Source organism: Hyperolius riggenbachi, chromosome 6, assembly GCF_040937935.1.
Source record: "Hyperolius riggenbachi isolate aHypRig1 chromosome 6, aHypRig1.pri, whole genome shotgun sequence".
In the NCBI taxonomy this organism is placed as follows: Eukaryota; Metazoa; Chordata; class Amphibia; order Anura; family Hyperoliidae; genus Hyperolius; species Hyperolius riggenbachi.
The window spans coordinates 262,691,309-262,763,397 of record NC_090651.1 but is presented as its reverse complement, the minus strand read 5'-3'; the positions used below and the strand labels follow the sequence as shown (position 1 = coordinate 262,763,397).

Genomic DNA, 72,089 nt, shown 5'->3' with positions numbered 1-72,089 from the left:
ATCGGTGATACTGCAGATCACATATAATCTGGTATACGTCTGTATTTCCCGTGACGCTGCAGGTCACCGGTAATCAGATCTCTCTGTGCTTCACCGATCGTTACACCCATTTGTCATAGTTATTGCAACATTTAAAATTTTTCCCTAGTACAATGTATGGCACCAATATTTTATTTGGAAGGTTATGGGTTAGGGGGCATTGGTTATGGGTTAGTCATGCTCATGTAGCAGAACGCAATGGACGTTAAGGTAAGTGCCTGTTTTTACATTTTGGGAGGCAGGTGCAGCTCTTCCCGACACTGGGCAGGCTTGGGGGGGTTGCCTGCACCTCCCAGCCTCCCCCTCCGGGATGCCGCTGTGGTTACCAGGCAGTGAGAGCGCTTGGGGCCCCGCAGCACCCCGGTTGTATGGGGGCATTGAGAAGCCTCCCCATGACGCTCCTGGATAGTGCTAATGCAGCATGAACTAATTCCCACAGGGCAACCGCTTTGCAGTATTGGTTTTAACCCTGCAAACTTAGGCAAGCGAAAGCAAATGCATATTTGCATGACCTATGTCTTTTGATTAGCCAATTAGGCCAAATTTGCAAAGCCAGATTTGTCAGGTGTTACTTGGTTTGATGCACACATTTATTCTGTATAAAGTGTAGTGTTTCATTTCTATCCCCCTTTGGAGGCGGGTGGTGGATGGATTGTTCTAGGAGGTGAGAGCCCTGGAGTAGGCTGTCTGCGCCTGCCTTAACCCCCTTGGAGTGTAGTGTAAAAGCAAGCTCTGAGCTCCAAAGCTTGGAGTGGCCCATGCTACTTTCCTTTCTCATGTGTTCGCTCCCAAAGTCGTGCTCATGTAGCAGAACGCAATGGACATTAAGGTAAGTACCTGTTTTTAAATTTTGAGAGGCAGGTGCGGTCGGCTCTTCCCGACACTGGCCATGTTTAGGGGGGTTGCCTGCACCTCCCAGCCTCCCCCTCCAAGATGCCGCTGTGGTTTCCAGGCAGTGAGAGCGCTTGGGGCCCTGCGGCACCCCGATTGTATGGGGGCATTGGGAAGCCTCCCCGTGGTGCTCCTGGATAGTGCTAATGCAGCATGAACTAATTCCCGCAGGGCAACCGCTTTGCGGTATTGGTTTTAACCCTGCAAACTTAGGCAAGCGAAAGCAAATGCATATTTGCATGAGCTATGTCTCGTGAATAGCCAATTAGGCCAAATTTGCAAAGCTAGATTTGTCAGGTGTTACTTGGTTTGATGCACACATAAATTCTCTATAAGGTATAGCATAGGTTATGCTAGGGTTGCCTAGGTATTGTGGGTAGCGTTAATTGTGCAGGTGTGTGTTACCTTGTCACTGTAAGTAACAGTAAAATTGTTGTATGCTCCTTGCAGCAACTTTACCACACTTTGCAAATATAGCCCAATGTGTGGCGATTTGCTGAGGGATTCACAATATCTTTTTATGCTATAGAATAATCACATCTGGTTTTAATACATCCATCTCTTCTATCTATGGTTTGTGAAAAAAGCTTTCCATAGTTTATTTTCATACAGCTGAAGTCTTTTAGCACAGCCTCCCCCCACACCCCTTCCAGGCTCTTGTGTTGATGTACTATATGGAACATATGAAGCGTAACATTGTGGATTTGGTATGGTCGGTAAAGGAAGTTACATTTTTCCTGCACATATGGCTAGACATTAGAAGTCATGCTTGAATGGATTAACAGGCATAAAAACTGAAAATGCTTTTTCATTTCACTTAAAACTTGTGTTATAGTTAATCAATGATTTTGTATACCTTTGCATTTAATTTATATCTAAGCAATAATTAAAAAAAAATAATAATAAAAAAGGAAAACATTGTGAATGTTCATTAAACTAAATTTCAGCCACTAGCAATGATGCAGCACTAAAGACCAGTTCACACTGGCATGGATGGAACACTGATCTGTGTAAAAACTGGTCCAAGGACAGATCACTCTTAAAAGGCATCAGTTTTTCATCCGTGACCTTCTGTTCTGTTCTTCCTTCGATCCAGAAAAATCTCTGCAGACCCGAACTTGGAGCCCGTGAGGAGCAACAAACTGAACAGATCCATTTGAATGGACCAATGTGATTGGATCCATTGGTTAACTGGATCCATTGGATCTGTCATCCACTCATGCCCATTCTGTTGAGGTCCGCTAAACCGTCCGTTTTTAGGCCAATGTGAATCGGGCCTTATCTGCTCAAAAGCAAGCAGTGCTGCTGCTCTGATGAATTCACAAAGTGCGTAGACAGAGTATTTTCAAAAATGTTCCTACAATTTTTGTATTTTGTATTAGGCCTGGTTCACACTGGATGGATCAAAAACTGATCCGGGTAAAAACTGATCTGTGAAACAGATTAGTTTTTAATAGGCAGCAGTTTTTGATTCATGACTCTCTGTTAATACGATGGATGCATCGATCTGAAAAAATGACATCAGACCCAAACTAGCAGTCGGTTTGGCTGAACGTGCCAAACAGATCCATTATAATGAAGCAATTTGAACAGATCCTATTGAATAACATAGGATCCGTGCACCTACATTAGGATTTGGTCTGTTTACTGTTTTTAAGGCCAATGTGAACCCGGGCCTAAGATAATCTGGAATAAAATAACCAGGCTCTACTTCAATTACCCACTTTTCCCTCATGGATAGTGTATCTCAGTGAATGAGGAGCTCATACAGTATATGTATTGCTCGACCCCTTGAGAAATACCATTCAACATAGACCGTAACTTTTGGGTGCACTTTGAAAAAGGGATGTGACAAAAATTCCCCCCACCTTATTGAATGATATGGACAAGGAATTGGCACACAGTTTTGAGAAGCTAAGAAGGTTGGCAAATAATCTAAATCCCAGAGTAGAGATGGCCCGAATGGTTCGCCGGCGAACGGTTCCCAGCGAACTTCCGTGGTTCGCGATCGCGGAGAACCGCAAACCTTTTTGGAAGTTCGGTTCGCCCCCATAGTGCATCATGAGGGTCAACTTTGACCCTCTACATCACAGTCAGCAAGCACATTGTAGCCAATTAGGCTACACTCCCTCCTGGAGGCCCTCCCCCCTTATAAAAGGCAGGCAGCGTCAGGCATTGGACTCGTGTGCTTGCAGTAATTAGAGAAGGGATAGCTGCTGTCTGTGCAGAGACTTATAGGGGAAGCTAAGTTAGGCTCTTACAGGCTACTTAACGTGCTCCTTGCTGATTCTTATTGCTAAAAAAGCACCCTACAACAGCTCTTTTGAGAGCTAATCTTGTTCTTGTGATCTATTTTTTTTTTGTGTGTGTGTGGCCCACTTGCATTATATACAGCCCTGCCAGTCAGTCGCAGCTGGCCTTTGGCCCCTTGGTGGTATAATTACTACTGTGCCAGTGCCAGGTGCACATTATACTACCCATCACTGCATATACCTACCTGTTGTTCACAGTGCACCCACCTATCTACGTGAGCGCACAAAGTGTCACTGTGCCTGTCCGGTACCGGTCTGTGTGTGACAGGGACACATTGTAAAACCCATCACTGCATATACCTACCTGTTGTTCATAGTGCACCCACCTATCTACGTAAGCGCACACAGTGTCACTGTGCCTGTCTGGTACCTGTCTGTGTGTGACAGGTGCACATTGTAATACCCATCACTGCATATACCTCCTACCTGTTGTTCACTTCAGTGCACCCACCTACCTACGTGAGCGCATGCAGTGTCACTGTGCCTGTCCGCTACCTGTCTGTGTGTGACAGGTGCACATTGTAATACCCATCACTGCATATACCTACCTGTTGTTCACAGTGCACCCACTTACCTATGTGAGCGCATGCAGTGTGATATACCAATCCGTGAATACCTGTTAACTGCACCTGTGTGACTGACTGCACATTGTATTAGTCAAGTCAGTGCATACCTTTCACTTCATCCCCCCAATATGGATAAAACAAAAGGCAGAGGCAGGCCACCTGGTAGGTCTGTTCGAGGTCGCGCTGTCATGATTTTGTGCGGCCCTCGACCAAACTACAGTGTTCAGAAGAAGGCAACCACCAATATCGTCAGGACGTAGTTGACTATTTAACACAGAACATCTCATCTTTCTCAGCTTCCGCACGGAAGTGAGACAAATCTTCCTTCTCCTGCTCTGATTCTGGCACCCCACTTAACACTTAGTCGGCCACCACCATCAAAGTGCCATCACCCCAGGGCTCAGCGGTGTGGAATTTTTTGTGTGTGTTTGCCTCAGATGAGAGCAATGCCATCTGTACTCTCTGCCACTAAAAATTGAGCCTTGGAAAGACCAAGACCTGCGTAGGGACAACTACCTTATGAAGGCACATGATTACAAAGCACAATCTGCAATGGGATGAACACCTGAGGAAAAGCAGCACACAAAAGCAAAGCCACACACCGCAGTGTAAGACACCATCACACAATTATTTCTAAAAAAAAAACTGTACCGTGATGTTGAAAGGCAAGTGGTGACATCTCTGGCACACAGCGTTGGGTCAAGGGTCCATCTGACCCTGGATGCCGGGTCTGCAAAGCACGTTCCGGTCTGCCCGAAGACTAAGTCAGTCCCCACACAGCTCCCCACACACAGCATCTCTGCCTGCAAGCCTTGTGACTGCCTGCCTCATGACTAAGTCGCTCCACACACAGCACCTCTGCCCGCAGGCCGCTTGACTGCCTTCTCAGCCACCACCAACAGGGTCCAGGACTCAAGGTGGATTCCTGAATTTTTAATGCCACTGCTAGCAGTGGCCACTATACTAATTTTTCTGGTGCATGTACATGCCTGCCTAATTTTTCAGACTGCACTTCTGCTGCAACAACAAAAGGCATGTACATGTGCCAATTCCCCTTCGTGATCATTACCTTGCCACGGTGAAGGGGCTTGCACATCACAATGAAGCAAAAACAGATGGTGATATGAGTGTCTTGGGGGGGGGGGGGGCACACCCAAGATAATCAGGTCGTTGCTTCATTGTGGACAGACCAAATTCGATCATTTGGACAGTCACTGTTGTTCTATCACTGAGCAACCACAGGCCATGACCATATGGGCTTGAAAACCGCCAAGGCCTGCTCTTTCGCCATGTGCGCACCAGTCCAGCATGGCCATCACTACACAAACAGCTGTTTGCGGTGCGTTACACAGTGAGTTTGGTGTGTCAGTGTGAAGCAGTACTCTAATTACACTCCCTGATTGATGTATACACATGCAAGATGTTTTAAAACACTTTAGGCCTCCAATTTAGCATGCAATCTGATTTCTGCCCTTAAAACGCTGCTTTGCATCAAATCCAGATTTTTCCCCCGGGACTTTTGGCGTCTATCCCACTCATCCATGCCCCCCTCCATCTAGGTTTTAGACCCCTTGAAACATCTTTTCCATCACTTTTGTGGCCAGCATAAATGTTTCTAGTTTTCAAAGTTCGCCTCCACATTGAAGTCTATTGCGGTTCGTGAAAGTTCGCGCGAACCGAACTTTTGTGGAAGTTCGCATTTGATGTTTGGGAACCGAAAATCGGAGGTTTGAGCCATCTCTAATAACTAGCAGATGCATTGCTATTTCTGAAGATATGGCATGCTTCTGTACACCTCCAGTGGACTACAGGAGCAGGTACAGAGCATCGGACGCACTTATCCATTCCGGCTAGTCCGTTATAGTGTAGAACAACCCTGAGCAATGAATTTCCACTTTTGTTGATCTGAGAACCAGGCTAATCAATGTTTCCCATATGGATCAGTGCAGTGCATTCTCTGTTTAACAAGGTTGCTTGCATTCTTTTGAGGGACTGGACTATTACGTACTGATAAGAGATTCACCTGACCTTTGCAATGACAAAACACCATACTTCTTTTCTTTAGGCAAGACATTGTTTTTAAATGAATCCATCAATGTGGAACTAAAACCAGCTGGAAGCCAAACCACAGAAACCAATAGCAAAAGAAAGAATGGATTGTTGAAATTAATTGAATATCTCACCTCTACAGTATGTCTACAGGAATAAATCAAACATGCCAATTACTTTTCTGGAAAAAAAATATTAAAACAAAATGTGAATTTCTGTACTGATAGCGCATTTTGGGCTTGATTCACGGGTGTGCTAAACAGTTAGCACGTGAAGTGCTGCAAATTGTGCGCGCAAAAGTCCGCGAACGGCACTTCACGTGCTAACTGTTTTGCACACCCGTGCTAAACAGTTAGCACGGCTTTGTGAATCAAGCCCCTTGTCAGTTGCTATTAGATCTCCTGGGAGAAATGTTGTGTATTTGGACTAATTTATCTTTCTTTGGTACCATTTAGAGCTTTTGAGCTGCAGGTTGCCACCCTGGTTGTGGGCCTCAACTGGCTCCTACCTATTTGGTCTTCAGAAGCTGGAACGTATGTGCTGCTTGTATATTATTCAAGGAGTATTGTCTGATAATCAAGTGCCAAACAACTCCTGAAGAAATGAAGCCCTGCTTTTACAAAACTCGTTGAGTTAAATGCTGGCCTTGAGATACATACTGCAATAATTACTTTATGCCAATCTGGTAATTGTGGGGATATTTATGATGATTATCCATATATATATCTGACAGGAAAGGCCAGTGTTGTATCATTGTACTATAATTATGTTTTTACAGTGTGTTAATTGTATGGGGAACCAATGGTTGGTCCCACTTTTTCATGTGTTTTTTGTTATGTCTAGTTTGAGGAACGTTTAATAAATACAAAGTTTTTAACAGTCAATAATGGCATGTGACTCTTTTTTTGGCATGCAGCTTATACTACCTCCCCATAAAACTCTCATAGACCCTACTATTTAACCTTGATATCTATTCAGGGAGGAGGGACATTTATTGATTTTGATGGATAACTGATACTGCGGTACAGGTACAAAACTGGTCTGATAATATTGAAAGTCACACAAAAAAGTAAAAATAAAACTAAATGTGCATTTCTGTACTGACTGAGAATATTGACGGTTGCTATAGAAATTCTGGGAGAAATTAAGTGTATTTGGACTAATTTTTCTTTATTTGGTACCAAATAGAGCTTTCGAGTTGCAGGTTGCCACCCTGTTTGTGGGCCCCAACTGGCTCATACCTATTTGGTCTTCAGAAGCTGGAACTTATGTGCTGTTTGTAAATTATTCTAGGACTATTGTCTGATAATCAAGTGCCGAACAACTCATTTTTTGGACTCATTTTTCTTTCTTTGGTACCAATTAGAGCTCTCGAGTTGTGTTTTTTTTTCCTTTGCTCTTACTTCCCAAAACTTGACTTTTCTAGCCCTCTGGAACTGAGAAGGACACTCCATTGTTTAAGATTGTCCTCCTTGCAGCTGTTCACATCTGTTTTCTTAAACTGAGCAAACATTGGTGGGCTTACACATATGCTCATTTTTCTCCTGTTCCCCTGCTCTGATCTGCACCACAGGATTATGCAAACAGTCAGCCTGCAGACAAGATGATAGACACTCTGTTTATTATATAATGCAGTAAATAATTTAATATAGCCTGTGACTATGCCGAGATTGCTGAGTGATGCTCGGTATAAATGACACTTGGATATGTAAATGCCTTATGACCAGGGGAAGGTCTATGATTACAGCATTCTGCATAAACATTCTCTTTCAGTTAAAGATACAGTACATGTCTGTTTGCATTGGGGAGCGCACAGAATAGGCAGAACATAAACAGCAACTAGTCATTTTTTCTTCAACTTTACTTCCATTTGAACATAAGAGATACTCGTACTTTCTGCTATTTTTAATGTCAATGTTTTAACATAATTTGCAGTGGCCAGGCTTATAGCATAGTATAAGAGATAGAAGGGTCAGCTCGTGTTGGGATAATGGGATGCTGAAGCTTAGGTTTACTTTTTAAGCTTTACACAATACTAATCCTCCAAATTATGCCTAACACTACTAATCTCTATCCATACCCAACAGAAATATTAACTACTCCAAAATGTATGCCCAACACTGCGTACATTTAAAAAGGGTCCCGTAGTATTTTGGTCACTGGAAATGGTCGCTAGTAAAATACTGGTACAATTATAAATATTCTACTGGTGGTAATTGTGATAGTAAAATATCAGTAAAGTTATTGATATTTGACTATGGCTATACCCAGGGCCATTTCTTGGGCAGTACAGGCAGGGTGAGCTGGGCCTGGGCGAAGGGGTTTGAAGGGGTTTGCCACAGGGGTTTGCGGAATTTGTGACTTTAAAGTCGGAAACCCACTATGCCTGCCAGGCCACATCCTCGCTCCCGCTGACATCATGGTCAGCATGGTTTTCCGACTTTAAAGTTGCAAATTCCACAAGTGAACCGGAGGCGAGGACCGGAGCATCAGTGAGTGGCTGCACGAGCACAAGACGTCTGCGGGGGAACATTAGAAGACCGAGGCAAGTTCAACTCTTTTTCCCTCTACAGTACTTCTTTAAAGGGGTTCTGTGGAGTTAAAAAAAAAACAGACAGACACTTACCTGGGGCTTCTATCGGCCCCCTGTAGCTGTCATGTCCTGCGCCGTCCTCCTACGGTCCTCCTTTCCCCGCCGGGGTCACTGGTCAATTATTTGTCTAACAAGACGAATAGTGCGTGCTCCCGGGAGCTTACTGTGCAGGCCCAGTACAAGGTTTTCTCGTACTGCGTCTGTGCAGTAAGCTCCCGGAGATGCGAGTGGGAGCGAACCGCAGTCTTGCTGAAGGGATAATTAGACCGGGACCGGTGGCGGGGAACGGAGGATCATAAGAGAACAGCGTGGGACATGACAGCTACAGGGGGCCGATAGAAGCCCCAGGTAAGTGTCTGTTTGTGTTTTTTTTTAAAACTCCAGAGCACTTCTTTAACAGTATACCTAAACCTATTCTTAAACTAACCCTCCATCTACTGATGCCTAATACTAACATGGTCCCCTGCCACAATCAACCGCAATCTTACATTTATCAGGTGCCCACAGGGCCCAAATTACCCCAAGACACCGCTACAGCCACAATTAACATTGTGTTCAATGCAGTGCCTATTTTACCATAGCGTAAAAGGTGCCTAAATTACCTGTGCCACCTAACATTAACATCCACTTCTCCCTATCCCTAAAATGTATTTCCCCTCAAATTTATGCCTAACATTACTATTGAACTTGCCTATGTATGACCACTCCCCCATATGCTTTACACCGACCTTACTGTTAGCTCAACTTTACCTGTCTAATAATCAAATCTTTACCTGTCTAATAGTTGAATATCGGTAAATGAGTCCTACCCATAATCTTAACCCGGAAGAGCCCCATATCCACTACAAAAAAAGATCACCATCACACTGTGATTCTGATTGCAATTTGTAGATGTCTAAAATGTGATTTACCATGCATTGCATCACAATTTATGAGTGGTGAAATTGTGATTTTTTTAGAAGCGCGGGGTGAGGCTTCACACTACATAAAGAAAACCCACTAAAACTGCATAATACTATAATACTGCGCTCACTTGCAGCGTAGCAATAGGGGTTGCAGAGGTAGTGACCACATTGGGCCCTTGGGCCCCAAGGGGCCCTCCCTCAAGCACAATATTAGCTCTTTATTGAGAGCTAGTAATAATCTGGTAATGGTAATAATCACTTCTATATAGATGCTTTAAATAGTAGTAATCATTAACAAACTGCTCCCCATCCCCTTCTTGCACCTCTGATACTGTGGAAATCCTTGGCAGGTTTTGGTGCACCATATCAATTGTTATGTATAGAGTGCTTGGGGGGCCCCATGTAAAACTTGCACCGGGGCCCATAGCTCCTTAGCTATGCCACTGACTCTCATAGACTAATTCCTAAAGGCAATTATGTGAAGACTGCAGCCTGCATTGTTTAATTTAGCCAACTATTGCCTCAAGTACTCCACACATCTGCTGGTATAAGGAAGAGTTCATAAAGAGGAACTGTAACCAAGGATTGAACTTAAGCCCAATCAGTAGCTGATACCCCCTTTTCTTATGAAAAATCTTTAGCTTTTCTCGATTAGATCATTGAGGAGTCTGTATGGCTGATTTCCTGGTGAAACCCCTCCCACAGTGTGATGTCAGGATCTGGGTCCTAACAGTTTCCTGTCTGTGAACCTTGTTTTGCATTGTTAGACTGTGAGGAAATAACGGTTGTTTCCAACTGCCAAGCAACCAGTATCTCCCTCAGTACATATGTACTGTATAGCTCTAAAAAAAACAAAACAAAAAAAAAAACACCTTTTAGCAAATCACATTGTCTGGGAGGTGTAGTTATACATATTGGCAGTTGTTGCTGTCTGTTTTTTTCTTGTCTGCCAATAGTAAAGCTACAGGCTGATTTTGGATCAAAGAAGATGAACAAATTACATAGTGAATATCAATCATTTCTTGATCTCTCTTCTATGTTATAACTTCTCACTTTGCAATGTATTGATTTCTTTCTTTTTTTCGCCTTTTTGCTACATTTCCTCTTAAGTTGTACCTGGTTCTCTTGAGCAGCTGTTTTTCCTCCCAGACATAAGAACAGTTCCATGGGTGTGTGAAGGCATCTGCCATACTTATTATACAAAATGATTTCCCTGCAGTCAGATAATTTAACATCATCTGAAGCCTCCGGTCAACTTTCCACCAAATTAATCGTTTTCTGTTATGCAAAAATACAAACTTGCCTCTGCACCCTTAACTGTGAAACTTGGAAAATACTCTTAATTCAATAGATCATTATTTCAGACCTGCCTAATAAATAGAGTGTAAGTAATTGGAAAGAGTGTTTCTCTCATGTAATCCCATTTCCCCTTCTTTATCTTCTCATTTGGTGTACTTATTTTCATGCTTTACTTCCTTCGCTCATTTAAACATGGTTAAGTAGTCGTCAAAATCTGAGCCGATAATATGTCATGAATATGGAAGATGTTCCATTGTGACAAAGCTCATTTTGTCTCATTACAGCTAGACATAAATGACTTTACTTTCCAAGGATGGTACAAATATAACACAAATCCCCTGATAGCACTACCTTCCTTCAACTCAGCTACAAAAATCAGATGACATCTAAGGATTATAATGAATTCAGGTCTATATTTGCGTGTGACTTTTGTTAAATACAGTAATAGATCAACTGAACATGGATTGAGCAGACATTCCCCTTTGCAACAGATCAGCTTTAATGCAAATGAAGACATCATACCACTAATCAATTACTTGAAAGTTTAACCTTGTGCATAAATGTGTTACAGCATATCCGAAGCAACAGAAAACCCTGCCAGTTTTTTCATTGTTTCCTAGAAAACACAGAGCTGATTTAGAGAGAAAGAACCATACCTGGTCTTGTTTTACACCGTTGGTTGTTATGGAAAGGATATGATGGACTTATGGTATAAGTAAGGAGCAAATACAGTATACACACTATGCAAAAGCACTGCAGAAGAGATTAGCGCTATATAAATAAATAATAATAATAATAAAAATACATTGTGAAAAGATACTTTGTTAATATCATGCCTCAGAAAGTGGTTGCCCATGGAAACCCACCAGCTCAGGACTCTGACTGCAGAACTGTTATCTCTTCTAGGACCTTTAGACATTCCCGTGCCATCTAGTGACTGGAATCTGCTGCATCCCTGTTTGCATGTGAGCAGGTGAGCTCACTTCCTGCATTATGTTTTCTAAGGACTTGTTTGTTTGATGGTCGCCACCTGAGCATAACATCAGGTTCTGTGTGTTCCTTGCATTCCTGTGTCCTAAAATACTTTCCCTTATAAACTTATGTCCTGGCTTTGATCCTTGGTAATCCTTTGACTATTCATTTGACATTGCTGTACCTCACCTGGTTTGGACTGATTTCCTGTTAACAGACTTCTAGCTTATCCCTGACTACTTATTCTGTCTGTTGTACCTGTACCTCACATCGCATTATCCAGTCACACTCAGCAGTCGCCTTCGGGTGCGCCCATCCAGCCACACAGAGAATTCATGCTATCCAGGCACGTGACAGTTAAAGGGGCACTATGGCGAAAATTGTAAAATTTTAAATATGTGAAAACATACAAATAAGAAGTAAATTTTTTCCAGAGTAACATGAGCAATAAATTACTTTTCTCCTATGTTGCTGTCACTTACAGTAGGTAGTAGAAATCTGAAAGAAACAACAGGTTTTGGACTAGTCCATCTCTTCATAGGGGATTCTCATGGATTTTTTTTATTTTTAAAAGCACTTAGTGAATTACAGTTGCTCTGTCCAACTTCCAAAAACTGTGTAGCGAGCAGGGAAGCTGGCCAGCATCATTGTTTAAATCCTTTTTAGGGAATATTTTTATAAAGAATAAAAGCCTTGCTGATAATACCCTATGAAGAGATGGACTAGTCCAAAACCTGTCACTTCTGTCAGATTTCTACTACCTACTGTAAGTGACAGCAACATAGGAGAAAAGTAATTTATGACTCATTTTACTCTGGAAAAAAATATACTTCTTATTTGTCTATGTTTGGGCATATTTTACATTTTACAATGTTTTGCCATAGTGCCCCTTTAAAGGGGAACTGAAGTAAGAGGTATACGGAGGCTGCCATATTTATTTCCTTTTAAGCAATACCAGTTGCCTGGCAGCCCTGCTGATCCTCTGTCTCTAATACTATTAGCCATACCCCTGAACAAGCATGCAGCAGATCAGACGTTTCCGTTTTTTAACCTCCCCGGCGTTCTATTGAGATCGCCAGGGAGGCTGCGGGAGGGTTTTTTTTTTATTAAAAAAAAACTATTTCATGCAGCCAACTGAAAGTTGGCTGCATGAAAACCCACTAGAGGGCGCTCCGGAGGCGTTCTTCCGATCGCCTCCGGCGCCCAGAATAAACAAGGAAGGCCGCAATGAGCTGCCTTCCTTGTTTGGCTTTCCTCGTCGCCATGGCGACGAGCGGAGTGACGTCATGGACGTCAGCCGACGTCCTGACGTCAGCCGCCTCCGATCCAGCCCTTAGCGCTGGCCGGAACTGATTGGTCCGGCTGCGCAGGGCTCGGGCGGCTGGGGGGACCCTCTTTCGGCGCTGCTCGCGGCGGATCGCCGCAGAGCGGCGGCGATCAGGCAGCACACGCGGCTGGCAAAGTGCCGGCTGCGTGTGCTGCTTTTTATTTGAAGAAAATCGGCCCAGCAGGGCCTGAGCGGCAGCCTCCGGCGGTGATGGACGAGCTGAGCTCAGTCAGATCTGACAAGACTAGCTGCATGCTTGTTTCTGGTGTTATTCAGATACTACTGCAGAGAAATAGACCAGCAGGGCTGCCAGGCAACTGGTATTGATTAAAAGGAAATAAATATGGCAGCCACCATATACCTCTTACTTCAGTTCCCCTTTAAATTGGTCCATGCTGCTGTTGTTCTTGCTGCTTTACTCCTGATAGCTCATCTGACACACTGTTGAAGTTTCAGAAATGATCCAGCAGCGGTATTTTCTCTGTATACAGTGTTTACAGCAGGGCCGGGCCGAGGCATAGGCTGGAGAGGCTCCAGCCTCAGGGCGCAGTGTAGAATTCATTCAGCTGTCATGACTAATTGTGTTTGAAGCAGAAAGAAATAAGAAAAGGGGATACATGGCAGTGACTGCAAGCCAGATAACTAGATATTAAGGTGTTGGGGAGCTTGTGGGCCCTGTGGCGCTTCTTAGTCTAATAGCAATCAGTGTGTGCCGGCTGGGGTGGGAGGGATGGGGGGGCGCACTTTGGTGTCTCAGCCTTGGGTGCTGGAGGACATTGTCCCGGCTCTGGTTTACAGATTATAGCAGCACTTGAACACTGAGATCATTTTGACTATACAGAGTCAGTTTAGCCCTGTGGAGGCCGTAGGGAAAGTTTGGGACATATTACTCAAGTAGAGACCAGTACAAACAACAACTTGTTTACTATTAATATAGGCATAGTTTGACAGCTTTAACTTTACATGCTGGCATTCAAATGCCTATTTCTAACAAATATGGTATAACATACACAGTGCTGTGCAATAAACAATGCAAGCATATTGCATTATGAATAAAGCTAATGTAAAGCTATTTTAAATGGATTTATTGTGAGTGAGTACATTACCACTTTATTTCTAGGGAGGTTACACTTTTTAGTGAGTATTCATGGGACAAACCTTCAGTGAACACCTAAACTCTAATTATGGACTTTGCTTTCAATGAGGGAAAAGTATATTCTGTTTTCCTCACTGCCCACAACTCAATTGATATTGCATGCCATGCAACTTAAAGGATAACCAAGCAAAAGGAAAGGATATCCCACTACACCATGGGTGGATGTAAAAACGTTTTCTTCCTTTATTAGCACATCAGTAGACACACAAAAAGCTAACGCGTATCGGAGCTCAGGAAGGCCCCTTAATCATAGCCAGAGGCGGGACAAGGTCCTCCAGCACCCAAGGCTGAGACACCAAAGTGTGCCCCTCCATCCCTCCCACCCCAGCCATCACAAACTGATTGCTATTAGACTAAGAGGCGCCACAGGGCCCACAACCTCCCCAACACCTTAATATCTAGTTATCTGGCTTGCAGTCACTGCCATGTATCTCCCTTTTCTTATTTATTTCTGCTTCAAACGCAATTAGGAATGACAGCTGAATGAATTATGCGCCCCCTCCTACACTGCGCCCTGAGGCAGGAGCCTCTCCAGCCTATGCCTCGGCCCGGCCCTGATCATAGCTAACATGTACAAACACTTCACAGGTTTAAATACTCAGGCACCCACCCTCCATAGGTGTGGCTAGCCTCTTAAAGCAACAAATACAAAAATGCATATAAAATGACCAGGTCAAAGTACAAACATTAAAAAACCAATGATGACATGGTTAAGCATCAAGATATACAGTTGAATGACAGACATATACTCAACTACAATTCCATATATGGTGTTATCTTTGTATAGTAAATAAGGTATATAATATACACTGGAGCATGAATAAGAGATGGGAAAAAGGGAATGGAAAGGGAGAAATGGAAGAAGAGGGGGGGGGGGGAAGGGGGAGGGAGGGGAGAAAAGACAGGGGGAGGGAAGAGGGAAGAATTACCATCTTACATCATATGTCAAATTAATATCCAATCTGGAGTTTAAGCCCAAAGGCATGCGTGTGCCCAATCTCCATATCCATAGGGCCTCACGTTTCAAAAGACATCTGTGTACGTCGCCCCCTCTAGGTGGGCGTACAACCCTGTCTACACCCTGAAATGAAAAATGAGTCATATCCCCCTGATGCTCCCTCAAAAAATGTTTAGAAACACTGGAAACTTGGGTAACATAAGCCTCATTCCTGATGCACCTGCCCGCCCCATTATAATGTTCGGAAATACGTTGTCTTAAAGGGCGGGTGGTACATCCCACATATTGTAGCCTACAACTAGTGCAGGTGATGAGATAAACTGTATTGCTAGAATTGCAGTTTATGTAGAGCTTCATATCGAATCTCTCTCCATTGGAGACCGAGACAACGTCCCGTGTCTGGTTATGAACCCGGCAACACCTACAGGTGCTATACCCGCACCTAAATGAGCCTTTACAGGTTAGCCACGTTGGGACCGGCCTAGGAGAGCTGGAGAAAAGGCTCGGAGAAAGACGAGTTCTCAAAGTAGGGGCAGGGCGTGCAGAAAAGGCACATCCCCCCTCCAGAATCTTACGGAGCCTGGGGTCCGCATGGAGGACTGGCAAATATTTCTTCACAATGCTGACCACCTTATTGTACTCCAAACTATAAGGAGTTGTAAAGGTCAAATTTCGTCTTTGTCCTGTCCTCCTCCCAGCACCCACGCCCAGCAGATCCCGGCGGTTCCTGCGCACAACCTGTTGTCTCGCCTTGTCTATCAATTTTTTGTTATATCCCCGTTCCCGAAGCCTCCTCTCCACCAGATCCAGCTCCTGCTCCAAAGCATCAGGATCAGAGCAGTTACGAGCCACTCTTACCATTTCCCCATAGGGAATTGCCCTCAGTGTATGGTTCGGATGGCAACTAGAGGCCAACAAAAGAGAGTTGCCAGCACAAGCCTTTCTGTAGGTCTTTGTGACCACCCTGCCCAAAGCCTGTGACCCACACAAAGTCAAATCCAGATAATCAATCTGGGTGGAGTCGCTGCACATCGTAAAAGACAAATTAAATTCATTGTCATTACAATATGCAAGGAAATCGGGCAGGGAGTCACGGGGACCCCCCCATATCATCAGCAGATCATCTATGTACCTCCCATACCAAAATATGCTTTCAAAAAAGGGGTTCATCTCTCCAAAGATGCGGAGCTCCTCCCACCATCCCATGAACAAATTCGCCAGGGATGGGGAGAATTTTTCTCCCATCGAAGCTCCGCACCTCTGGAGATAAAAAAAACCACATCAAACAAAAAATAATTGTGGGCCAATAGATGATCCACCGCCAACATGAGGAGGTCCTTAACACCCGCAGGATAAGAACCATATTTCTGGATGTGGAAGTCCAGTGCCTTGAGGGCAAGACCATGGGGAATGGAAGAGTAGAGGGCAGTAACGTCCATGGTAACCCATGTGTAGTGATTGGACCACTCCAGGGATTCAAGGCTGTTTAGTAAGTGGGTGGTATCACGCAGAAAACCTGGTAACCGTCGGACCAGCGGTTGAAGACAACTATCAACCCACTGGCCTAAACGCTCCCCCAAGGAGCCGATGCCCGCAACAATGGGACGGCCCCTAGGGGGAACGTCCGGTTTATGAACCTTGGGGAGGTGATGGAAAATGGGGACTATTGGTGTCTCCACCATGAGATAGTCCCTCTCTTTTTCCGAGAACACTCCCAAGGAAACCCCCAGATTCAAAAGTTTTTTAAGTTCAACCTGAAATCGAGCCGTGGGGTCTCCTGGTAGGATCTGATAAGTCTCCTTATCATCCAGCTGGCGCAAAGCCTCCGCCCTATACATTTCTGAGTCCAAGACGACCACAGCCCCTCCTTTGTCGGCATTTCGAATGACAATTGAGTCATTGTTCTGGAGGGACTGGAGTGCGTCATGTTCTCGTTTAGTAAGGTTTGGGCTTGCTCTGGAAGTTTTCTGCAATTGAACCAATTCACTTTCCACCAAATCCTGGAACGTATCCACTGCTGTGGTTCTGGCCTGGACAGGGTAGAAGAAAGGATTGGAAACGGCTACGGGGCCCACGGCCGCCCCGGCGACTGGGCCGGCCATCACCGGATAACCGAAGTGACGTGTCACATGATGAGATAGACATGGGTATGTACAGTGCCAAGCACACTAATACCTATGCTGTGTTCCTTTTTTTCTTTCTCTGCCTGAATGAGTTAAATATCAGGTATGTAAGTGGCTGACTCAGTCCTGACTCAGACAGGAAGTGACTGCAGTGTGACCCTCACCTATAATAAATTCCAACTATAAAACACTTTCCTAGCAGAAAATGGCTTCTGAGAGCAGGAAATAGATAAAAAGGGTCAATAGTTCATAGATTTTAGCTCTGGCATACTTCAATGGACGTGTCATTGAACAAAAACAATAAAGCAGTGAAAACTTAAAAAGTAGATTTAAACATAATATAAAACTGTGGAATATCTTAAAAAGTCATTTTTAGGAGAAGGAAGATAGATAAAATATTTTATTTCATTTGTTTATTTTCGCTTCAGGTGTCCTTTAAGGTGGAATCCTTCCCTTGATGGTTGAAAGGCATCCTAGTGGGACAGAAAGAGGATTAAAGGTGAACAAACTGTAACCGGTAGTTTGCATGCAATTTTTAGGTAATGTACTCTCCAACTTTATGAGCCAACAAACAGGGACACCTTTAGGACATTGGGATATTCAGATAGATTATCATTCAGCCAATTAAGATGGGTGACCTAACCTGGAGGGGTGGAGCTGGATAGACAGCAACCAATGAAAGGGAATTATAACCTTTTTATGATTGGAGAGCTGCAAATTCTTCATGCCCTTCATGAGTAGTTGGTATACAATGAAACATGTTGGACTGAGCTTACATGGCAACTAGGAAGTAAGGTCCACTGCTCCCAGGAACTCAGAGGGAGACAGACACCACTAGATGCCCTACCTGGGAGTAGTGTTGGGCGAACAGTGTTCGCCACTGTTCGGGGTTCTGCAGAACATCACCCTGTTCGGGTGATGTTCGAGTTCGGCCGAACACCTGGTGGTGTTCGGCCGAACTGTTCGCGTTCGTCCGAACGGCTCAATTCCTGGCCGAACCTGGCCGAACAGGGCCCCTGTTCGGCCGAACAGGGCCCTGTTCGGCCGAATACGGCCCCCCTATGGGGTCGCAGGCATAAGGGGGGAGCATGCCCCGATCGCGGGGGGGGTCGGAAATTCCCCCCACCCCCTCCGCTAGCGCTCCCCCCTCTGCCCGCTTCCCCATACAAAAGTTTAAGCAAAGTACCTGTATTAGTGGAGGGCCTGGCAGTGGCACTGTGGAGTGAGGAGGAGGAGTCCGGAGAGTGACGCGTTGAGGGAGGCCGGGCAGCGAGCGTGAGGTCAGAGAAAGGGCGGAAGTACCACAAGGGTACTACCGCTGAACCGCCCGCTGCCCGGCCTCCCTCAACGCGTCACTCTCCGGACTCCTCCTCCTCACTCCACAGTGCCACTGCCAGGCCATCCACTATTACAGGTACTTTGCTTAAACTTTTGTATGGGGAAGCGGGCAGAGGGGGGAGCGCTAGCGGAGGGGGTGGGGGGAATTTCCGACCCCCCCCCCGCGATCGGGGCATGCTCCCCCCTTATGCCTCCGACCCCATAGGGCCCCCAAAAGCAGGATGTTCGGGAAGTTCGGGGTTCGGCCCGAACATGCCGAACATCTCGGCCATGTTCGGCGAACTTTCCCGAACCCGAACATCCAGGTGTTCGCCCATCACTACCTGGGAGGTGCACAGGGGAGAGCCTGTCACTAAACTCTATACATAGTGTAAACCTTGTGACATGTGAGTGCATTTTAATAATAAAGAGTTTGGTGTTTACTGTGTTATCTTATGGTGGGTTCTTCGTTATGAGGCAAACTATTAAGAGGCAGTGTGAATTTGTGAAGACAGTGAAGCTGGCCACAGGGTTGTGGGACGCCTGATATGAACCCAGATGCTTGGTTGGACCTATTTAATAGAGGTCCTACCCTTAAGGGTTAGACAGACTTCATTTGGATATTTTGGTGAAGGACCACACAGGATATGTTTTTCATTTAAACTGGTGTTTAAAAAAGGTTTAAAGAAACAAGAAAAAATAATCAAATTTGCTCAGTGCACATAACATCTGTACTCATGTAAAGCCACTAAGACATATAACTGTGGAGGGTTACGTCTAGCGTTGCCTTACCTATAGAAAACAGCAACTATTTTCAGACAAGATCCAAAATAAACTTATTGTAATCACGCAGGTCTGCTGGTGGGAAAGTATATGAAATATAGATATTGCCAATAGCAAAGCCTACAAATAGCTTCAGAATGAACACAATAACTCACACTCTAAAATATGTGATAGGATACAATAGATAGAAAAAAATGATAATTAAATAAAAATAAAGTAGTCACCTGGAGTTGGGGTTATCATATCCTATTCAAATGGAAATTAGAAAATCTAATTAAATTCCTAATGCTGCTTCATATAACAAGTGGTGGGAGTGAACTACCGACATTTTGAGGGAGATTTAATCTGGCCAGGGGTGGGGGGATATAGTAGAGGGTAGCAGTGGAGCTGTGCATTTGGGACTAATCATATTTTTTAAAGTGAGGTATTGCTCAACAGTGCAACTAAGGAGTTTGTGGCTAGATCCACCTGTGAGCTGAGGTAGTCTACATCTGGTGAGAATCCAGACAGAGGGGATGTGGTTTTGCACAAGAGAGTGGCACTAACTATCACAGTCACCTGGACACTGGGGTGTAGTGAAAATCTATTGAACCTTATGTGGAGTTTGTATCTTTTGTTTCCAGATATGCATGGAGAGCGCAGCAGTAACGATTGCAATAAATCAAGTTTAAGATTGCCAAAGAGGGACAACTGGATAGTGATAATGAAGTGATATGCTGAATCAAACGCTGGATTTCCTTCTAAAAGCCATTAACTCCTCTGGTGGTATGATTACTTCTGGAGTTTAGGGTCTAAAAGTGGTAACAACTTTTTACATGCGTTTAGACCCTAAAAGCAGGAAGCTATCATGCCGCTAGAGAGATCTGCAGCAGCCCCTCACTTTCCCTGGATCCAGCTCTGCAATTCTCCCTGCATCCACCAGACCCCTATAGTGAGATCGCCTTTTCTCACTATGACAACAGATGGTGATCTCACCAGAGGGACCGAGAGCCTGCAAGAACTTAAATAAAAAAGGCTGCCAGTGTCTGGATACTAGGGGAGGTGAGTTGAAATGCCGCCACACTGCACTGTCTTTCCAAACCTCTCAGCAGCTACCACATGTCGGGCTCGGAGGTTACTGGTCTGAGCTGCAGATTTCTGTCTCTATGAAAGAATTCATAAGCAAAATATATAGTTTAGAATTCAACCCACATTGCTCCTTTAGTCTTTAGTTTTCTTTCATATTAAAATAAGAACTACATAATTTTAAAAGATTGGAAAAAAAGGTTTAGAGCTGGCAAAACACGTAATAAAAGAGAGAAAGAGATTTTGTTCCCAAGAACTTATGGGGGGCAGTTGGAGATCAGGAGGGTTTGTGGTTGTTTTGTGCACAGATCTACAAGCCAATTGTTGCAATGTAAACTTGTAATATAAGCCATGTGGGTTAGGGAAAGCTTAAGAAAGCAATGGGAATGCTTACTGAAACCCCAAATTAACTTGTAAATTAGGCCTTTAGTGTACCTGCTAGCATATCTTAGTTATTTTTCTGGGCAGATGTATGTAAATACGCTCTCACTTTCCCCTGCGCTGTCATGAATGCTAAAGTAGTATAATTACGCATTTATGCACAGCAGGCTATTGTTTTTCAAAGTAGATAAGGTCTGGTGAAATTTCACCCGGTAGCTCCAAGGACAGATCTGCATCAGATATTTCTGTTGTGCTTGGTTTTACCCCTAGCTCCGCTATGTTATTTTGGTTCTCTCATAGTTTTCGAGAAGCTGCTTAACTGATCTTCAGCACTGCTGTTAACTCTGCAGGAAATAGCTCTCCTGCTGGGCCTGAGGGGTTTTGATATGTTTTAAAATATCATTTTTGTTTTTAAATTGCTGGAATGAAATACTTGAGGATTGCAAGAAGCACTCTTTAATAAGTTCACTCTGGGAGGAAAGCTTAGCAAGTTTTTCTTTTTTTTTTTTTCCCCAAGCAAATAAAAAAACACATTTGCCAGAGTCATCAGTTCACTAAGATCCAGTCTACAGTCTGTCAGACATGTGTTTGTGTATGCAGCCCAAGAGTCGGAACCTGCCAAGGCCTCGTATAAAGTTTTTATTATACCTTAGATTTTTTTTAATATGCCAAACAGGAAAGACATCCAAAGTTAATGCTGATGTAGCTCTGTAGTTGGCATTGTCCGTTATCTAAAGCCTCCCTTTCAGCAAAATCATTTCCCTACTGATTAGAGTTGGGCCGAACCTCCGATTTTAGGTTCGCGAACCTGGTTCGCGAACTTCCGCGGAAGGTTCGGTTCGCGTTAAAGTTCGCAAACCGCAATAGACTTCAATGGGGATGCGAACTTTGAAAAAAAAAAATAATTATGCTGGCCACAAAAGTGATGGAAAAGATGTTTCAAGGGGTCTAACACCTGGAGGGGGGCATGGCGGAGTGGGATACATGCCAAAAGTCCCGGGGAAAAATCTGGATTTGACGCAAAGCAGCGTTTTAAGGGCAGAAATCACATTGAATGCTAAATGACAGGCCTAAAGTGCTTTCAAACATCTTGCATGTGTATACATCAATCAGGTAGTGTAATTAAGGTACTGCTTCACACTGACACACCAAACTCACCGTGTAACGCACCGCAAACAGCTGTTTGTGTAGTGACGGCCGTGCTGGACTGGTGCGCACCATGGCGAGAGTGCAGGTTTTGGTGGCTTTACAGCCCATATGGTCGCCTGGCTGATGTAGCTCCGGGTTCACAGAACAGGTATGCAGTGGCAGGTTCACTGAACACAACAGGTATGCAGTGGCAGGTTCACTGAACACAACAGGTATGCAGTGACGGGTTCACTGAACAGGTATGCAGTGGCAGGTTCACTGAACAGGTATGCAGTGGTGGGTTCACAGTACAGGTATGCAGTGGTGGGTTCACAGAACAGGTATGCAGTGGCAGGTTCACTGAACAGGTATACAGTGGCGGGTCCACTGAACAGAACAGGTATGCAGTGGCGGGTTCACTGAACAGGTATGCAGTGGTGGGTTCACAGAACAGGTATGCAGTGGTGGGTTCACAGCACAGGTATGCAGTGGTGGGTTCAATGAACAGGTATACAGTGGCGGGTCCACTGAACAGAACAGGTATGCAGTGGCAGGTTCACTGAACAGGTATGCAGTGGTGGGTTCACAGCACAGGTATGCAGTGGTGGGTTCACAGAACAGGTATGCAGTGGTGGGTTCACAGCACAGGTATGCAGTGGTGGGTTCAATGAACAGGTATACAGTGGCGGGTCCACTGAACAGAACAGGTATGCAGTGGCAGGTTCACTGAACAGGTATGCAGTGGTGGGTTCACAGCACAGGTATGCAGTGGTGGGTTCACTGAACAGGTATGCAGTGGTGGGTTCACAGCACAGGTATGCAGTGGTGGGTTCACAGCACAGGTATGCAGTGGTGGGTCCACAGCACAGGTATGCAGTGGTGGGTTCACAGAACAGGTATGCAGCCAGACAGGAACAAGTTAAGCCTAACTAATCTTTCCCTGAGAGACAGTCTGCAGCAGCTCGCCCTACTCTCACTAACGCAGGCAGCACACGAGTGACCGTAATGGCCGCCGCTGCCTGCCTTATATAAGGCGGGGTGGGGCTCCAGGGGCTAGTGTAGCCTAATTGGCTACACTGGGCCTGCTGACTGTGATGTAGAGGGTCAAAGTTGACCCTCCATGTGCATTATGGGGCGAACCGAACTTCCGCAAAGGTTCGTCTGCGGGACGCGAACGCGAACCACTGAAGTTCGCATGGAACCGTTCGCAGGCGAACCGTTCGGCCCAACTCTACTACTGATATAACCCACTCGTTCCTCTACATAGACAATAAACAAGTGTTATGTTCATCCTTAGTAGTGGATCAACTTCCCATAATGTGGTTTGCAGGGTCAAAAAGGAACCTACAGCCAGCTCTCTACACTGGCCTTCCAAAAAAGGACTTGTACCGCCTAGAGCTGATACAGAATACTGCTGCCAGACTGTTAACCAACCAACCCCGTCACTTCCACATAACAACAGTGCTGCACTCCCTTCACTGGCTACCTATAAAATGGAGGGTCCTATTCAAGATCAGCCTTCTGACATTTAAATCACAAAATAATCTGGGCCCTGGATAGTGGATACATGAAAGAAATGTTACAGCTGTGCAGCGATCCCTGCAGTCTCGGATCTAGGTTCTAATAATCTAGTCATACCCAGAGTTAGTGTTGGGCGAACAGTGTTCGCCACTGTTCAGGTTCTGCAGAACATCACCCTGTTCGGGTGATGTTCGAGTTCGGCCGAACACCTGACGGTGCTCGGCCAAACCGTTCGGCCATATGGCCGAACTAAGAGCGCATGGCCGAACGTTCCCCGAACGTTCGGCTAGCGCTGTGATTGGCCGAACGGGTCACGTGGTTCGGACCCGAACGCGCTCTGATTGGCCGAACGGTCACGTGGTTCGGGTAAATAAATACCCGAACCACGTCATATCTCCTCCATTTGTCTGTGGGTTTAGCTTTGGGTAGGCAGGCAGGGTAGTTCGCGCTCCAGCCACGCTAGCCAGGGTCCCCCCTGTCATTGTGTCACTGCTGGGAACAGTAGTACACCGCTTGCTCAGCCACACTATATAGCATTCTGTTTACTGCCACTCTGTGTACCTCGCTCAGCCACACTATATAGCATTCTGTTTACTGCCACTCTGTGTCTGCTGGGAATAGTAGTACACCGCTTGCTCAGCCACACTATATAGCATTCTGTTTACTGCCACTCTGTGTACCTCGCTCAGCCACACTATATAGCATTCTGTTTACTGCCACTCTGTGTCTGCTGGGAATAGTGGTACACCGCTCGCTCAGCCACACTATATAGCATTCTGTTCACTGTTCTGTGTCTGCTTGGAATAGTGGTACACCGCTCGCTCAGCCACACTATATAGCATTCTGTTTACTGTTCTGTGTCTGCTGGGAATAGTGGTACACCGCTCGCTCAGCCACACTATATAGCATTCTGTTTACTGTTCTGTGTCTGCTGGGAATAGTGGTACACCGCTCGCTCAGCCACACTATATAGCATTCTGTTCACTGTTCTGTGTCTGCTGGGAATAGTGGTACACCGCTCGCTCAGCCACACTATATAGCATTCTGTTCACTGTTCTGTGTCTGCTGGGAATAGTGGTACACCGCTCGCTCAGCCACACTATATAGCATTCTGTTTACTGTTCTGTGTCTGCTGGGAATAGTGGTACACCGCTCGCTCATCCACACTATATAGCATTCTGTTCACTGTTCTGTGTCTGCTGGGAATAGTGGTACACCGCTCGCTCAGCCAGAGTATATAGCATTGTGTTTACTGCCACTCTGTGTACACCGCTCAGCCAGACTATATACCATTGTTTACTGACACTCTGTGTACACCGCTCAGCCAGACTATATACCATTGTTTACTGACACTCTGTGTACACCGCTCAGCCAGACTATATACCATTGTTTACTGCCACTCTGATTCTGCTGGGAACAGTAGTACACCGCTCGCTCAGCCAGACTATATAGCATTGTGTTTACTGCCACTCTGTGTACACCGCTCAGCCAGACTATATACCATTGTTTACTGACACTCTGTGTACACCGCTCAGCCAGACTATATACCATTGTTTACTGAAACTCTGTGTACACCGCTCAGCCAGACTATATACCATTGTTTACTGCCACTCTGATTCTGCTGGGAACAGTAGTACACCGCTCGCTCAGCCAGACTATATACCATTGTTTACTGACACTATATAGCAGACTATATAGCATTGTGTGTACACCGCTCAGCCAGACTATATACCATTGTTTACTGACACTCTGTGTACACCGCTCAGCCAGACTATATACCATTGTTTACTGCCACTCTGATTCTGCTGGGAACAGTAGTACACCGCTCGTTCAGCCAGACTATATAGCATTGTGTTTACTGCCACTCTGTGTACACCGCTCAGCCACACTATATAGCATTGCGTACTCTGCCAGTCAGTGTGTATATTGCTGGGATCAGTAATACTCCACTCACCGTCAACCACTATATGAGCTCAACATGAGTTCCCCAGAGACCTCCGCTGTGAGCAGCACTCCCAACAACAGCAACAGCCAACGCCCCACGCAAGCTATAACATCCACCCCAGCAGCCAGTGGTCAGCAGCAGCCCTCCCCGGAGGAGAACGTTGTGTCCCTCAGTCCGTCGCCAGAGCGATTAATGAGGGCTGCCATTGAGGAGATGATGGGGCCTGATGTGGAGGAGGAGGTCTGGCTCAGGCCAGCATCCCAAGTTAATGTTGAGGACGATGGGGGGTCTGTGTCTGGGGATGTTGGGGTGGCAGAGGTGGTGGGTGGGTCAGACTCAGGAGAAGAGTTGTATGATGAGGATGATGATCGGGACCATCTGTATGTGCCTCAGAGTCCGACCCCGGAAAACATGTTGTATCGTGTGTTTAGGTACTAAAATCTGCGTTCCCTCCCAGTAGTGTTGGGCGAACAGTGTTTGCCACTGTTCGGGTTCTGCAGAACATCACCCTGTTCGGGGTGACTATATAGCAGACTATATAGCATTGTGTTTAATGCCACTCTGTGTACACGGCTCAGCCACACTATATAGCATTGTGTTTACTTCCACTCTGTGTCTGCTGGGAACAGTAGTACACCGCTCACCCGCCACTGTATAGCATTGTGCTCTGTGTCACTGCTGACAATAGTGGTACACCGCTCACCCACCACTGTATAGCATTTCTGTACTGCCACTGTACTGCTGCCAGTCAGCGTGTACTTTAAGGATAAGTGAAATGAGGAAGAAATCCGGTGAAAGAGGGAGGGGCAAGGGAAGAGGTGTTTCCCCTGACGGTTCACGTACAGGCCACAGGGGAGCACCCAAGAAAACCCACTCAATACTGCCCATGTTGTCCAGGACAACAACCCTCACAGATCCAAAAGAACAGGACCAGATAATTACTTGGATGACCTCTCAAGCGTCCAGCAGTGGGTTAAGCAGCACCAGCACATCACGCACGAGGTCCGAGTCCTCAGCCAGTTAAAGTCTGGGCTTTCTTTGAAGACTGCACTGAGGATGTTACCATGGCGATTTGCAAGGTGTGCAAGACCCGCCTGAGCAGGGGGAAAAGTATTAACAACCTCTCCACCACCAGCATGAGCCGCCACATTCTATCCAAACATCCCACTCTGTGGGCAAACGCGGCAGGACAGGGTACCACCAGCAACACTGCCTCCCTTGGGTTCACCAGACTCACCACCAGACCCGCCTCAGCAGCAGCAGTAGCCCAGCCATTGCGTGGTTCACAACATTCACAAACATCAGACGATGCTGACACTGTCACTTTCCGGACTAGTGCTCTTGAGGTCTCCCAGTGTTCATCAAACACAACAACCAACAGCCCTTCGGTGTGCAGCGCTACGGTTGAGTTGTCTGTCTCTGAGATGTTTGAGCACAAGAGGAAATTGCCAGCAAATGACCCCCGGGCCGTGGCAGTAACAGCCAGCCAGCATAGCCAAGCTTCTGGCCTGCGAAATGCTGCCATATCGAGTGGTGGAGACAAACAGCTTCAAGGGCATGATGTCAGTGGCCATCCCACGTTACGTGGTTCCCAGCCGCTACCACTTTGCGCGCTCTGCAGTGCCTGAGTTGCATGAGCACGTGGTCAGCTAAATAACCCGAAGCTTGAAGAATGCCGTTGCCTGCAAGGTTCACCTCACCACTGACACCTGGACGAGTGCGTTCGGCCAGGGTCGATACATCTCCCTTACAGCGCACTGGGTGAACCTTGTGGAGCCTGGCAGCGATTCCTCACCTGCTACGGCGCGGGTGTTGCCCACGCCGCAAACAGCTGGATAACAACAGCAGCACCTACCTCTCTGACTCCTTCTCCTCCAACGCATCTCAAAGCTGTACCTCATCCGGAAATGCTAACCCAGCACCAGCAGCAGTAGGATCGTGGAAGCAGTGCAGCACAGCTGTTGGCATGCGTCAGCAAGCGTTGCTGAAGCTGATCTGCCTTGGGGATAAGCAGCACACAGGGGAGGAAATTTGGAGGGGAATAAAGGAACAGACGGATTTGTGGCTGGCACCGCTGGACCTGAAACCGGGCATGAAGCTAGACACCTGGCACGAACTGGCAATGTACGCAATAGAGGTGCTGGCTTGCCCGGCAGCCAGCGTTATGTCGGAACGCTGTTTCAGTGCTGCCGGAGGCATCATCACAGATCGGCGTATCCGCCTCTCCACAGAAAATGCAGACCGTCTGACTCAAATTAAAATGAATCAATCCTGGATTGGAAACGACTACGCAACACTCCTGGACCCCAACCAAGTAACATGACCGATGAACATCTGGGATGGTTTAGCGTTTCCGGTCCCTGTTTATTGAACCTCTCATCTGTATTACATTTATGACTGCATGGCGGCAAAAAGCATTGCTGCTATATCCGCACGCTTTTTGTCCTCATGCAAGGCCTGGGTTGTTGTGTCTCACAAAGCGTGGCCTTCTCCTCCTGCGCCTCCTCCTGTTCCATCACGTGTGCTGCTGCTGCTGCTGCTGCTGCTGGGTTACCGTTGCCGGTCCCTGTTTATGGAACCTCTTATCTTTATTACATTTATGACTACATGGAGGTACAAAGCATGCTATCCGCACGCTTTTTGTCCTCATGCAAGGCCTGGGTTGTTGTGTCTCACAAAGCGTGGCCTTCTCCTCCTGCGCCTCCTCCTGTTCCATCACGTGTGCTGCTGCTGCTGCTGCTGCTGCTGGGTTACCGTTGCCGGTCCCTGTTTATGGAACCTCTTATCTTTATTACATTTATGACTACATGGCGGTACAAAGCATGCTATCCGCACGCTTTTTGTCCTCATGCAAGGCCTGGGTTGTTGTGTCTCACAAAGCGTGGCCTTCTCCTCCTGCGCCTCCTCCTGTTCCATCACGTGTGCTGCTGCTGCTGCTGCTGGGTTACCGTTGCCGGTCCCTGTTTATGGAACCTCTTATCTTTATTACATTTATGACTACATGGCGGTACAAAGCATGCTATCCGCACGCTTTTTGTCCTCATGCAAGGCCTGGGTTGTTGTGTCTCACAAAGCGTGGCCTTCTCCTCCTGCGCCTCCTCCTGTTCCATCACGTGTGCTGCTGCTGCTGCTGCTGCTGGGTTAGCGTTGCCGCGTGGTCCCTGTTTATTGAACCTCTTATCTTTATTACATTTATGACTACATGGCGGTACAAAGCATGCTATCCGCACGCTTTTTGTCCTCATGCAAGGCCTGGGTTGTTGTGTCTCACAAAGCGTGGCCTTCTCCTCCTGCGCCTCCTCCTGTTCCATCACGTGTGCTGCTGCTGGGTTAGCGTTGCCGCGTGGTCCCTGTTTATTGAACCACTTATCTTTATTACATTTATGACTGCATGGTGGTACAAAGCATGCTATCCGCACGCTTCTTGTCCTCATGCAAGGCCTGGGTTGTTGTGTCTCAAAGCGTGGCCTTCTCCTCCTGCGCCACCCTCCTCCTGTTCCATCACGTGTGCTGCTGCTGGGTTAGCATTACCGGTCCCTTTTCCTGGAACCTCTTATATATATTACATTTATGACTGCATGCCGACAAAAAGCATGTTACCTGTGCAAAGAAAACAGACATTTCCCGCATTTAAAAGACAGTTTTCCCTTTGAAACTTTAAAATCGATTTTCTCAAAAACTATAAGCTCTTTTTGCTAAATTTTTTTTCCTCTTGTACCCACTCCCAAGGTGCACATACCCTGTAAATTTGGGGTATGTAGCATGTAAGGAGGCTTTACAAACCACAAAAGTTCGGGTCCCCATTGACTTCCATTATGTTCGGAGTTCGGGTCGAACACCCGAACATCGCGGCCATGTTCGGCCTGTTCGGCCCGAACCCGAACATCTAGATGTTCGCCCAACACTACCCAGAGTCCACTTGGAAACTTTTGGTCCCAGAGCCTTCTGTCATGCTGCTCCTACGTTTGGAACTCCTTACCTCAGCAGGTCAGGACAGCTCCATTCCTAGATGTGTTTAAATCCAGACTGAAATCCCACCTGTTCAGTTTGGCATTTGCAGAAATATAACTTTTGTTGTGTGAAGACTTCATCCTACTACCAATTACTGAATCTGAGAGAGCCTAAGCGCTTTGAGTCCTATGGGAGAAAAGCACTATAGAAATGTTATTGTATTGCATTGTATTGTACCCAAAAGCTTTTGCAGAAATGCAAATCCTGGCACAATCATGCATTTGCAAACATGATGTTAAACACCATGTTTAGACATTATGGGACTAGTAATTTCAGCTTGTGAATGTATGCAAAAGTTCACTAATTCACTAACCCTGATGTGCATGCACATATGAACACGTTCACTGGGGACTAACTCCACCCCTATCCATAAAAAAATGAATGCTCTCTAATCCTTAAAGAGTAACTGTCACGAAAATCTTAAGATATAAAACACATACAAATAAGAAGTACGTTTCTTCCTGAGTAAACTGAGCCATAAATTACTTTTCTCCTATGTTGCTGTCACTAGTAGTAGAAATCTAACATTACCGACAGGTTTTGGACTAACCCATCTTCTCATAGTGAGGTTCTCAGGGTTATCTTTATTTTTAAAAGCACTTAGTAAATGGCAGTTGCTCTGTCCAACTGCCACAATAGTGTACGGTGAGCAGGGAGGCTGGTCATCATCTTTGTATTAATCATTTTAAGGGAATGTCTTTATAAAGAATAAAGGCCATGCTGAGAATACCCCATGAAGAGATGGACTAGCCCAAAACCTGTTGGTAATGTCAGATTTCTACTACTTGCTGTAAGTGACAGCAACATAGTAGAAAAGTCATGTATGGCTCATTATACTCTGGGAGAAATGTACTTATTATTTGTATGTGTTTTACATTTTAAGAGTTTCGCGACAGTTACTCTTTAACCATTTAAGCCTATCTAGATGAACATCCTCGTCCAGATAGGCTGTGCTCACTCCTGCGGGCCACACATGCTCCCGCTGCCGGCCATTATCCCAACGATCAATGAATGGGATTATAGATCCCATTCATTGATCGAAGTCCTCCACAGAAAAACCGACAGCCTCTTATCAGAGGCTGCGGTTTTTCTGAGTAACAAAAATTTCCTGTCCTCCTAATGCTTCCTGGAAGCATACAATCACGCTTCCAGGACTTTTTGACTGTGGCCATCTTGTGGCCAAATAGTAAAACTACCGTATATACTGGCGTATAAGATGACTTTTTAACCCTGAAAAATCATCTGAAAAGTCGGGGGTCATCTTATACGCCGAGTGTCAGAATGTCAGGTCTGGTCAGGGTGCCGTATGTCAGGCAGAACTGTAATTACCTTATGCTGCAGTCATCCGGTAATAAGAAAGATAGATCGCATTCTCCGTTTAAAAAATAACTTGTTGTAACAGCTTCTTGCGAGCAGCCACTCGCACGGGAAGCAATGCAGCTTCCGGCGTCACCTGACTTGTGACATGTGCGCTCCACAATACAACCAGGCAATCTCTTCCGGCGTGAGCCTCATCAGTGGAGCGCACACGTCACCAGTCAAGGGACGCAGGAAGCTGCACTGCTACCCGTGCGAGCGGCTGCTCGCAAGAAGCTGTTACAACAAGTTATTTTTTAAACTGAGAACGCGATCTATCTTTCTTATTACCGGAAGACTGCAGCATAAGGTAATTACAGCTCTGCCTGATACCCGGCACCCTGACACTCCTACTATGGGGTAGTCTTATACGGCGAGCATACCCCAACCTCTACATTTTAACTGGCAAAGTTGGGGGGTCGTCTTATATGCCCAGTTGCCTTATACGCCAGCATATACGGTACACCCACATCCATTGTTTATTAAATAAATACATTTTTTTTTTTACATTTAAAATTAGCTGTTTACCTTTCACACCAAAAATTACCCAAATAATTTTTTTTATAAAAAAAAAATACAATAAAAAAAAACAAAAACATAAATCGTTACCTAAGGGTCTGCACTTTTTAAATATGCATGCCAAAAAAATATATTAATATAATTTTTTTTTAAATTATGGGCTTGTAAGTAGTGATGGATGCAAAATGAAAAAATGCACCTTTATTTCCAAATAAAATATGGCCGCCATACATTGTGATAGGGACATCATTTAAATGGTGTAATAAGCGTGACAAATGGGCAAATAAGATACATGGGTTTTAATTATGGTAGCATGTATTAATTTCAAACTATAATGGCCAAAACTGAGAAATAATGATTTTTTTCCATTTCTTTCTTAATATTCCTGTTAAAATTGATTTAGAATAAATTAATTCTTAGCAAAATGTACCACCCAAAGAAAGCCTAATTAGTGGCGGAAAAAAACAAGATATAGATCAATTCATTGTGATGAGTAGTGATAAAGTTATTGGCAAATGAATGGGAGGTGAATGTTGCTCAGAAGCAAAAAATAAACAACCCTGTGGGCTTAAAGAGAAACTCTGACCAAGAATTGAACTTTATCCCAACCAGTAGCTGATACCCCCTTTTAAATTAGAAATCTATTCCTTTTCACAAACAGACTATCAGGGGGCGTTGTATGACCAATATTGTGGTGAAACCCCTCCCACAAGAAAATTCATAGTACGTACTCCTGGCAGTTTCCTGTGAACCTTGCTGCATTGTGGGAAATAGCTGTTTACAGCTGTTTCCAACTGCAAAAAAACATGCAGCAGCTACATTGCCTGCCAACAGTAAAAATGTCACCATGTAATAAATGTCAGAATGTAAATCAGGGATTTAAAAGATTTTATAATGGGCAAACACTGACTAAATCATTTATACATAATTCTTGTAAAAATGAAGTACTTTTTTATTACATTATTTTCACTGGAGTTCTTCTTTAAGTGGTTAATAGTGTGGTCACAAGGTATGTTTTGCTCCTGCTGGTTGGTTCCCTTTCTTCTTGGAGGACTGCCTTCTAATAAGGGGTGTAGCTAACTGACATTCACCCTCCCTCCCATTGTGATTTGTGTGGTATGCGGAATACAGTTATGATCACATGAAACTTGTGTAAACTTTCTCAGGGTTCAGTGTGAAAATAGGCTTAAGTTTAACTGATATCAGTATTTCAATATTTTACTATCATTTGTTTTCCACTTCAATAGTAGAATATCAGTCAATTTACCAATATTCTGCTTTCGGCTTTTCCAGGTGCCCTTTTTGATGTACGCGTTCCAATACAACATTCAGAGAGTGGAAACATTATAGAGACTCCGTAACAAAAATTGCATCCTGTTTTTTATCATCCTACAAGTTCCAAAAGCTATTCTAATCTGTTCTGGCTTACTGCAGCACTTTCTGCTATCACAGTCTCTGTAATAAATCAATGTATCTTTCCCCTGTCAGACTTTCCCTGTCAGACTTGTCGGCCTGTGTCTGGAAGGCTGCCAAGTTCTTCAGTGTTGTGGTTCTGCTATGAACTCCCCCTTCCAGGCCCCTCTATGCACACTGCCTGTGTATTATTTAGATTAGGGCAGCTTCTCTCTTCTCTCTTATCTTTTACAAGCTGGATAAATCGTCCTCTGAGCTGGTTGGGCTTTCACATACTGAGGAATTACAGTCAAGAGCAAAGCTGTTTGCTGGAAGAAAAGAGCAGCCTGAAACTTCAGTGCATGAGAGATGCAGGGGGAAAGAAACACACAATGATCTCTTGAGATTCAAAAGGAAGGGTGTATATAGCCTGTTTGTGTATGGATGTATTTTCTATGTGTGGACATACTGTACATCAACCTACTTCCTGTTTTGGTGGCCATTTTGTTTGTTTATAAACACACTTTTTAAAACTGTTTTTAACCACTTTTAATGCGGCGAGGAGCAGCGAAATTGTGACAGAGGGGAATAGGAGATGTCCCCTAACGCACTGGTATGTTTACTTTTATGCGATTTTAACAATACAGATTCTCTTTAAGTAGTTGCAGATAATAAAATTAAATAATAGACATATATAGTTTACATGTTTTTGTCAACTAACTTAAACGCCCTATTCAAACATGGACACAATACTGAAATGATTTAGCATGGAGCTACTGTATGTTAGAGAATAGTACAAATATGTCATGTTACAGAATTATAAATTCATGATCTCATTATTATCCTCTTTAAAACAGTAGGTAGGTAATACTAAGGCAAAACTTGTTTTAATACGTTATTATTGTGGCGGTAGGATACTGCGTAAACCCACATTTATTTCACTTGCTGTAAATTTTATTGTTGGAAATAAATGTTATTGCAGCAGATCCAGACTAATTATGCTCAGTATCCCCTACCTAATGAATAATTCAGGCACTGTGCAATAAAATATGGAATCACGCAGCAAATAAATAGCTTTCAATAATATATTGTGTTTCTCATAGAATTATGATCCTCCTTACAAGCTTCCTTACAGACATGCATCAGCACTGGAAGTGGTCAATGAGATACTAATAGTTACAGTTTTCATGCAAATGTAATGCAAATTGTATGTAGCTTGAAATTGAGCCAATCAAAGTCAGCAGAAGTTGCATTTGTGTGTCCCTCTTCCAAGCTGCATAATATTTGGAGGCTTGTTTGCATTATTTATTTCTAGTTGACCATCTCTCAGGGCTCGCTCACAATAGGGGCGTTTTTGAAATTTTTTAAGCACTGGCAATTTTCAAAATCACCCTGAAAGCGCTTGTGATTCTCTATGAGAAAGTTCACATCTTAGCGGTTTGTTTCTGATCCGCTCACAAAAGTGGTGCTTGGGCCATTTTTGAGGTGATTCTGCCTCAATGGAAGGTATACAAAAACGCTCACAAAATAGCTTTGTGCAGCGAGTGCGTGAGCATTTTTAAGAAGAAATACATTGTATTTATTCTTTTCCGGATCAAAGAGTTCACTTCCTGTCTGCATGAGGAAGTGAAAAAACACAATTGCTCTGCAAAAGCACATAGAAAAGCACTTAACAAAAACGTCCAACACACAGAAATTGAGAAAAAAAATTAGTCAAAAAATCCTTAGGCCTGGAACCCACTAGGAGCTCTTTTCTGAGCGCTTTGTGATTTGAAAAGCTCTTGCTAATGTAATGCTATGGGTGTGATCCCACTTGAGCCATGTCATTATATGAAAATCTCCCCGTAGCATTGCATTAGCAAGAACTTTTGCAAATCGCTAGCAATTAGAAACGGCTGATAGTGGGTTTGAGCCCTAAGGCCTGGAACCCACTACAAGTCGCAAAGCGCTATCGCAATCGCTAACATTTTTACTGAGCTTTTTGTAATTGGTTTCATGAGTGTTTTCCGGCGATTTTGATTAAAATGTATAGCATTTTTGAAGCCATCGCGATTGGCGATTTGTAACTAGCGCTTTTCAATTTGATTGGTTCATTCACTATATATATATATATATATATATATATATACATATATATATTTTTTTTTATTTTTTTTTATTTTACCCTGTGTTTTGTTAGGAAAACTGGAATTTTTAAAGTGGCCTACATACCTGATTGGCTGACTGGCTCCATGTGTCCTTGAATTGTCATGAGTTGGCGTCAATTGTGTTTTGGGTATATAGAACTATATTTTAAATGTATATAAAATTCTATTAAGAGCAAAAATATGTTCACTTTTTTTTGTTTTTTTTAGTTTGTCTTTTTTGTTTAACTGTACAACAACCACAGAAATAAAGTGTGATTTTTATGTAAAGGGATACAAAGTCTCAAACCAAATAGCCACAAAATTCTAATCTTAGATCAGCTTATCCTTTATCAGGACATAAATGTGTACAAATTGTCTTCTTTCAGACTATAACTGGTAACCACTTGACAACTGAGGGTTTTTACCCCTTTAGGACCAGAGCAATTTTCACCTGTCAGCGCTCCTCCCATTCTTTCGCCAATAACTTCATCACAACTAATCACAACGACTTGATCTATATCTTGGTTTTTTTCACCACCAATTAGGCTTTCTTTAAGAAGTACATTATGCTAAAAATTATTTCATTCTTAACACATTTTAATTGTAATAATAAGAAAAAAAATAAAAAATTCATTATTTTTCAGTTTTTCGCCCATTGTAGTGTTAAAATAAAACATTCTATTGTGTATACAACCCACACATTTAATTTGCCCATTTTTCCTAGTTATTGCAATGTTTAAAATATTTCCCTAGTACAATGTATGGCGTCAATATTTTATCTATATATATAATAGAGTAAGTGCCTCAACCTTCAAGCAAGAAGAAGAAGTAGTGCCCTGCCCCCTGGGCCGGTCCAAGCAAGAAGAAGGGGCTGTTCCAAGCAAGAAGAAGAAGTAGTGTCATATCAAACCAAGGGCAAAGATAGATAATTTGCATATTCAGTAGCAGTGCATTGTGGGTAACCACAAATGTTCACTTATAGCTGAATTATTGCAGATTTGCTTCTGTTTTAAGAAGGAAAATTACACCAAGCTTTGTTTTTTTTAGTAGGAGGGCTTTTGGTCCCTTTTATCCCTCTATATACATTCTTAATAGTTTGGGTCACCCTGAGCTGCTTGGTTACTCTGTTGTACTGGTCCAAGCCCTATCTCATACAGCCATATCAATCCCTGCCATGTACAGATGAGAACCAAACATCTGAAATAGGCTGTCACATGTGGGTTTGATATGACTGTGTAAAACCTAAAGCTATAGGCTTGCTTGACTTACCAAGGGTGAAAAGGAATCATTTGCATATTTAGTGGTGGTGCATTGTGGGTAATCACAAATGTTCACTTGTAGCTGAATTATTGCAGATTTTCTTCTGTTTTAAGAAGGTAGATTACACCAAGCTTTGATTTTTTTTAGTAGGAGGTCTTTTTGGTCCCTTTTATCCCCCTATACATTCCGAGTGGTTTGGGTCACCCTGAGCTGCTTTGTTACTCTGTTGTACTGGTCCAAGCCCTATCTCATACAGCCATATCAATCCTTGCCATGAACAGATGAGGACCAAACGTCTGAAACAGGCTGTCACATGTGGGTTTGATATGACTGTGTAAAATTTAAAGCTATAGGCTTGCTAAACACCAGTGGCTCTGGATGCTTGCTTGGCTTACTAAGAGTGAAAAGGAATTATTTGCATATTTAGTAGCAGTGGCTTTGGTGGTAACCACAAATGTTCACTTATAGCTGAATTATTGCATATTTCCTTCTGTTTTAGGAAGGCAAATTACACCAAGCTTTGCTATTTTTTAGTAGGAGGTCTTTTTGATCCCTTTTATCCCCCTATACATTCCGAGTGTTTTGGGTCACCCTGAGCTGCTTGGTTACTCTGTTGTACTGGTCCAAGCCCTATCTCATACAGCCATATCAATCCTATCCATGTACTGATGAGGACCAAAAGTCTGAAACAGGCTGTCTACATGTGGGTTGGATATGACTGTGTAAAATTTAAAGCTATGTGTTTGCTATACACCAGCATTGCTGGCTGCTTGCTTGGCTTACCAAGGGGGAAAAGGGGTAATTTGCATATTTAGTAGCAGTGCATTGTGGGTAACCACAAATGTTCACTTATAGCTGAATTATTGCAGATTTCTTTCTGTTTTAAAAAGGCAAATTACACCAATACAGTGTGCGGCATTGCAGGAAGTGACGACAGTGGAACGCATGATGAAACACGGAAGAGGTGAGTCATCCCTGCCCGCTGCCTCTTACTAATAGTGGCGGCTGCTACTGTGCTTAAGCTGGAGGGGGAGCGCACATGGGGGACCCAGGTGAGAGGGGGGGTTCCTGCTGAGCTTAAGCAGGAGGGGGAGTGCACATGGGGGACCCAGGTGAGGGTGGGGTTCCTGCTGAGCTTAAGCAGGAGGGGGAGTGCACATGGGGGACCCAGGTGAGGGGGGGGGTTCCTGCTGAGCTTAAGCAGGAGGGGGAGTGCACATGGGGACCCAGGTGAGGGGGGGGGGGAGTGCACATGGGGACCCAGGTAAGGGGGGGAGTGCACATGGGGACCCAGATAAGGGGGGAGTGCACATGGGGACCCAGGTGAGGGGTGGGGTCCTGCTGAGCTTAAGCTCAATGTAGAGCACACATGGGGGACCCAGTTGAGGGGGGTCTAACCCTGCTCCCCGCCACTGTGCCCAATACCCCCTTCCTGCCCACTACCCTCTTATGTGGCGTATGCTACGCCGCGGGTCGGCTAGTTTTGAAATAAAAGTGCATTTTTTTTTAGTTTGTGTCCATCACTAATTATAAGCCTGCAAATTAAAAAAAAATCATAGTTTTGTACGCTCTTCACATACCTATTAAAAAAGTTCAGTCCCTAAGGCAACTATATATATATATATATATATATATATATATATATATATATCTATATATATATATATATATATATATATATATATATATATAAATGTTTGAGTACTATGGGGAGTGTGGGAAGGAAATGGTTAATTTTAGATGTAAATGTAGGTGTTTTTATTAAATAAAATGCTTTTTGATGTAGATTTACTATTTGGCCACAAGATGTTTAACTGCGTTCCCATTCATTGATGTCCCCGCTAACCGATGGGAATGGAACTTTGGCGGCCGTAGTTCTTCAGGTGAAGTGTGCCAGGCGATTATACTGCACCTGGTGCATTAAGTAGTTAAAGCATTTTTAATTTTTACAAAAACAACAGCACAATTCTATATAATACAGAATTTGGTAAATATGTTTTTATAAGTGAAACATAAGTGCTTTTTACTATATATTCAAAATGTGTAAGTTTGAGCAGAAGTAGGGCTTTCAGCACATGTTCTGCAAAGCATCTCGTGCATAAATGTAAATGGCAACTGTAGGGAGAGGTATGTGTAGATTGAAATATTATTTAACCTTTTCAGCTATACCAGTTTCCAGGCCAATGGGCTGGTATTTTTATCTGCATAAGTGTCTGAATAACAACAGAAACAAGACTGCATCACATCTAGAGATGGCTCGAACCTCCGATTTTCGGTTCGCAAACCTCGAACGCGATCTTCCGCAAAAGTTCAGTTTGTGCAAACTTTTGCAAACCGCAATAGACTTCAATGGGGAGGCGGACTTTGTAAACTACAAACATTTATGCTGGCCACAAAAGTGATGGAAAAGATGTTTCAAGGGGTCTAACACCTGAGTTTTTGCATGGTGGAGTGGGATACACGCCAAAAGTCCCGGGGAAAAATCTGGATTTGATGCACAGCAGAAATCCCATTACATACTAAATTGGAGGCCTAAAGTGCTTTAAAACATCTTGCATGTGTATACATCAATCAGGTAGTGTAATTAGTGTACTGCTTCACACTGACACACCAAACTCACTGTGTCACGCACCGCAAACAGCTGTTTGTGTAGTGACGACCGTGCTGGACTGGTGCGCACCATGGGGAGAGTGCAGGCGATAGCTGTTTTCAAGCCCATATGGTCGTTGGGCTGAGGTAGCTCAATGACAGAACAACAGTGACTGTCCAGCTGATCAAATTTGGTCTGTCCACAATGAAGCAGCGACCTTATTATCATGGGTGTGCCCCCCCCCCTCGAGACACTCATATAGCCGGCGGTCATTGCTTCATTGTGATTATGCAAGCCCCTTCATCGCGGCAAGGTAACGATCACGAAGGGGAATTGACACATGTACATGCCTTTTGTTTTGTTGTTGCAGTCGCAGTGCAGCCAGAAAAATTAGGCAGGCATTTACACGCACCAGAAAAATTATTATAGCAATTCAGGAATCCACCTGGAGTCCTGGACCGTGTTGGTGGTGGCGGAGAAGGCAGTCAAGCGGCCTGCAGGCAGAGATGCTGTGTAGGGACCGACTTAGTCTTGGGGCATGCAGTCACACGGCGTGCAGGCAGAGATGCTGTGTGTGGGGACTGACTTAGTCTTCGGGCAGGCCTGACCGTGCTTTGCAGACTAGGCATCCATGGTCAGATGGACCCTTGACCCAACGCTGTGTGCCAGAGATGACACCACTTGCCTTTCAACATCACGGTGCAGTTTGGGTATCGCCTTTTTTGAGAAATAATTGCGTGATGGTATTTTACACTGCGGTCTGTGGCTTTGCTTTTGTGTGCTGCTTTTCCTCAGGTGGTCATCCCATTGCAGTTTGTGCTTTGTAATCATGTGCCTTTGTAAGGTAGTTGTCCCTACATGGGTCTTAGTCTTTCCACTGCTCAATTTTTGGTGGCAGAGAGTACAGATGGCATTGCTCTCATCTGAGGCAGACACACAAAACAATTTCCACACCACTGAGCCCTGGGATGGTGGCACTTTGGTGATGGCTGCCGATGGAGTGTTAAGTGGGGTGCCAGAATCAGAGCAGGAGGAGGAAGATATGTCACTCTTCCGTGCGGAAGCTGAGGAAGATGAGGTGTTCTGTGTTAAATAGTCAACTACGTCCTGACAATATTGGGGGTTGATGGCACATGCCTTCTTCTGAACACTGTAGTTTGGTCGAGGGCCACACGAAATCCTGACAGCACGACCTCGAACAGACCTGCCAGGTTGCCTGCCTCTGGCTCTGCCTCTTGTTTTGTCCATATTGTGGGGGATGAAGTGAAAGGTATGCACTGACTTGACTAATACATGTGCGGTTACACAGGTGCAGTGAAAAGGTTGCAGTGACTGCTGGTACAAAAATGTGTGTTTACACAGGTGCAGTGAACAGGTTGCAGTGACTGCTGGTACAACAATGTGCTGTTACACAGGTGCAGTTAACAGGTATGCACACACTGGTAAATAAAACATCATGCAGTCACACAGGTGCAGTGAACAGGTATGCAGTGACTGGTATACAATATAACACTGCATGCTCTCACATAGGTAGGTGCACTGAACAGGTAGGAATGCAAGTGATTGGTATTACAAGTGTGCAGCTGTCACACACACACAGGCCCCGTGAACAGGTGCAGTGACTGGTGGTATATAACACTGCGTGCGCTCACGTAGGTAGGTGCACTGAACAGGTAGGTATGCAGTGATTTGTATTACAAATGTGCAGCTGTCAAACACACACAGGTACCGTGAACAGGTGCAGTGACTGGTGGTATATAACACTGCGTGCGCTCACGTAGGTAGGTGCACTGAACAGGTATGTATGCAGTGATTGGTATTACAAATGTGCAGCTGTCACACACACAGGTAGTCACTGAATGTGCTGGGCCTGGCAGTGGCACAGTAGGAATTACCAAGGGGCCAAGGGCCAGCTGTGACTGACTAACAGGGCTGTATATGCAACACAAGTGTCTGTGGGACACACACACACACAAAAATAGATCACAAGAACAACATTAGCTCTCAAAAGAGCTGTTGAGGGCTGGGTGCTTTTTAGCAATAAGTATCAGCAAGGAGCAAGCTAACAAGCCCAACAAGAGCCTAACTAAGCTTTCCCTATGTCTACAGCAGCTTCTTCTCTAATTACTGCAGCCACACGAGTGAGTGAAGAGGCTGATGCTGCCTGCCTTTTATAAGCCTCCCTCCTGGAGCCCTCCCGTGAATGCGAACCACCAAAGTTCGCGCGGATAAATTTTGCGTGCGAACCGTGCGGGCCATCTCTAATCACATCTTGTCGCTTATGACAAGTGTCATAAAACCAGATATGGTGCATGCTTGTTCATGTTCTTTTGCTGAAAATTATAGAGGTACAGGATCAGCAGGATAGCCAGGCAACTGGTATTGCTGAAAGGTAATCAATATGACAGCTTCAACATCCGTCTCTCAACAGTTGACCATGAAGATGTCTAAAAATGGTGCAGTAATACCTAAACATCATCTTGTCTCATCATTCCAACGAATTATTATTATTTACATAGCACCAACATCTTCCGCAGCTCTGTACAGAGCATATATATAGTCTTGTCACTAACTGTTCCTCGGAGGAGCTCACAACCATAGTCATATGTCTATATCATGTAGTGTATATATTGTAGTCTAGGGCCAATTTAGGGGGAAGCCAATCAACTTATCTATATGTTTTGGGGATGTATGAGAAAACTGGAGTGCCCGGAGGAAGCCCACACAGACACAGGGAGAACATACAACCTCCTTGCATATGTTGTCCTGGCTGGGATTCGGACCAGCGACCCAGCGATGCAAGGCGAGAGCACTAACCGCTATGCCACCATGCTGTCCACTGGTTTGAAGCAGCAGTGTCACTGTGTTGTTGAGGCCTTGACTGGCCAAGATCTGTGTACGTCACAGGGTTTTGGATTGATTGTTTTGAAGTACATGGAACTTGGTATGGGGGGACAGGGGGGTAATGTCCCATGCTACTTTGAGGCATATATGAATATGATTAAGTGTGGAAGCCATAATCCTTTTCTAGGGAATAGTATGCCTGGTTGTAGTGAGTGTTGGAAAAGGGTGGGTGTGGACGATAAGGTGGGATTGGCACTGGTGGGGATGGAGAAGGTGTGGATGATGCAAAAGAGGTGTGAGAAGACTCAACATTAGTAGAGCATGGCAGTGGCGTACCTAGGGAATTTGACACCCGGTGCTGGTTATTATAGGACTCCCCCTACCCCTCTGTCCCCCCTCCCCGCCGCTGTCCCCCACCCCTCCTTCTAGCCAGGGGTGTTGTAGGATCCTGGAAGATCTGGGGCACCCCTGGGCACTAGTGTAGGCTTTAAAAAAAAGTGCACGCAAAAAAAAAAAAAAACATGACCATGTATGTGGTAAATGTGGGCATGGTAATGGGTGGGGCCAAATGTACATGAACTTAACGGCAGCATGTCTTAGGCACTGGGTCTGAACAACAAAAAACAATGAAGTCCCCAGTGGCCTGGCTGATGGTGATGCTGAGGCCTGGCTGGTGATGATGCATGCTGGCTGGCTGGGGGTGATGCTGTGGCCTGGCTGGTGATGTTGTGGCCTGGCTGGTGATTCTGTGGCCTGGCTGGTGGTGATTCATGCTGGCTGGGGTTGATGCTGTGGCCTGGCTGATGGTGATGCTGTGGCCTGGCTGGTAATGCTGTGGCCTGGCTGGTAATGATGAGGCCTGGCTGATGGTGATGCTGTGGCCTGGCTGGCGGTGATGCTGTGGCCTGGCTGGCGGTGATGCTGTGGCCTGGCTGGCGGTGATGCTGTGGCCTGGCTGGCGGTGATGCTGAGGCCTGGCTGGCGGTGATGCTGAGGCCTGGCTGGTGGTGATGCTGGGCTGGCCTGGTTGGTGGTGATGCTGTGGTCTGGCTGGTGGTAATGCTGGGCTGGCCTCGCTGGTGGTGATGCTTGACTGACTGGCAGTGATGCTGAGGCTTGGTTGGCGTTGATGGCCTTGCTAGCGGACATGCGGTGATGCTGTATTGATTAGTCAAACACACCAAGGAGATAGGAGCACGTAGAAACATGAATGGCAAAAAAAAAAAACAACAAAAAAAACCTGCTAGATAGTGCAGGGCAAAAGAAAAACCATCATACAAAAGAAAGATAACCCAAACAAGTGAGATAGAAAACATCCTAACTCCTAATCAGTAGTGAAGGAGTTAATGAACAGTGAGAAACGAGAGGTCAAAGCTCCAGAGTGATTAGTGAAGGGGAGGAAACCACATAGATGAGCTTCTCTTACCTAGAAGAATTCCAGGCATGTGCGCAGACTGAGGGAAGAGCTGTCACCATGATCCTCTTCCCGGTCTGCCTGACTGACTCCTGCTTTTATTCTGCCTGTGCTGGCTGCAGCCTGCAACTATCCAATCAGATGCAGCACAGCCAGGCAGACGTGACATCATCCAAGAGGAGACAGACGGAGAGGAGAGGAAGCTGCATCTCCACCAATGGGGCAGCTGCAAATTCGTCCCTGGGCAGCCAATAGGAGGAGGAGGCAGTACATTCATCTTACTGAGCTGTGCGTACTGCTCAGTAACCTCCACGGGGCACTTCAGTCTGCACTCCAAAAATGATATATTCGGGGGGCACCATTGCACAGGGTTCCACAAAGTGCCCAGAATAAAAACCCCTAGCAACTCCCCTGCTTTTAGCGCTGCTCTTTTCCTACCATGGGGGGTCGTGGCGACACCCCTTTGGGTGTCAGACACCCGGGGCGCCACGCCCCCCTGCGCTCAATGGTAGGGACGCCACTTGAGCATGGCGAGCTAATGGCTTTTTTTAACCTGGTCAATGATTGACTGTCGTAGATCTAAAATGTGGTCCTCTGGGACTTTTTTTATGTAAGGCACTGAGCTTATTGTAATGGTCACAACTAGCATGATGTAGCACACCAACTGCTTCCTGCATAGAGCTTAAAAAGAAGCCTCTTTAAAAATCAGTTTTTACCTCTTTTCTATGTTAAGGATCATTGGCAGACCTAAAACGCCGCTATCCTGCGGCCGAACGAGAGTTTTATCACCCTGAAACTCCCAGGCAAGTGCCATGTGACACTTGGCAAGTGCAACGTGACACATGGCAAGTGACACGTGGCAAGTGCCGAGTGACAGTCAGACAGCAGAGGAGAAGACACAAGGGGCTTGATTCACAAAGCGGTGCTAACCTACTTAGCACGTCTAAAGTCTTTAGACGTGCTAACCAGGGTGCTAAGTAGGTTAGCACCGGATTTCTCAATCAGATCGCGTGCTAAGTTTGTGCGCCCAAAGTTTTACGCGCGCAAAGTTCTATGCGCGCTAAGTCCCATGGGCTTTAATGGGCACTTCGCGCAGAGCGTGATTACAGTGTGATTGCAAATTGTCTCTCATTTGCTTGGTTGCAATCACTCTGTTTAAATTGCAAAAATACTGCAGTGCAACATTTTGTGCGATTGGACTGTGATCACAACGCTGCTATGGGCTCACTCCCTTAGCCTTTCAGTAGTGAACCGCTTTTAGGGATCCCTAATCACAATCAAGAAGATTCCTTCTGAAAGTGCTCTAATGGACTTATAAACCAAGAACACACCTAATGTTAAATCCAAAGTGCTGCTTGTCTCCATCCCGACCGGTTTTGAACACTTGCATCATATGGATCTTACAGATCAAATAGCCAGCATTGTTAAACAATCTTCCAGTATCTCCCAAGGTGAGAATCTTTACCCTGCCTCTTCAAAGCGTCTTGACTCCACTAATCACAGATCAGATTCCTGGTCCGTAATTAATATGATTTATCCCAGATAATATATCCTAAATATCTGAATGGCAACTCAGTGTTGTTCATTGTTTCCATGGGAAAAAGTATTAGTAACACATTTAACCACCTGTTGGTGGAGAAAAAGTTATTAGCGTTTCTTATCTCTATTAGATGTTACTGTGAGTTAATACGTGGAGAATGATGGCTATGAAGTTAGACTGATGAGAGTATATATAATACCAGTGTCACCTGGGAATGCTACATTTTACTGATAAAACTAGCAGAGCATGAAAGCAAATGTTTAATGGGCAATGTAGCACACATACGTTAATGAAGGGCACCTGGAAATTTGGGCACACAGTAAGGCTGATAGCAAAATGTCAGTATTAAATATCGATATTTTACTGTAAAAGTGTAAAATATCGATATGAAATACCAATATTTTTCTATGGCCAAACCTAACCCTACTCTCACGTAAAACCCTCCCCGAATGCCTAGCCTCTAAACCTCCCACCCGCACAAACTTAATGCCTAAAACTAGCCACTCCCCCCCCCCCCCCCCCACACACACACACACACACACACACTCTACCAACCTAGTGCCTAAAACTATTGCCCGCACACACTACCTGGCTAAAAAAAAAACCCGCACACACTACCTGCCTAAAACAAACCACTCTCCCCCCCCCCTGCACACACTACCTGCCTAAAGCAAGCCACTCCCCCCCCGCACACACTATCTGCCTAACACAACCCCTCTCCCCCCGCGCACACTACCTGTCTAAAACGAATGACTCCCCCCCTGCACACACTACCGGCCTAATGCCTAAACCTAAACTCCCCCCCCCTCACACACTACCTACCTGATGCCTACACCTAAACACTCCTCTTCCCCCCCGCACACACACTACCTACCTAGCAGCAAACATCCCCCCACTAGGCATGGTGCAATGCAATAATCACATTACATCCCCCCAAAAAACCCTGTAAAATATTGGGTGCTGCAAAATATCAGCATTTGAGTACCTGATACCCGATATATAGTGGGTGCTGTATCAGGGTACCCAAAATTTCCGATCCAGCACCTAAATACTCATATTTTCTATTGGTACCTATGGCAGCACCCAATTAGTCCACCTGCACATGTGCCCTTTTTTACTGCTTCACTGTTACACACACACAAAATCACATAGAGGAATTAAAAGTGACTGCTATGGAATGTATTGCTTAAAGTGTAACAACTGTCAGGAATGAAATAAAAAATCAATTCTTTATTTTTATCTGGTAAACAAGTAATGGACGGGGGCGTGGCCTGCCGTAATGGAGAGCGGACGTGTGTGAGTGAGCTCTGATCCCGGACTCTCACAAAGCACCTTTTCAGCGGCGACAGATAAGTCTGCAGACAGCCCCAGAGAGTGGACATGACCTCTAAGAAGGGGAAGACCAACAAGAGAGGGGATTCAGTACCTCGCCAACAGCGGAACAACCATTACTTCCAAGACGGGAGAACGAGGTCTCGCATGTTGTCCAAGATGGCGCCTGAACACAGCCCGCAGCGCGTACAGTCAGAGAGAGACTCGCCGGAATATGAGCCTCCAAAACAGACACAGTCCCGCTCGAAGAGCCAAGGTAGCCAGCGGAGACTCTATAGAACGGACTCAGAGGACGAAGGCGCGGACAACTTTCAGAGGTGGGTGAATCATCAGCAGGCCGCAGAAGCAGCACACTACAGGCGCAGGCCTCCCCGCCCCGCTCTAGGCCGCACTTAGCTGATGCAGACCTCAGAGATTACATCTACAGACTCCCTACCCTCAATGATCTAGACTCCTTTGCAACCAGAATAGAGAAAACATTCCGCAGAGAGTTAGATGAAGTACATAGAGACATTACTAGCATCGGTCACAGAGTGGTAACACTGGAAGAAAAAGAGGAGGCAGCACACGCAGACATGGCAACTATGAAGGAACACATAAAGATACAAGATAAAGAAATGGACATAATGAAAACCCAACTAGATGATTATGAAAACAGAGCCCGTCGCAATAATATTCGCATAAGGGGCCTTCCGGAGGCGACAGGGACGGAGGAACTCCGCCCAACGATAACTGACATATTCAATATAATACTACAAAGGCCCGCACAAACCCTCATTGAAATTGAGAGAGTACACCGGGCTCTCGCTGCCAAAAACCCAGATCCGCAAAAACCCAGAGACATTATTTGCAAACTCCTCAGATTCACAGATGTAGAAAACATCTTCGCGAAAATGCGGGACAAAGAGGGTCTTGACTTTGATGGCGCTCAATTAACCTTCTACCCTGATATATCGAAGCGCACTCTGTTACAAAGAAAGGCGGTTAAGCCCCTGTTAGCTGAAATTAAAAAAGCAGGAGGCATATACAAATGGGGACATCTGTTCTCTCTTATAGCAACGGTACAAGGGCGCACCGCCATCCTGCGCACAAAGGACGACCTAAAGGAATTTCAGGACAAACTTGATATTCCGGCCACTGACTTTCCAGACTGGCGAGATACCCAACCTCCCACCCAGCTACCACAGAGAGATAGATGGAAGCAGCAGGGTTCCAACAAAAGGAAAAGCACCAACCCTCTCACCCCGAGAGAAGACAGGCCCTGAAAAGAGATCTGCAGGGACCGGGTGGCTTGTCTGCGGAGAGGCGATCTGTAAATACGCAGTAAGACGCCCCCGCAGACAGGCCATCTAAGAAGAAGAAAAATCCGTCTCTCTTTTATATCCCTCCCTCTTCTTCCTCTGACATACCCAGTATATACAAAGGAAACTTATGGGTGCTGATAAACTTGAACTACCCTGAAGAGACAGCAAGGGACTAGGGAAAAGGTACAATCTAAATGCTCACCCACTTAAACTTTAACCCCATGCATAAGACACCCATTGTCCCGAGCCCGGATATAAGGAAAACTCAAGTATAATGGGTTTGAAAGATGTGACAACCTGATCAACAAATACAGCACCGGGCAACAGGTCCTCCATCTTACAACTTGTACATGCCTCTGCTCCAGGAGGAGGTGCTCTGTGGAACACTAATCAGACACCCCCCCGGGTCCAGATTATGGGAACAAGTTTTACACTATTATGCTAAAAGGGGAAAACAAAAATGTAAGGTATGCAATCCTAAAGGGATAAGAAATGTATTGTGAGATAAGATATGCTACTAATATAAAGGATAGGGTATGAGGTGGAAAGGGCTGTTAATGATCATATGCCACACACATGAGGGGGTGAGACTGGGCTCAACGGGCTTATCCAGAAGCGGGCCCGCTCTCGCCCCATTATCCGAACAGCATGAGAGCCGGGAGTAGTAGCGGCTTACACCTTTAGTCGCTCACATTGCGAGACACACTTACCCCACTAGGGACTCCCTGATAACTATGGGAAATAGAGCTACAAGCTCAATAGTTAAGGTTACTTTTACTTTGTTGATGTTATACGGTTTAGAATCCAGGCCCCCTGACAGATACCCTACGAGGATGTCACAGAGGAAATGCAGTTGTCTACTTTAAAGATATTGTCTTATAATGTGAGAGGTTTAGGGTCACCAACCAAAAGGGGGAAATTATGGTTTGAAATGCGAAAGCTCCGTCCACAGGTCTTAATGCTCCAGGAGACATATTTTAAGCAAGGACACCCACCATATCTTCCTCACAATCAATTCGACAGGTGGTTCTTAGGCTCTTCCCCAATACGAAGGGCTAGAGGGGTGGCTATAGCTGTAAGCAGGGACTGCCCACTGTCAATAACAGACTCAATCATAGATGACCTGGGAAGATTTATTATGCTAAAAGGAGAATATGAAGGTAGAAAATATACTGTGGTAAACATATATGCACCCAATATAAAGCAACCTCAATTTCTGTCAAAAGTTCTTAAAAAACTCTCCTCTTTCAGAGAGGGGTGCCTGATTCTAGGAGGGGACCACAATTTAATAACTAACCCGGAAATGGACTCCTCTTCCGCTACAACTACAGTCCCCAGATCTACGATTAGCAGGTATTCCCAACTTCTTAAAACAGCTCATCTAGTAGATGGATGGCGATTCCTACACCCCCTAGACAGAGACTACTCCTATTTCTCACACGTACACAATATATACACTAGAATTGACAGAATTTATATAGATCAATACTGCTTAGGGGCGGTACAGAAAGCTAAAATCGAGACACTCACTTTATCAGACCACGCAGCAACCTGGGTCGAGCTAACATTGAGTAAAATACCCAAAAAGCAATGGCATTGGAGACTCAATGAAACCCTCCTAGACGATGCTGAAACTCTAGACATTCTGTCCAAAACTTTGAAGAATTACTTCAGGGAAAATACTACAGAGGGAATGTCGGCAGGAATAATATGGGAAAGCCACAAAGCGGTTATAAGGGGGGAACTGATGAAAATAGGGGCTAAAAAAAAGAGAGAGGAAAGGCTACAGACTCAATCCCTTTTAGACAATCTCTATACTCTGGAACAGGCACACAAGAGGAACAGCACAGAACAGGGGTTAAAACTGGTGAAAGAGGCCAGAGAGAAATTACTCAAAGCAATAGAAGATAGGACCAAACGAAAGCAGAGATTATGGATAGCAAAGGCATACGAGTATAACAACAAGAGTGGGAAACAACTGGCAAGGGCCATAGCAAAAAAAAGGGAAAAGACATTTATCCACCAAATAAGAGACCCACAAGGCCAACTAGAATTACACTCGCACAAGATAGCAGAAATCTTCAAAGATTATTACGCCACCCTATACAATATCTCAGGCAATACCTCAGAGAATAGCCAAAAGAGATTGCGCACAAAAATAAAAGAATATCTCCAGAGGGTCTCAATGCCTAAGCTAGACGAGGAAAGCTGTAAGGAGCTAGACAACCCGTTTACAACAGAAGAAATAATGAACATACTGAATACTCTTCCAAATGGAAAAAGCCCTGGCCCAGACGGGCTTACTAAGAGATATTATAAATCATTTTCTTACCTGCTAATCCCTCACCTGGTGAAATTCCTAAACAATATTGCGGAAGATGACTTCATTCCCAAACAAGGGCTAGACGCACACGTAGTGGTGATACCGAAACCTGATAAAGACCCTGCCTGGTGCCAAAGCTACAGACCCATCTCCCTAATCAATTTAGATATTAAACTCTTTTCAAAAGCAATTGCGAATAGACTTAGCACATACATGTCGCAACTAATAAGACTTGACCAAACCGGGTTCATTAGAGGCAGAGAAGCACGCGACAACACCAACAAAGCACTAAACCTGATTCACTGGGCCCAAGGGACCAGTTCACCCCTGATGCTACTGTCAACCGACGCAGAAAAAGCTTTTGATAGGGTGAACTGGTCCCTAATGGATGAAACCCTAACCCATATCGGTCTCCAGTTGAATATGCTGAAGTGGATAAGATCCCTGTATTCTACCCCTTCAGCAAGAGTCAGAGTAAATGGGATACTGTCTGACCCGTTTCATATCAAGAATGGCACCAGGCAGGGTTGCCCGTTATCACCACTGCTGTTTGCACTCTCTCTGGAACCTATGCTTAGAAGCATAAGGGAAAACCCAGACATTAAGGGGGCAATAGTGGGCGAGAGGGAATATAAACTCTCTACATTCGCCGATGATGTTCTTTTTTACATAAGCAACCCTCATATTACCCTACCTAACCTACTGGGTGAATTTAGACGCTATGGAGATCTTGCAAACTTAAAGATAAACCTCTCCAAATCAGAATTCATAGGTGTAAACATAGACCCCCAAGAGCTAGCTAAATTGCAGAGCAATTTTCCATTCCCTTACCGAGACAAAGCACTGAAATATCTGGGGATTTATCTTCCCTCTGACCTCAAAGAATTATATAACTTAAACTTCCAGCCGCTATTAGACATACTATCAAAAGATATTCAGAAGTGGGATAGGGACCAATTTACTTGGTTTGGCCGCATAAACATCTTGAAGATGAATGTGATGCCAAGAGTCCTCTTCCTTCTAGGGACTATCCCGATATACCTGCCAAAAACATTTTTCAATAAGCTCAGATCCCTATTCACTCAATTTGTCTGGAGAAGGAGACCGCCCCGACTAGCATACTCTATATTAATCAGGTCAAAGATTAATGGAGGTCTGGGCCTACCTGACCCCAAGACCTATTATAGAGCTATGGCACTTAACAGATTACTCGACTGGACCCATGGGCTGACCTCCAAAGGGTGGGTGATATTAGAGAAAACCCTGGCAGGAAGGGATCTGGCTAAAGCCCAGTGGGTACCTAAAGAATCTAGAGGATTCTCTAACTTATGCCCGCCATGGGTATTTCATGCACTAAAAATAGGGGACCTCTCTAACAAACACTATAAATGGTTCCCCCCAATCTCATTACTCTCCCCACTAGAAGGATTTCCATTATTCCCCCCGGTATGGAAAGAGGATTTTTTGGAACCTGGAAGGGAGATCAACTATTATGCCTGGGTCATATCTGGAAAAGAGATAGACTCAAAACAATATTTGAATTAAGGGCTGAAAGAGGCAAATTCCCGCTAGACATATGGCGTTTAGCACAAATTAAAGCATGGTGTAGAACACTCAAGATCTCTCTAGACGACGAAGCCCAAGCAGGTGATTGGGTTGCCTTATTCATCTGCACCCAAAAAAAGGAACACGCAATCTCATTCCTGTATAAACTTCTTAGGGACAGAGAGGACTACTTCACTTTACCATACCTCAGAGCTTGGGAGAGAGAGATAGAAACCCCTTTGGCAGCTGGAGATAAAGAACTAATCCTGAGTAATGCACATACTACAACAATTAATACAAAAATGCAAGAAACTAATTATAAGATATTATCGCGATGGTATAGGACCCCTGCCAGGCTGGCTCAGATCTCCTCCTCAAGCTCTGACAGATGCTGGAGAGAATGTGGGGAAAAAGGGACCATGCTACATATATTTTGGGCTTGCCCCAAGTTAAAGGGCTTTTGGACGCAGGTATTAGACATCAGTAGAAGGGTGACTGCTTGGAAGGTGGAGGACTCCCCATGGCAAGCACTCCTACATCTTAACAGCTCCAAAAACTATAAGAAAACTGTTCTACCACACCTACTTAACGCGGCAAAAGGCCTAATCCCAATCAAATGGAAAGCAGCTAACCCACCCTCGGTAAGGGAATGGATTGCGAAAGTAAATGAGACGGAGGCTATAGAGGACACCGTTATGACCAGCAGAGACCAATACCGAAAACATTACACTAAATGGGCGGTATGGCTAGACTTCAAGGAATCTCAGGAATACCTAACCTTAACGCAACAATAAATCTAATATAACACAATGTCTGTTACTAAAAACCAAAACAAAGTAAAATGCCAGGGGAATTGGATTCTATGGTTCTGTTGTAAAGTTCATAGATTTAGAATGTTATAGATTAGAAATATTTTATAATGGAGTCAGTTGAGTGGTACTTCATCACCAACAGAAGCAATTGAGTATAAGAACAGGATAGATCAGGAGCAATGGGGCCGTATATAATACTATATTAAAGAGACATATACAGGAGACTTTGCCTAAAAATAACTTGCTCTCTATGCAAAAGGTCCATGTATTAGCAACGTGTTTCTAAGATCACCATGTTCTCTGCTGTATCTAATGTAAGCAATTTATCCCCTGTGAGGGAACCTTTGACATGCTAAGACTTTGTACCATCTTTTCTACTCCGAATAAAAATTACATAAAAAAAAAAAAAACAAGTAATGAACCAGGCAATCCAAAAGTTAAAAATCACTCTTACTTTTCTTCTCCATAAAATATCATTCCCCAGTTTCCCTGGCTCTTATTTGGTACATCCGCTGCACAAAGGAAGTTGCAGGGCATGCTGGGTTTTATTTTTTTCTTCTTTATTTCCCACTAATGCACAAAACTAATGCAGGCTGATTCGCTGAAGCCTTTTTCCCTCCTGTTATCTGTTCCTCTCTGATTGGCCAATATTCCTCATTCTGAGACAATGCACTTACTACTGCAGAGCTTGGAGGGCGTGTCTGAAGACTGGGAGGAGGGTGGGCAATGATACACAGTCAAAATGGAAAATCCTAAGAAGGATTTTCTCTTTTTTTACTATAGAAAAATCACTAAAATCAAAATGTGGACAGTGCAATATGTATGTTATGTAAGTAGAACAAGTATTTATCTATTTACATATATGTTTGTTTGTTTTCTGAGATAGTACGGCTGACAGCTCCTCTTTAAGCACATATTATGAATGTGTGCTTACCTCCAGTCAGCCAGCCAGACAATAGGCGGTGCAGTACACAAACACCTCTTGTCACATCTCAATGTGGCTAATGGCTATCAGACATGCAGGGAAGTGAGAAAACACAAATTCTCTAGAGTACAAAATGAAGTGTGTATTAGCTGGTAGCATTCCCTGCTTTTGTTTCAAACATCCACAGCTATGTACTAATATACTGTGTAAAGGACTGCACAAACTCTTGATGGACTAATGAGCAGAATGCTCCTCAACTTGTCTTCACACTCCTCATTGTTCAGATTTAGGACCCATCAAGACAAGCTCAGCTATTGGATTTCTACTCAAGTTTTACAATGCCCTTCCCTCTACAATCTACTGTCTGCATTAAACGATCTCCCACACTAATGTCACAGCCATTTCAAACATACATCATTGGTAAGAGAGAACAATATTATGGACTAGTTCTAATCTCTTGCAGGCCCACTATTCTGTGGAAGAGTTTATGTATGTATCTAGTATTGTATTAAACCTTTTGCAAATGTAAGATAAAGATAAAGACCACAAAAGACTTGGAAAGTAAAATCAGTTAATGTAGTGTGATACAGTGTGCTAATGTGAAATAATGAGCTTGATGCGTAAAAGTCATTACTGATTTTCCATTTTTTTTCACATAGCTTTAGCTACATGCCAATCTCATGATTCAATATCATTAGCACATACAGTAGTAAACTTTGCAGTAAGCTTTCAGATGATAAAATGAATATAGAAATGTTTGACTTGTTAAGATCCACCTAAAAGTAATCTCCTAGCTTGAACAGTGGTGTGACTAAAGGGGAGCAGCCCCTGTTAATTCAGGGCATCCCAGAGTTTGGAAGGGGGGAGGGAGAAGGCAACTACTATCCTTCCTTTCCTCCAATACAGGGAACTATACTTCAGATCAGGTAGTTTTTGTGGCTACACTTGTTATGGGTGTAAAGATCATGATGGCCACACTATGACCCTCATGAGATGGGCCCCAAGGCTGTGAAAGCCACCAAGGTGTGGCAAGGAAAGGGGTGTGAACATGGGGGGGGGGGGCAATCAAAGTTTTGGTGGAGAGCCCCATGAATTGTAGTTACACCACATAATTGGAAAGAACAATTAAAAAGTTCCTGAAATCTTGTAGGGCGTGGGGTGGTGAAATCTCCGTCACTAAAGAGTTTCTTAAAGTAGATCCGAGATAAACTTTTCCTCATTGCATAATTGTGTTCCTTTTATATCGTTTATAGGGCATTCCTCCTCAAGCCAAATACTTTTTTTTGTTTTGTTTTAATACTCTAATTCCCTATAAACTAAACAAGCCTCGCCCACAGCTTTTCAGAGAGCCTTGGCACTCAGTCCCAGGTAGCAAGGGCTTATGGGAGCTCAGTCTGGGCAGGAGGAGGAGGTGGTTACTAGCCAGAGATTTCAGAGGCAGAGGGGAGGGGAGGAAGAGGGGGGGTGAAATTTCCACAGGCTGAGGGCTGGAGATGCCATCAGCTTGCCTCAGTGTAGTGTGACAAACAGAACATGGCTACCCTCATTGTATCACAGCAATAAATAATCATACACTTTTGAGGCTGTTTGAAGCTAGATTTGCTGTGTAAACTATCTAACCTTTAGATAAGATATATAGACAAATTACTTGTTCTAGTTACTTTTTCATCTCGGATCCGTTTTAAATCTTGTACTGAGTGAGGTGGTGACATTTTCAACACTAAAGAGTTACTGAAAACTGTGAGTGTGGTGGGAAATTTCTATGTTTGGTATCACTGTAACATAAAAGAATAAAAGCCTCTGCTCATTGTCCTGAAATGGTGCACTATAAGTTTTAAAGCAACATTGAACACTTAAAATAAGAGTGATATTGCTGGTGTTACTAACCCTAACTAAATTGTCCTGCCAGCCCTGTCATTCTGAACTGTAGTGATACTTTAAACAATTCCCAGGTGGCATATGTACAGTCCTTATCAGGGGAGCCACCAGGCACCAAGCAGGCCACGCAGCCGCTTGGGGCCTCATGTTTTTTAGGGGCCTCGGAGGCTCAGTGACGTCATCGTGACGTCACACTGTAATCCGCACTGGGCTGGCCGCGGGGTCTAATAGACGCCGCGCCAGTTCTTAGCCCTCAGCCCCGCTCTAGCCTGCTTAGTCTTCCGGCAGTCCGAAGCCCTGTACTGGAGACTATTTGTGTCTCCAGTACAGGGCTTCGGATGCCATATTCTCGTAGCCCTGCTATTCCATTCAGCGCAGGTGATTGCAGGAGCACTTTCTGCGGAATAGCCACGCTCATTTTTAGCCATGGGATAGGGCCACTTCCTGCAGTCCGCTTGGGGCCACAAAAACCTTAGCTGCACCCCTGGTCCTCATCCGCATACAACTAGTAAAAAGGGTGGAGCAGTAATTTGGATTCTGGGGAAAGCCTCTGATAGAATTTTGGGAAAAAGTGATATTCTACTATTGGCAAGTCATTAATCCCAGTAACAGACATTGGTAATTTTTAGTGATATTTTAAATTTGAAGGGAATTTTACTAACAGCAAATCACCTAATCCTCTTCTATTACTAACTGTCTCTCTACCAACTTCTAACACTAACTTACCTCCCCCGACACGCACGCACGCACACACACACACACACACACACACACATGTTATAATTTAAGTAGGCCTCAGTTATTTGGACTGAGTTAGTCAAAAAGGCTTGGAGTGCAGATCGGCCCTTTAAGGGGATTTTCTCTGAGAGAGAAAATCTGCAGTTCTGTCAGCAGAACTAGAACATACCAAGAAGCTGTTCTAGTACAAGGCCGCAGGTCTCCCTGACCTGCGCATGTACCGCCACTAGAACAATAAACATCAGCCATGTTATGTAAATATCCACATTCCTGCATATAGGTCAGAAGCCTCATTGATTATTAATCAAGTAGGTGTGTATGATGACACCACGAGTGGGTCCACCAATAGTCTGATCTAGGGGGTGGCGAAGATGATGTCATATTTAACTCTTTCCTAGTCAGTATTAAAGGCTGAGGGAGCTATGGGAGCTCATTCTGCTCTTTACTTTCGCAATAGCTCGCAAGGCTGACTGGGACCTCTAAGTATGTTCTTCCTTTCTGCAATCTGATATAATGTATGCTGTACATAGGTAGTCTAGATGTAACATAGAGTAGATACAAGAAGACCTGGGTACCTTCAGCAGGAAGGTACTCACGCAGCTGTAACGCAACATGGAAGTCTGCTTTGCCAGGAGATGATAAACTGTATCTATCTGTATTTCTGTTACTTGAATAAATAACGTAAACATTGAAGAAGCCTGAGAAAGTCTATCTCCTGCTTGCTGTGTGGAGAGTCAAGTGATCTCACAGTCTGTGAGACGTAACTGTAAGAAGTTACTGGTGTCGAAGCAAGGTGATATAGAAGCAGGTTCTAACAACACACACTCACACACACCCTGCCAACCCCATAGTGCTTCCTTCCACTGATAAACAGTTCCTCTGCCAATATCCGTGCTGCTTATAAACTCTATTTATAAGGCATCAGCGACTTCCAAGCTGGACAGTAAGCACTCTATACATCAAAGGTCAGCGCAGGTTTAGAAAGTCATTGTATGTACGGAATGGTAAATTCTTCACCACAAAATATCAAATGCTCAGAGGTAGGTATCCGCCAAACATCAAAACTAGAAAAGGCTTACCAGCTCCCAACAACCCACATTATAAGGTTGTGAAATGGCTCATGTCACAGATAACGTCCAGGGAACATCAGACGTCGTGAAGATCCAGTGGACATCCGTATGGAGGTAAAGTTTCAGGAATTTATATAGGAAAACAAAAACGGCAATATCTAAGCGTAACCCGTTTATTTAGATAAAATTTCTTTAAAAGGCAGTAGACATAAAAACGATAACTCACATACGGGGCCCATAAACAGGGAACCCCAGAAGATTAGCGTGCATGTAATGGTCAATCGAAGATCAATAGACAATGGTGCCGCCTGTTACCTTCCCGACCGGTTTTGCAGTCTTGCGTCATCAGGGGAGAAAAGGCGAACAGGCGGCAGGCACCAAATTTATAGCTTTTAGTCTGGGAAAAGAGGGTGGGGTGAAAGAAAACTTCCTCAGAAGGGCATCACTAATCAAAGTAGGAAAGAGTCACCCAAATGTGTAAATAAAGTGAAAAACAGAACAATATGTAAATAGCATATTAATAGCAAATAATGGTGTAAAAAAATATAATGATATCAATAGTAAAAACAAGATTACAAACAAAAAACACCTAGACTTTTGAAGATCAATAGGCAGCTTGATTACTCTAGTCTGCACAGGAAGCAGAGCAAGGGAGGGAAAAAAAAAAGGGAATATTGGAACATACACTTCCTCTCTACACACAATAAGGAAGTGTCTATTGGGACATACAGGCACCCCTGCATATCAGCAGAAGAGGCATAGAGAACACACAAAAAAAGATTCATTTCCCCACAGTGGTAAAATAGTGCAATGGTCAAGGGCTCAGACTACGACACAGGAGACCCGGGTTCAACTCCCGACTCCTCCAGCCCAAAAAAACACACCCATCAAGCAAGGGACTCTTGAAGACAAGGGAGAGTCACATGGGGCATATAGCTGCTGTTAACATTGTGGTCTATGTGACGCCCATTTTACCAAATGCCCGCTGGGGCTTTGCCTCCTGCCTTCCTCCAACAATTTGAATGCAATTTTGTCTAGTGATTGCCCCATTGTCACGCAAGAGCTGGATTTTCTGTACAGCATTAGAAGGTTGGTACGGGTTGATGATAGTTATATTTATAGCAGAGAGGGGTGTTATATTTTGAGGGTAACAGTGACCCCTAGCTGCCTAGACTTATGATTGCCTTGATTCTTTTATAAACGTCAGATTTGCTTTAGCAAAGCAATGCTGTGCTATACTATGTCAATGTTTCTAGACTTACAAAATAGGTTTTACAAACCCTAATTTTAACTTTATAGTTATTTATAGTCCCATATGCTCAAAACGACAGATATCACAATTGAGACAAATTTACCTGTTCGCAAGGTTTCTTGCTATTCTGAAATGGAATTCTGAAACTTCGAAGAATACAAATAATTCTTTTTTCCTTCCAGCTTATCCATGCTTCACTTGGATCACTTGCCTGCACACAGCAAGAAGGTAGTTTCCCAGGTCTTACATGCTCGGCAGCTTCTCTGATGACTTTTAAGTGGTCCAGTATTAAAACATGCTTACTGATAACAGTCATTTATGGGAAGGCTTCTGGATTTTTCCACTAGGATTAACAAGAAGGTCTGATGTCTCCTTTGTCTTTTCAATCCTGCATTTTCAGACTATGTCAGAGCCATGGTATTACATAGCATGGCTCAGCTTTAGCATACATAATGAAGTGATGCCACCCAGAGAGTTAGCAAGCTCTTTACTGCAATGAATAAGCTGTTATTATATACAGTACATTTCATTTCAATATTTCTCTAGGGTGTTTACAGTGAGGTATTTATCATAAAATATACATTATTCAGATCTTATACATAACAAAGGTGCTGTTTTCAGTGCAAAGGAAGATCACATGGACACAAATATCACCATGACACAGGTAGACAGTGCCCTGTTGACAGATATACCTTTACAGCAGATGTCTTAAAAGAAGTGTACTCACCAACTTACATGGACACTTGAACCACTCCAACTTGTTCTTGACTACCCTTAAAGGGATACTGTAGGGGGGTCAGGGGGAAAATTAGTTGAACTTACCCGGGGCTTCTAATGGTCCCCCACAGACATCCTGTGCCCGCGCAGCCACTCCCCAATGCTCCGGCCCCGCCTCCTGTTCACTTCTGGAATTTCAGACTTTAAAGTCTGAAAACCACTGCGCCTGTGTTGCCATGTCCTCAATCCCGCTGATGTCACCAGGAGCGTACTGTGCAGACACAGACCATACTGGGCCTGCGCAGTATGCTCCTGGTGACATCAGTGGGATCAAGGACACGGCAACGCAGGCGCAGTAGTTTTCTGACTTTAAAGTCTGAAATTCCAGAAGTGAACCGGAGGCGGGGCTGGAGCATCAGGGAGTGGCTGCGCGGGCACAGGATGTCTGCGGGGGACCATTAGAAGCCCCGGGTAAGTTCAACTCATTTTCCCCCGACCCCATTTTAAACATTTGCAATTTGCAGAGTAGATTGAATGTTCAAAGGCAGCCTATAAAGTGTCCCAGAGTTAAAGTACATGAACTACCCCCAGAAGTTGTATTCTCCCGGGGAAACTTGGAAACTTATATGGCTGTAATTTTCTTATCAGTGAGGTTTACTATATTCCCAACAAGGTACTGACAAGAGAGAAGCTGTCACTTGCATGCCTGAAAATTAACTCTTTCAGGTAGCAAAATAAAACAAAAAAGATAAACAGCACTTTACATACACATGTTTATCTCATCATGTCACAGGTTGCCTCGGGTACACTTTAAAGAGAAACCATGACAAAGAATTGAACTTCATGCCAATCAGTAGCCGATACCCCCTTTTACATGAGAAATCTATTCCTTTTCACAAACTGATCATTAAGGGGCTCTGAATGGCTGAATATTGTGGTGAAACCCCTCCCAAAAGAAACTCTGAGGACCATGGTACTCCTGGCAGTGAACCTTGCTGCATTGTGGGAAATAGCTGTTTACAGCTGTTTCCAACTGCTAAAACAGCAAGCAGCAGCTACATCACCTGCCAGCAGCAAAAATGTAACCATGTAATAATTGTCAGAATGTAAATCAGGGATTTAAAAGATTTTACAATGGGCAAACACTGACTAAATCATTTATATATAATTATTGTAAAAATGAAGCACCTTTTTATTACATTATTTTCACTGGAGTTCCTCTTTAAGGTACTCGATTATTCCATCTCTGAAGGCCTAATCCTAATTTGTCAGGCATGTGTATGTGAGACTCTGTCCAGCCTGAATAGTAACTTTGATTTGGTAGAAATACACACACGCACGCACGCACGCACGCACGCACACACACACACACACTGTATGTTTATGAATTTTACTTCTAAGAGCACAGTTATTGAGCAGATTTTGTCTCTTTGACATGCGTATGCATGAATATAAATAAAAAACGGGATTTTTTTTTAAATGAATGTCAGACACACTTAATATATACATTTTCAATGTTTTCAACAATACAGTAGTACAAATATCTATGGAAAATTGCACCCTTCACCATCCCAACAAAGAGAGCAGAGGTTATAATGACATCCAGAGGGGAATGTCAGCATGAAAATATAGAATACAACACATTTCATGAATCAAGGGGCTTGATTCACAAAGGGGTGCTAAAAGTTAGCACGCTGGTGAAAAGCCCTTTATCACGCTTAAACTCAGTTTAGGCATGATAAGTTTAGGTGTGATAAGTTTAGGTGTGATAAGTTTAGGCATGATAAGTTTAGGTGTGATAAGTTTAGGCGTGATAAGTTTAAGCACCAACTGGGTTAGCACCACAGTGCAAAGCTGATCAAAAGTTTTGCGCTAGCAAAGTCTGGTGCACTTCGCATAGAGTTTAATGGCGCTGCTTTGCGTGCGGGACTTTGCGCGCAATCTAAACTTATCTAAACTTATCATGCCTAAACTTATCATGCCTAAATTTATCACGCCTACATTTATCACGCCTACATTTATCACGCCTAAACTGGCTTTTCACCAGCGTGGTGCAATGGTTATCATGCCTAAAGTCTCTAACTGGGTTAGCACCGCTTTGTGAATCAAGCCCAATGTGTTCATTAGGAATGGAAGTCGCCTTCCATACTTTTCAATATCAAACAATGGTAATGCACTACCAACAAATGAATCTGTAGCTATTGCCCTGGGCTAGAGACCCAAAACATGTTTGAAGTTGTAATGTCTAAAAATCTGCACACACCTGGCTTGATTTTATCCAAGGTGCGCTTCTTTCTTAGGGCATGCAATCAAAAGGTACATTTCAGAGCAGTTCTGAAAGGCCAGATGTGGATTCTCCCAGCAATGCAGAAAGCAAATGTTCTGTGTAAAGTGCAGCAGAAACTGTGTCAGCGCTGTACAAATGTGTAAGCTGCAAGAAGCAGAAATGACACCTGCTTAAGCAATCACAACCACCTAATCAGAAATCTACAAGTAGACCACATGATCATGTGTCACATCTACTTCCTAATGTTTTACTACAGACAAAATCATTTGGAATAAAACAGTAAGTGGAAGTGACACATGATCGCGAGATTATAAACAGCCAGAGACTTGCAAACTGATCCCATAATTAAGTGTTATTTCCACTTCCTGTTTAGTCTGAGTGTATCTAGTTTCCTGCAATGATTTGTTTCTTGGTTCTTTCACAAACATAGAAAGTAAGATAAAATGAATATAAACCACAAAATAAGGTTACTTCTACTCATTAATAACCATTAGGTTTCTTGGCACACTTGTTAAAGTTTTATACGTCCGTAAAAAAAGGCAAGAAGACATTGAACTAGCTTGGCAGGTTCCTAAACATGCAAAAAGTATTCAACATCTGGTAACTGCACAAAAGTCTAGAGAGGGCCCGAACTGTTTGCCGGTGAACGGTTCCCGGCGAACTTCCGTGGTTCGCATTCGTGGAGAACCACAAACTTTTGCGGAAGTTCGATTCGACCCCATAGTGCATCATTAGGGTCAACTTTGACCCTCTACATTACAGTCAGCAGGCACATTGTAGCCAATCAGGCTACACTCCCTCCTGGAGCCCCACCCCTCCCTTATAAAAGGCAGACAGTGTCAGCCATTTGACTCACTCGTGTGCCTGCAGTAATTAGAGAAGGAAGAGCTGCTGCAGAGAGAGCTATAGGGAAAGCTTAGTTAGGCTCTTGTAGGCTTGTTAGCTTGCTCCTTGCTGATTCTTATTGCTAAAAAAGCACCCCTCAACAGCTCTTTTGAGAGCTAATGTTGTTCTTGTGATCTATTTTTTTTTTGTGTGTGTGGCCGACTTGCATTATATACAGCCCTGTCAGTCAGTCAGTTCCTTCTCCTGCTCTGATTCTGGCACCCCACTTAACACTCAGTTGGCCGCCACCACCAAAGTGCCATCACCTCAGGGCTCAGCAGTGTGGACATTTTTTTGTGTGTCTACCTCAGATGAGAGCAATGCTATCTGTACTCTCTGCCAAATTGAGCCATGGAAAGACCAAGACCCACATAGGGAAAACTACCTTAAGAAGGCACATGATTACAAATGACAAACTGCAATGGGATGACCACCTGAGGAAAAGCAGCACACAAAAGCAAAGCCACACACCACAGTGGAAGATACCAGGCTGCTAGCAGCGGCCGCTATAATAATTTTTCTGGTGTGTGTACATGCCTGCCTAATTTTTCTGGCTGTACTGCGGCTGCAACAACAAAACAAAAGGCATGTACATGTGTCAATTCCCCTTCATGATCGTTACCTTGCCGCGGTGAAGGGGCTTGCATATCACAATGAAGCAATGACTGCTGGCTATATAAGTGTGTGTGTGTGGGGGGGGCACACCAAAGATAATAAGGTCATTGCTTCATTGTAGACAGACCAAATTTGATCAGCTGGACAGTCACTGTTCTGTCATTCAGCTACCTCAGCCCGGCGACCATATGGGCTGGAAAGCTGCCATCACCTGCACTCCCATCATGGTTCACACCAGTCCAGCATGGCCATCACTACACAAAGCTGTTTGCAGTCACTGCATACCTTTCACTGCATCTGTGACTGCACGTTGTATTATACCTGGCAGTCAGTGCATACCTTTCGATTGAATGCATGGCAGACTTGCCCTCCATAACAGATTCTCATTAAAGGATTTAAGGCTGATTCGTCTCATATACAGCAGGGCCTCGAAAGTCCTCCTGTATTGTTATTTTTGCTCACTACCTCGGGGCTTGCAAGCCATGCCTGCTGCCTTCCTTGGATGTGTGGTAGCCGTTCCTGCTCCTTTGCCCACAGCGTGCCTGCTGCCTTCCTTGGATGTGTGGTGGTGGTAGCCGTTTCTTAGGCTCCCACTCCGGACTGGAATCGAACCAGGATTCCATGACCATTACCCGTGGTCACCGTGGTACTGAGAAAGTACCATTGAAAGTTTCACAAAGTTGAATGAATGGCAGACTTGCCCTCCATAACACATTCTTGGCAAATGCTTTCGATTTGGTTCATCTTGCGTTGGGTCAATGGTCCATCTGACCACAGATGCCTGATCTGCAAAGCACGGTCAGGGCAGGTTCATTACTTATACAGAAAATGGGTCCTTACTTGGATGTGTAGTGGTAGCCATTTCTCAGGCTCTCACTCCAGACCAGAATCGAACCCTGATTCCCCGGCCATTACCTGTGGTCACAATGGCAGACTTGCCCTCCATAATAAATTCTCGTTGAAGGTACCGAACAGCAAGCAGAAAAAGTAATTTAAAAAAATAGATGTAAGCTTTAACAATGGTAGAGAAAGAACCATCAAAAGTTGATAAGGCAGTCAGACATTACCTGATATCACTGAGGAAGAGAAATCTCGTCATAGTGCGCACCAGTCCAGCACGGCCGTCACTACACAAACAGCTGTTTGCGATGCTCATCCATGCAAAAACTCAGACGTTAGACCCCTTGAAAAATCTTTTCCATCACTTTTGTGGCCAACATAAATGTTTCTAGTTTTCAAAGTTCGCCTCCCCATTGACGTCTATTGCGGTTTGCGAAAGTTCACAAGTTAGCGAATGTTTGCGGAGGTTTGCAAACCCGGTTCGCGAACCTATAATCGGAGGTTCAGGCCATCTCTACAAAAGACAGCAGGGCTACGGAACACTTTCTTTAGGATTATTTTGCGTGGGTACAAGCGTGTATTTTTCTATGTGTCTGTGTGTCTGCAGTGCAGCACCCAGTGATTTGGGTATGGGCATCAGGATAAAACATGAAATGTAACAACAGGAACTTTATCCTGTGCTTCTCAACAGCTGTTCTGGCACTTTAACTGGCTAGTGGCTAAACCCAGTGTGCTGCTCCAATTACTTAGTGGGAGGTACGAGTGACACAGTATACAGCACAAAAAGAGGAGGGCCACTCTTAAGGTGGCCACACACCATACCATTTTTTAAATATCTGTTCAATTTAGAAATTGCAATCATTTTTTCTCACTGATTGTAACATTTTAAGAATCTGACCAATGTACCACACACATATGTTAAATTTTTCCCCAATTATGATAATGATTGGAAACTTTGAGAAAATTGATAGGGTGTGTACATTAATAAATTGACAATCTAACACACACCATACAATCTTTAGAAAAATTGAAGAGAAATTTCCAGCATTCCGGATCAATAAAAATAAAAAAAAACGGGAAATCTGATCTGATTTTTCAGTCAAATGAAAAAAAAGCTTTCGATTTTTTCGGGATCATATTTATTGAATTGCCGTAAAATCGGATCATTATACTGTATCGTGTGTGGCCACCTTTAGTGTGTTTTAACTTTTAAACTTTAATTGTTTCATAAAGCACATACAGTGAAGTGTAGTTAAAATTGCATGTCAAGCTGCCAGTAGGTTCTCTCTGCGCCTCCTGAGATTGGCCAGAGCTACAGGTGCATTGGTAACGTGGAGGGATGTGTGATGGGCGGAGCCTGGCCACGTGCTTGCATTCTGATGTCACTACATGTTTTGGCACTTAGTTCTGATCAAAAGTAAAACTGGCTAATTACTAGGATGAATTTCACTTTGAGTTGAATTCAAACAGTAAGATCAGTAAGTAAAAGTAAGTAACAGTAAGTATTTATCTATTGGTGATTTAAATCTCATACTATTATCTGCTAGTCATTCTGAATGCCGCTGTAACCTTTTTCCTATATCATCAGTCCTGACGTGCAGATAAGTGATCACATACTGTATATGCCTATATGGCATTCAGGTCATAGATTGGTAAGTAATGCTAAGAAACCTGGTGATCGGGAGTTTGAAGGCAAGAGGCACAGACAGGGCAATCTTGTAGAGTGTTGTTAAAGTGGTCTAACACCCAGCATTTCAACTTTGCTTTAAAAGATTGCTTACAGCTTAGAAACTATTATGCCGGATGGATTAAACATGACATTTTAGTGCTGCATTTAGCTAGAAATCCTCCTCCATGCTTAGGTTTAGTTACAAATGTATCTATTTAAAATGTAATAAACAAACACCTCTCTGAAAGAACAAAGAGGGCTTTTCCAGCAGGCTTTTCAGAGGTCTATTTGCATTCCAAACAAAGATACATTTGTAACTAAAGCTAAGCAGGGATGCGGATTCCTAGTTAAATCCAGCACTAAAATGTCATGTTTAACCCATTCAGTGAATTTCTGCTTAAAAAAAATGTGGCATAATAGTTTCTAAGCTGTAAGCAATCTTTTAAAGCAAAGTTGTAATGCTGGGTGTTAAACCGCTTTAAATTAGTGCTACCCACGTTACCTAGGTAATGCATAGGTTGCCAAGGTACTGAACACTACGCTACTTGCATAGTGTTTAGTACACTGGCAATGTACTTGTTACCTAGGTAAAATAAGTCACACTAATTGTGCAACTCATGCTACCTACCTGTGGGAAGTATTGATAAAATTGTTGCGTACTTCCTGCACAAGTCAATACTACTGACATAATTTGAATGCACCCCCTATCCCTTAGTTTTTTAATGAAAAATATAATTCTTATTTTATAATTACCATCTTGATTTTTTGGGGGACTTTAGGGGTTGTTTTTACATATAATATAAATACACTTGTCCTTTAAAGTGGGCCTGAACTCTTACAAAGGACAGAAGGAAAACATACAGAAATATACCCTGTACGTACTATTTAGAGAGTTTAGCCTGTTTAACTCCCCCTCGTCTGTGGCTAACCACAACTGTAATTTGATCTATCAGCTGTATCAGTTGGCTGCCTTTGACAGAGCAGCTAATTTGTAAAAACACAGGATGCTAACCCTATGGGCTCGATTCACAAAGCGGTGCTAACCCAGTTAGAGACTTTAGGCGTGATAACCATTGCACCATGCTGGTGAAAACCCAGTTTAGGCGTGATAAGTTTAAGCGTGATAAGTTTAGGCATGATAAGTTTAGGCATGCTAAGTTTAGATACGTTTAGATCGCACACAAAGTCCTGCACGCAAAGCAGCGCCATTAAACTCTATGCGAAGTGCACCAGACTTTGCTAGCGCAAAACTTTTGATCAGCTGTGCACTGCGGTGCTAACCCAGTTGGTGCTTAAACTTATCATGCCTAAACTTATCACACCTAAACTTAACATGCCTAAACTTATCACACCTAAACTTATCACACCTAAACTTATATGAAAGCAGTAAGTAGATACACTGCAGATTTTTTTCAGGATTTCTATCATCTGTAACAAAGACATGTTTTTAGCTCTCGTGGTTGGCAGCTGGGATGCCAACCTCAGTTGGTTATTATGATGTTGCGTATTTTTTAGAGCAGAGAGGAAGTTCTGAGTTCAGATCCACTTTAAATTCTAAAGAATTTGTTAAATGATTACTTGAGTAACATTTGCTAACATCTTCATTTAAAGAATAGAGTCCATTTGTTGTTCAAAAAAAATCAAAATGTGAAATTATAATGAAGGCAGTTACTTCTTTAATTTCCACATTTCCATTGATTTGTAACTTAATACGGTAGGTGTAACACAGATAAGTTTGTCAATTGGACACATTTTTATCTTGTCAGGCTCACTGGAAAGAGCACCTTTTATTGCCTGGCACTTTATTGACACGTGTGGCATTTGTGAAAGGGCGCTGGCATGTGAAGGAATAAAAGTGTATCATCTGCTCTTTACATCTCATTAGCTCATTAAAATAATTGTCCTAATCTGATTGTTATCATGATTAATAGGGCAAGTGCTCAAAGGAAATGAATGCTTAATGTGAAGCTTAACTGAAAATGTCTTTGGCTTTTAGACATGGGATAGGTGAGCCAGGATCTAATGAGGCTTAGGCAATAAAACGTAATACCATGCAGGAGAGCTGGAGATAAGAGACAGGGAACTGAATGGGAGCATTGCCTCCAGAACGGGTTACTCTGCTGTGCTTCAGGAAGAGGTTAATAGCTATGGTAACATCTCTGAATATTATTTGTGAAACTGCTGATCTTGGCAATGTATTTTCAGAAGGATTAATGAAAGCATGTATCTGCTTATTATAATATAAAGACGAGTTCTATTCATTGCAGTTTGCATTGAAGTCTACTAAAGATAATTGCTGCGTAAGTAGAGATGGATTTTCCCTTTTTGTACACTTCAAACGTGACTGCGTTTTTAAAGTCCTGCACATTTTACTGTATTGGTGGCTGTCAAGTAAAAAAAAAAAGAATAATAGTCTGCTCGATGGTGTGCTGCACCATCTCGAAGGGCATTAGGTCCAAAATGAGCATATGAGGAAAAAAACTTCCAGAAATACAGATAGAAGCAGGAAATGTGGGCTAGCAGAAGTTTGGGCACTGCCATGGGCATCTTTATTAAAATGGTGGCACCCAAAATCATTTTTTTGGGGTGGGGTTGGGGGGAGTCGATTAAGGTTAGGCATGGGGGAGGTTACAGTTACACGTGGGTAGGAGTTGGTTATGGTTAGCCATGGGGGGGGGGGTAAAATTAGGTGCCGGGGGGGCAGGGCTGGATTTGTACGTTTTACTGCCCAAGGCCCACTATCACCAGCTTCTCCTGGCAGCTTCTCAAACTTCCCCCCAACATGGCTGGGATTAGATTGGTTCTTTTGAGCACAGTTAGTATGAAGTAACGGCAGGGATAACATTATAAGCTCCTCTGAGGACAGTTAGTGACATGAGGGCAGGAATTAGATTGAAAGCTCCTTAGGGAGAGGCATATTCAGTGAGTGACAGGCAGCTTACAGATCACTGTAAGTGCCCATTCGCTGCCCTTCATCCCCTGAGTGCCAGATCTGGCTGTTGGTAGCCACCCACTGCTATTTGTAAACTCTATAGGGCGAATGTTTAGCAGGCTTACTGCTACTGCCGCCCCACAGCCTGCCCCTTGCTTTCCTGATGCCCAAGGCCATGGCCTTTGTGGCCTTGCCTGAAATCCAGCCATTGGGGGGGGGGGGTTAAGTTTAGGTATCATAGAGGGAGAACAGAGTGAGGTTTTGCTGTAGTAAGATATCAGTACATTTTATCAATATTTTACTAACAAAAAAATACCACAGTAAAGTAGTAGAATATCAATAAAATACTGATAGTCCACCATCAGCTATTCCTGGGTGCTCAAATTTCCCAGTGTCTCTATTTCATGCACGCATATCGGCTGCAAAAGCAATGTGCACATTTTTGTTGGTTTGTGCAAATTGAGCTCAACAACCGCTTTTCCTTTTTACACCTGGGAGGTTGAACTGCAGTCTTATTGGATAATTCAGCATCCCAGCTGCTAACCATGAGATCTAGAGATGGCCCAAACCTCAGATTTTCGGTTCGCAAACCTTCGCCAAACGTTCAATTCGCGCAAACTTTCGCGAACCGCAATAGACTTTAATGGGGAGGCGAACTTTGAAAACTAGAAACACTTATGCTGGCCACAAAAGTGAAGGAAAAGATGTTTCAAGGGGTCTAACACCTGGAGGGGGGCATGGCGGAGTGGGATACACGCCAAAAGTCCCGGGGAAAAATCTGGATTTGACGCAAAGCAGTGTTTTAAGGGCAGATATTGAATTTTGAAATTGCACATTGAATGCTAAATTGCAGGCCTAAAGTGCTTTAAAACATCTTGCATGTGTATACATCAATCAGTGAGTGTAATTAGAGTTCTGCTTCATACTGACACACCAAGCTCACTGTGGAACGCACCGCAAACAGCTGCATAGTGACGGCCGTGCTGGACTGGTGCGCACCATGACGAGAGTGCAGGTGATGGTGGCTTTCCAGCCCATATGGTTGCCGGGCTGAGGCAGCTGAATGACAGAACAGTGACTTTCCACTGTGTGTGCTGTGAACAACAGGTAGATAGGAATATGCGGTGATGGGTATTACAATGTGCACCTGTCACACACAGACAGGTCGTGGACAGGCACAGTGACACTGCGTGCACTCAACTCACGTAGGTAGGTGGGTGCACTGTGAACAACAGGTAGGTAGGTAGGTAAATGCAGTAATGGGTATTACAATGTGCACCTGTCACACACAGACAGGTAGCGGACAGGCACAGTGACACTGCTAAGCTCACGTAGGTGGGTGGGTGCACAGTGAACAACAGGTAGGTATATGCAGTGATGGGTAATGTGCACCTGTCACACACACAGGTAGTCACTGATTGTGCTGGGCCTGGCAGTGGCACACACAGTATAAATTATCAAGGCTGTCTATGCAACACAAGTGTCAGTGGGACACACAGTAAAAAAAAATTGATCACAAGAACAAGATTATCTCTCAAAAGAGCTGTTGTGGGGTGCTATTTTAGCAATAAGAATCAGCAAGGAGCAGGCTAAGAAGCCTACAAGAGCCTAACTAATCTTTACCTATGAGAATCCGCAGCAGCTGTCCCTTCTTTATTTACTGCAGGCACACGAGTGAGTAAAATGGCCGGCGATGCCTGCCTTTTATAAGGGGGGAGTGGCTCCAGGAGGGAGTGTAGCCTGATTGGCTACAATGTGCCTGCTGATTGTGATAACGAGCAGAGAGTGGAAACGCTGACACCACCGGTGCATGACCCAGGGAAGCAGGAAGCACGGGTCTCAATACAAGCAGCAAGGAAGGATATTCCACTACACCATTGGTAGGGTATAAAGCAGTCTTCAGTTTATTGTCACATCAGTAGATACACATAAGGCTCACGCGTATCGGAGCTCACACTGGCTCCTTAATTATAGCCCATAGGCATGAATGTACCCTTTATTGACAGCCATTGCCATAATCTTATAGCCACATTAGCTGCTGTAGGCCTGGGGAACATTTATCAAGACAGTCTGAAACAAAATATTGGTATTTTTTTAGAAATCCATGCAGAACTGTCTCACACATCTTAGGTAATCTCTATATAGTGCAGATTCCTTCTTAAACTGATCTTAAATAGGAGGAGGAGGAAGGTTTCTCAGACAGTTCTGTGTGTGAGGGAAATTGCTGTTGCTGAGGTAACCAATACATCTGCTGTATTGCATCAATGCCCAGTACTTGAAGGGTTAAGCACAGAACAACTTCACAGGATTTAGTAGGGGGGAGGAGCACTTCACAAATCATGTCTAGTTTAGGGCTGGTTCAGACGGACGCTTGCGGAGCGTTTTCCGCAAGCGTTCAGAACGTTGCGGTAAACGCTCCCATTCAAGTGAATGGGAGCGTTTACACCGAGCTTTTGCGCGCGTTTACACGATCGCGGCGTTCGGGTCCCGATTTTCGCTAGCGTTCGAGCTGCCCTTTGAAGCAACATGTAGTTTCCGGGGGATGGCCAACCGCGACAGCTAATGTCCCCCTAGGGCAGGAATGGGCAAACTCCAGCTGGTAAGGAACTACAAGTCTCATAATGCATTTGCCTTTATGAGTCATGATTGTGGCTGTCAGACTCCTGCAATGCATTGTGGGACTTGTAGTTCTTTAACAGCTAGAGGGCCAAGTTTGCCCATGCCTGCCCTAGGATAAGAAAAAACGTGACCACATCGGAACGCAACGCGAAGGCTACTGAAAACCTAACCGCGCAGCCGCCACAACGCCACCAAGTGTGACACCACGCAGACATCCGTCTGAACCAGCCCTTACACTGCACAATCTGTAGAAATGCTATTAAGCACTTCTTAATCTGCAGCAGATTAGGGATGGATTTGCACTTCTTAACTGTAGTGCAGTTCTAGAAATTCACACTAAACTGCCGCTACAAACTAGGAATAAAGAATTTTCTTATTACCATGCAGAACAGTCCCCCCTGCTGGTTAGAACTGTTCAAGAAGAAAAAAAAACCCTGTGGATAATGCCTCAATAAATCTGGCCCAGTGCTCCCGATCTTCATCAATGTCAGAGGATACACCAGGGAATCGATCTAAAGTGGATCTTTCATGTACTGTTGTGTTGGGACTATTCCAGCCCCTTGTGCAAGAAAAAAGTAAAAACAAATTAGATTGAAAAAGTACAAAGAATAAGTTCCTAATAATAAGTAAACCGCCCCACATATACTGTACCTCATTACTTACATGTACCCCACACACATGCACACAGGCAAATATGCTCTATACATATGTACACTATTAACAATACAAATAGACATACACAATCAAAACTAGCTGCAAATCTTGAAAGACAAAACATATTTTTAGGTTTATAATCTTAGGCAGAGCCGGGACAAGGTCCTCCAGCACCCAAGGCTGAGACACCAAAGTGCGCCCCTCCATCCCTCCCACCCCAGCCGTCACATACTGATTGCTATTAGACTAAGAGGCGCCCTATGGGCCCACAACCTCCCCAATACGTTAATATCTAGTTATCTGGCTTGCAGTCACTGCCATGTATCCCCTTTTCTTATTTCTTTCTGCTTCAAACACAATTAGGAATGACAGCTGAATGAATTCTGCGCCCCCTCCTACACTGTGCCGTGAGGCTGGAGCCTCTCTAGCCTATGCCTCGGCCCGGCCCTGATTTTAGGATAAGAGTAAACAGTAGTCTTTGTTATGTCTTTATGGTCAAGAGTAGGGATGATCGGAACAGGCAAGTTCTGATATCGCGGTAATTCCGCATTCCGCTGTAACAAAATTCCGTCACCGCTAAATTTTGGCGTATCCCCGCAGTATTCCGCGGAATTTCGCATTCCGGCGGAAACCATTTCCACAATGTTAAAGGGAACCTAATAGATGTTTCCTTTTAAACAAATACCAGTTCCCTGGCAGTCCTGCTGATAACTTTGGCTTTAGCGGTGGCTGAATCACAATCCTAATTACAATTTTTTGGGGGAGCAGCAGGAGTTGTCGTAGGCCATGGGACCTAGAGGTGGTTCTACGGCAGTCATTACAATTTTTGTTTGGAGCAGCAGGAGTTGTCGTAGGCCATGGACCTAGAGGTGGTTCCACGGAAGTCATTACAATTTTTGTTTGGAGCAGCAGGAGTTGTCGTAGGCCATGGGACCTAGAGGTGGTTCCACGGCAGTAATTACAATTTTTGTTTGAAGCAGCAGGAGTTGTCGTAGGCCATGGGACCTAGAGATGGTTCCACAGCATTCATTGCAATTTTTGTTTGGAGCAGCAGGAGTTGTCGTAGGCCATGGGACCTATAAGTGGTTCCACGGCAGTCATCACAATTTTTGTTTGGAGCAGCAGGAGTTGTCGTAGGCCATGGGACCTAGAGGTGGTTCCACGGCAGTCATTGCAATTTTTGTTTGGAGCAGCAGGAGTTGTCGTAGGCCATGGACCTAGAGGTGGTTCCACGGCAGTCATTACAATTTTTGTTTGGAGCAGCAGGAGTTGTCGTAGGCCATGATGGTAACTAGAGGTGGTTTCACAGC

The 72,089-nt window shown here is 44.2% G+C and overlaps 1 protein-coding gene across 2 annotated transcripts; it reads right to left on the bottom strand.

Annotated features, from left to right (window-relative positions):
* Positions 1 to 13,739: 13,739 nt before the first annotated feature.
* Positions 13,740 to 58,018, bottom strand: LOC137522728 (uncharacterized). 2 transcript variants are annotated; one of them, XM_068242788.1, is made up of 2 exons: positions 57,665 to 58,018; positions 13,740 to 17,663 (listed from the first exon to the last, which is right to left on the bottom strand). In XM_068242788.1, exon 2 carries the CDS (start codon positions 17,167 to 17,169, stop codon positions 16,234 to 16,236), a length of 936 nt encoding a protein of 311 aa, XP_068098889.1. In that variant the 5' UTR covers positions 17,170 to 17,663; positions 57,665 to 58,018; the 3' UTR covers positions 13,740 to 16,233. The 2 variants fall into 2 exon arrangements, with proteins under 2 accessions (XP_068098889.1, XP_068098888.1); XM_068242787.1 differs by lacking the exon at positions 57,665 to 58,018 and adding an exon at positions 56,319 to 56,439.
* Positions 58,019 to 72,089: the final 14,071 nt, after the last annotated feature.

Coding starts and splice junctions, on each gene's coding strand:
- LOC137522728 (XM_068242787.1), bottom strand. CDS start 16,312: ATGGGAGAAAAATTCTCCCCATCCCTGGCGAATTTGTTCATGGGATGG.